The 72,089-nt window shown below is 42.9% G+C and overlaps 1 protein-coding gene, 1 long non-coding RNA gene and 1 pseudogene across 2 annotated transcripts; all 3 read right to left on the reverse strand.

The window, feature by feature from the left end:
- Positions 1-4,111: 4,111 nt before the first annotated feature.
- On the reverse strand, positions 4,112-20,682 carry LOC123743354 (uncharacterized). Its single transcript, XM_082976234.1, has 5 exons — positions 20,581-20,682; positions 20,223-20,451; positions 17,945-19,813; positions 17,468-17,641; positions 4,112-12,014 (listed from the first exon to the last, which is right to left on the reverse strand). Exons 2-3 carry the CDS (start codon positions 20,431-20,433, stop codon positions 19,533-19,535), a joined length of 492 nt encoding a protein of 163 aa, XP_082832360.1. The 5' UTR covers positions 20,434-20,451; positions 20,581-20,682; the 3' UTR covers positions 4,112-12,014; positions 17,468-17,641; positions 17,945-19,532.
- A 135-nt stretch (positions 20,683-20,817) lies between these two features.
- LOC123739079 (uncharacterized) lies at positions 20,818-35,990 on the reverse strand. Its single transcript, XR_014392536.1, has 4 exons — positions 35,877-35,990; positions 30,216-30,320; positions 28,649-28,793; positions 20,818-21,082 (listed from the first exon to the last, which is right to left on the reverse strand). It is a non-coding gene; the product is annotated as an uncharacterized LOC123739079 (long non-coding RNA).
- Positions 35,991-60,862: 24,872 nt separating this feature from the next.
- LOC106591709 (ladderlectin pseudogene) lies at positions 60,863-63,323 on the reverse strand (annotated as a pseudogene).
- Positions 63,324-72,089: the final 8,766 nt, after the last annotated feature.

Raw genomic sequence — 72,089 nt, forward strand, 5'->3', positions numbered from 1 at the left:
CTCGATCCCTCCGATGTCAACAACTACAGGCCAGTATCCCTTCTTTCCTTTCTCTCCAAAACTCTTGAACGCGCCGTGCTTGGCCAGCTCTCTTGCTATCTCTCTCAGAATGACCTTCTTGATCCTAATCAGTCAGGTTTCAAGACTGGGCATTCAACTGAGACTGCTCTTCTCTGTGTCACGGAGGCTCTCCGCACTGCTAAAGCTAACTCTCTCTCCTCTGCTCTCATCCTTCTAGACCTATCTGCTGCCTTTGATACCGTGAACCATCAGATCCTCCTCTCCACCCTCTCCGAGCTGGGCATCTCCGGCACCGCGCACGCTTGGATTGCGTCCTACCTGACAGGTCGCTCCTACCAGGTGGCGTGGCGAGAATCTGTCTCCGCACCACGTGCTCTCACCACTGGTGTCCCCCAGGGCTCTGTTCTTGGCCCACTCCTATTCTCGCTATACACCAAGTCACTTGGCTCTGTCATATCCTCACATGGTCTCTCATATCATTGCTATGCAGACGACACACAATTAATCTTCTCCTTTCCCCCTTCTGACAACCAGGTGGCGAATCGCATCTCTGCATGTCTGGCAGACATATCAGTGTGGATGACGGATCACCACCTCAAGCTGAACCTCGGCAAGACGGAGCTGCTCTTCCTCCCGGGGAAGGACTGCCCGTTCCATGATCTCGCCATCACGGTTGACAACTCCCTTGTGTCCTCCTCCCAGAGTGCTAAGAGCCTTGGCGTGACCCTGGACAACACCCTGTCGTTCTCCACCAACATCAAGGCGGTGACCCGATCCTGTAGGTTCATGCTCTACAACATTCGCAGAGTACGACCCTGCCTCACACAGGAAGCGGCGCAGGTCCTAATCCAGGCACTTGTCATCTCCCGTCTGGATTACTGCAACTCGCTGTTGGCTGGGCTCCCTGCCTGTGCCATTAAACCCCTACAACTCATCCAGAACGCCGCAGCCCGTCTGGTGTTCAACCTTCCCAAGTTCTCTCACGTCACCCCGCTCCTCCGCTCTCTCCACTGGCTTCCAGTCGAAGCTCGCATCCGCTACAAGACCATGGTGCTTGCCTACGGAGCTGTGAGGGGAACGGCACCTCCGTACCTTCAGGCTCTGATCAGGCCCTACACCCAAACAAGGGCACTCCGTTCATCCACCTCTGGCCTGCTCGCCTCCCTACCTCTGAGGAAGCACAGTTCCCGCTCAGCCCAGTCAAAACTGTTCGCTGCTCTGGCACCCCAATGGTGGAACAAGCTCCCTCACGACGCCAGGACAGCGGAGTCAATCACCACCTTCCGGAGACACCTGAAACCCCACCTCTTCAAGGAATACCTGGGATAGGATAAAGTAATCCTTCTAACCCCCCCCTTAAAAGATTTAGATGCACTATTGTAAAGTGGTTGTTCCACTGGATATTATAGGTGAATGCACCAATTTGTAAGTCGCTCTGGATAAGAGCGTCTGCTAAATGACTAAAATGTAAATGTAAAAATTAAATACAGTTGAGGGTTACTACAATACAACATTCACAACATGACAACACAACTACATAACACCATTAAATACAGTTGAGGGTTACTACAATACAACATTGACAACATGACAACACAACTACATAACACCATTAAATACAGTTGGTTACTGCAATACAACATTCACAACATGACAACACAACTATATAACACCATTAAATACAGTTGGTTACTACAATACAACATTCACAACATGACAACACAACTACATAACACCATTAAATACAGTTGGAATGTAGTTAGAACTCTCAAACTGTTTCCATCAAACAGAAAAACAACCAGAAATCTGGATCAACACATTTAGATTTCTAGATGCTGCTCTTTGCTGTTTCATTACCCAGACAGCTGTTTAAGGTCATACCAAGGCAGAGTGTAGTATCAGTATTTTAGGGGTCATAGGTCAGATCAGTGGTCATGGTTGATATTCATGGCCAAAAAAACTAACTTGAAAACCATTTTTCTCAGACTCACTGTTTGTGTAGATGCTCTTTGTCTTTGTAGGACAGTAGTTCAGGTGGCTGTTTGTGTAGATGCTGTTTATCTTTGTAGGACAGTAGATCAGGTGGCTGTTTGTGTAGATGCTGTTTGTCTTTGTAGGACAGTAGATCAGGTGGCTGTTTGTGTAGATGCTGTTTGTCTTTGTAGGACAGTAGTTCAGGTGGCTGTTTGTGTAGATGCTGTTTGTCTTTGTAGGACAGTAGTTCAGATGGCTGTTTGTGTAGATGCTGTTTATCTTTGTAGGACAGTAGTTCAGGTGACTGTTTGTGTAGATGCTGTTTGTCTTGTAGGACAGTAGTTCAGGTGGCTGTTTGTGTAGATGCTGTTTGTCTTTGTAGGACAGTAGTTCAGGTGGCTGTTTGTGTAGATGCTGTTTGTCTTTGTAGGACAGTAGTTCAGATGGCTGTTTGTCTTTGTAGGACAGTAGTTCAGGTGGCTGTTTGTGTAGATGCTGTTTATCTTTGTAGGACAGTAGTTCAGGTGGCTGTTTGTGTAGATGCTGTTTGTCTTTGTAGGACAGTAGTTCAGGTGGCTGTTTGTCTTTGTAGGACAGTAGTTCAGGTGGCTGTTTGTGTAGATGCTGTTTATCTTTGTAGGACAGTAGTTCAGGTGGCTGTTTGTGTAGATGCTGTTTGTCTTGTAGGACAGTAGTTCAGGTGGCTGTTTGTGTAGATGCTGTTTGTCTTTGTAGGACAGTAGTTCAGGTGGCTGTTTGTGTAGATGCTGTTTGTCTTTGTAGGACAGTAGTTCAGATGGCTGTTTGTGTAGATGCTGTTTGTCTTTGTAGGACAGTAGTTCAGATGGCTGTTTGTGTAGATGCTGTTTGTCTTTGTAGGACAGTAGTTCAGGTGGCTGTTTGTGTAGATGCTGTTTATCTTTGTAGGACAGTAGTTCAGGTGGCTGTTTGTGTAGATGCTGTTTGTCTTTGTAGGACAGTAGTTCAGGTGGCTGTTTGTGAAGATGCTGTTTGTCTTTGTAGGACAGTAGTTCAGGTGGCTGGTTGTGTAGATGCTGTTTGTCTTTGTAGAGCAGTGGTTCAGGTGGCTGCCCTTGTACTTAGTCTGCCTCCTGTCCCTCCTATCGTAATGGTTACACCTTCCTGAAAACAATGACACCATACTTCGCTGAAACCTGTTCTGCTAGTTCAAGTCCTTAAAGACTAGAATGTTCCAATGTGATTACCCAAAAAGATGACAAGATAGTTCCCACATTCATCATCCAGGGTAACTGTCAAACAGATATGTGACATTTCTGGTTTGTCAATAACATGAGAACACTTTCTGCAGTGAGAGTGTAATGCAAGTCAAGCTGTCCTTGGATGAATGTCAACAAAATTTATAAACAGCATTGTTAATTAACTGTTGTAATAAAAAAAATCTATGCTGTCATTTTCTTTATGTTAGCTAGCTTTTTTAAATGTTTTATTGTTACAGACACCAGATAGGTGCAGTGAAATGTGTTGTTTTACAGGGTCAGTCATACTATTACGGCACCCCTAGAGCAAATTAGGTGTAAGTGCCTTGCTTAACCTCTCTGGCGCCGGCGTTCCGCTAGCGACCCACCTCGACAACATCCGGTGAAATTGCAGAGCGCCAAATTCAAAATACAGAAATAGTCATAATAAACATTCATAACAATACAAGTTTTATACATCGGCTTAGAGATGAACTTGTTGTTAATCCAGCTGCTTCGTCAGATTTCAAAAAGACTTTACGGCGAAAGCATACAATGTGATTATCTGAGGACAGCGCCCCGTTTTCAAAAGCATACAATCATTTTACAACCAAGTAAAGGAATTACAAAAGTCAGAAAGACCGATAAAAGTAATCACTTACCTTTGAAGATCTTCATATGGTTGCAGTCACAAGAGTCCCAGCTACACAATAAATGTTTGTTTTGTTCGATAAAGTCCCTCTTTATATCCCAAAATCTCAGTTTTGTTGGCGCATTGTGTTCAGTAATCCACTGGCTCCAAGGTGGTCAAACCATGCAGACGAATACATCCTAATAGTACCGGTAAAGTTCGTCGAAACATGTCAAATTATGTTTCTAATAAATACATTTACAGAGTGAACCTCTATCACAGTTTAATACATTTACAGAGTGATCCTCTATCACAGTTTAATACATTTACAGAGTGATCCTCTATCACAGTTTAATACATTTACAGAGTGAACCTCTATCACAGTTTAATACATTTACAGAGTGATCCTCTATCACAGTTTAATACATTTACATAGTGAACCTCTATCCCTATCACAGTTTAATACATTTACAGAGTGATCCTCTATCCCAGTTTAATACATTTACAAAGTGATACTCTATCACTATCACAGTTTAATAAATTTACAGATTGATCCTCTATCACAGTTTAATACATTTACAGAGTGATCCTCTATCCCAGTTTAACCTGTTAGGGCTAGGGGGCAGTATTGACACGGCTGGATAAAAAACGTACCCGATTTAATCTGGTTACTACTCCTGCCCAGTAACTAGAATATGCATATAATTATTGGCTTTGGATAGAACACACCCTAAAGTTTCTAAAACTGTTTGAATGGTGTCTGTGAGTATAACAGAACTCATATGGCAGGCAAAAACCTGAGAAGATTTCATGCAGGAAGTGGCCTGTCTGACAAGGTGTCGTTCTTCTTGCCTCTGTTTATTGAAGACTGAGGATCTCTGCTATAACGTGACACTTCCTACGGCTCCCATAGGCTCTCAGAAGGCGGCAAAAAGCTGAATCGTGGCTTTGCAGGCTCTGGCAGAAAAATGTAGCGTGTTTGGGTAGTGGCTGGTTACAGTACTGTGAGACTCAGGCGCGTGCCCGCGTCGACCGAATGCTTTGTTTTCTTTCCTCTGTTTACCTAAACGCAGATTCCCGGTCGGAATATTATCGCTTTTTTACGAGAAAAATTGCATAAAAATGGATTTTAAAAAGCGGTTGACATGCTTCGAAGTACGGTAATGGAATATTTAGATTTTTTTTGTCACGAATTGCGCCATGCTCGTGACCCTTATTTACACTTCGGATAGTGTCCTGAACGCACGAACAAAACACCGCTATTTGGATATAACGATGGATTATTTTGGAACAAACCAACATTTGTTATTGAAGTAGCAGTCCTGGGAGTGCATTCTGACGAAGAACATCAAAGGTAATCAAACTTTTGTAATAGTAAATCTGACTTTGGTCAGGGCTAAACTTGGTGGGTGTCTAAATAGCTAGCCGTGATGGCTGGGCTATCTACTCAGAATATTGCAAAATGTGCTTTCACCGAAAAGCTATTTTAAAATCGGACACCTCGATTGCACAAAGGAGTTCTGTATCTATAATTCTTAAAATAATTGTTATGTTTTTTGTGAACGTTTATCGTGAGTAATTTAGTAAATTCACCGGAGGTTTGCGGGGGGTATGCTAGTTCTGAACGTCACATGCTAATGTAAAAAGCTGTTTTTTGATATAAATATGAACTTGATTGAACAAAACATGCATGTATTGTAAAACATAATGTCCTAGGTGTGTCATCTGATGAAGATCATCAATGGTTAGTGCTGCATTTAGCTGTCTTCTGGGTTTTTGTGACATTATAGGCTAGCTTGAAAAATGGGTTTCTGATTATTTCTGGCTGGGTACTCTGCTGACATAATCTAATGTTTTGCTTTCGTTCTAAAGCCTTTTTGAAATCGGACAGTGTGGTTAGATTAACGAGAGTCTTGTCTTTAAAATGGTGTAAAAGAGTCATATGTTTGAGAAATTGAAGTAATAGCATTTCTAAGGTATTTGAAAATCGCGCCACGGGATTCAACTGGCTGTTGCGTAGGTGGGACGAATTCGTCCCGCCTAGACCAGAGAGGTTAAACTCAGCAGATACACCATCAGTCCCAGGAGACCTCCAACAGAAAAGGGACCAACAGGTGAGAAACAGTTCTGTTAAACTCAGCAGATACACCATCAGTCCCAGAAGACCTCCAACAGAAACAGTTCTGTTAAACTCAGCAGATACACCATCAGTCCCAGGAGACCTCCAACAGAAACAGTTCTGTTAAACTCAGCAGATACACCATCAGTCCCAGAAGTCCTCCAACAGAAAAGGGACCAACTGGTGAGAAACAGTTCTGTTAAACTCAGCAGATACACCATCAGTCCCAGGAGACCTCCAACAGAAACAGTTCTGTTAAACTCAGCAGATACACCATCAGTCCCAGGAGACCTCCAACAGAAAAGGGACTAACTGGTGAGAAACAGTTCTGTTAAACTCAGCACATACACCATCAGTCCCAGGAGACCTCCAACAGAAACAGTTCTGTTAAACTCAGCAGATACACCATCAGTCCCAGGAGACCTCCAACAGAAACAGTTCTGTTAAACTCTGCAGATACACCATCAGTCCCAGGAGACCTCCAACAGAAACAGTTCTGTTAAAATAAGCAGATACACCATCAGTCCCAGGAGTCCTCCAACAGAAACAGTTCTGTTAAACTCAGCAGATACACCATCAGTCCCCAGGAGACCTCCAACAGAAAAAGTTATGTTAAACTCAGCAGATACACCATCAGTCCCAGGAGACTTCCAACAGAAAAGGGACTAACTGGTGAGAAACAGTTATGTTAAACTCAGCAGATACACCATCAGTTCCAGGAGACCTCCAACAGAAAAGGGACCAACTGGTGAGAAACAGTTCTGTTAAACTCAGCAGATACACCATCAGTCCCAGGAGACCTCAAACAGAAACAGTTCTGTTAAACTCAGCAGATACACCATCAGTCCCCAGGAGACCTCCAACAGAAACAGTTCTGTTAAACTCAGCAGATACACCATCAGTCCCAGGAGTCCTCCAATCAGAAACAGTTCTGCTTAACTCAGCAGATACACCATCAGTCCCAGGAGACCTAAAACAGAAACAGTTCTGTTAAACTCAGCAGATACACCATCAGTCCCAGGAGACCTCCAACAGAAAAGGGACTAACTGGTGAGAAACAGTTCTGTTAAACTCGGCAGATACACCATCAGTCCCAGGAGTCCTCCAACAGAAAAGGGACTAACTGGTGAGAAACAGTTCTGTTAAACTCGGCAGATACACCATCAGTCCCAGGAGTCCTCCAACAGAAAAGGGACTAACTGGTGAGAAACAGTTCTGTTAAACTCAGCAGATACACCATCAGTCCCAGGAGACCTCCAACAGAAACAGTTCTGTTAAACTCAGCAGATACACCATCAGTCCCGGGAGACCTCCAACAGAAACAGTTCTGTTAAACTCAGCAGATACACCATCAATCCCCAGGAGACCTCCAACAGAAACAGTTCTGTTAAACTCAGCAGATACACCATCAGTCCCAGGAGACCTCCAACAGAAAAGGGACTAACTGGTGAGAAACAGTTCTGTTAAACTCAGCAGATACACCATCAGTACCAGGAGACCTCCAACAGAAATGGGACCAACTGGTGAGAAACAGTTCTGTTAAACTCAGCAGATACACCATCAGTCCCAGGAGACCTCCAACAGAAACAGTTCTATTAAACTCAGAAGATACACCATCAGTCCCAGGAGACCTCCAACAGAAACAGTTCTATTAAACTCAGAAGATACAACATCAGTCCCAGGAGTCCTCCAACAGAAACAGCTCTGTTAAACTCAGCAGATACACCATCAGTCCCAGGAGACTTCCAACAGAAAAGGGACTAACTGGTGAGAAACAGTTATGTTAAACTCAGCAGATACACCATCAGTTCCAGGAGACCTCCAACAGAAAAGGGACCAACTGGTGAGAAACAGTTCTGTTAAACTCAGCCGATACACCATCAGTCCCAGGAGACCTCAAACAGAAACAGTTCTGTTAAACTCAGCAGATACACCATCAGTCCCCAGGAGACCTCCAACAGAAACAGTTCTGTTAAACTCAGCAGATACACCATCAGTCCCAGGAGTCCTCCAATCAGAAACAGTTCTGCTTAACTCAGCAGATACACCATCAGTCCCAGGAGTCCTCCAACAGAAAAGGGACTAACGCGTGAGAAACAGTTCTGTTGAACTCGGCAGATACACCATCAGTCCCAGGAGACCTCCAACAGAAACAGTTCTGTTAAACTCAGCAGATACACCATCAGTCCCCAGGAGTCCTCCAACAGAAACAGTTCTGTTAAACTCAGCAGATACACCATCAGTCCCAGGAGACCTCCAACAGAAACAGTTCTGTTAAACTCAGCAGATACACCATCAGTCCCAGGAGACCTCCAACAGAAAAGGGACTAACTGGTGAGAAACAGTTCTGTTAAACTCGGCAGATACACCATCAGTCCCAAGAGTCCTCCAACAGAAAAGGGACTAACTGGTGAGAAACAGTTCTGTTAAACTCAGCAGATACACCATCAGTCCCAGGAGACCTCCAACAGAAACAGTTCTGTTTAACTCAGCAGATACACCATCAGTCCCAGGAGAACTCCAACAGAAACAGTTCTGTTAAACTCAGCAGATACACCATCAGTCCCGGTAGACCCCCAACAGAAACAGTTCTGTTAAACTCAGCAGATACACCATCAGTCCCAGGAGACCTCCAACAGAAACAGTTCTGTTAAACTCAGCAGATACACCATCAGTCCCAGGAGACCTCCAACAGAAAAGGGACTAACTGGTGAGAAACAGTTATGTTAAACTCAGCAGATACACCATCAGTCCCAGGAGACCTCCAACAGAAAAGGGACCAATTGGTGAGAAACTGTTATGTTAAACTCAGCAGATACACCATCAGTCCCCAGGAGACCTCCAACAGAAACAGTTGTGTTAAACTCAGCAGATACACCATCAGTCCCAGGAGACCTCCAACAGAAACAGTTATGTTAAACTCAGCAGATACACCATCAGTCCCCAGGAGACCTCCAACAGAAACAGTTCTGTTAAACTCAGCAGATACACCATCAGTCCCAGGAGACCTCCAACAGAAAAGGGACTAACTGGTGAGAAACAGTTATGTTAAACTCAGCAGATACACCATCAGTCCCAGGAGACCTCCAACAGAAAAGGGACCAATTGGTGAGAAACTGTTATGTTAAACTCAGCAGATACACCATCAGTCCCAGGAGACCTCCAACAGAAACAGTTCTATTAAACTCAGCAGACACACCATCAGTCCCAGGAGTCCTACAACAGAAACAGTTCTGTTAAACTCAGCAGATACACCATCAGTCCCAGGAGACCTCCAACAGAAAAGGGACTAACTGGTGAGAAACAGTTATGTTAAACTCAGCAGATACACCATCAGTCCCAGGAGACCTCCAACAGAAAAGGGACCAACTGGTGAGAAACAGTTATGTTAAACTCAGCAGATACACTATCAGTCCCAGGAGACCTCCAACAGAAACAGTTCTATTAAACTCAGCAGATACACCATCAGTCCCAGGAGTCCTCCAATCAGAAACAGTTCTGTTAAACTCAGCAGATACACCATCAGTCCCAGGAGTCCTCCAACAGAAAAGGGACTAACTGGTGAGAAACAGTTCTGTTAAACTCGGCAGATACACCATCAGTCCCAGGAGACCTCCAACAGAAACAGTTATGTTAAACTCAGAAGATACACCATCAGTCCTAAGGAGACCTCCAACAGAAACAGTTATGTTAAACTCAGCAGATACACCATCATTCCCCAGGAGACCTCAAACAGAAAAGGGACCAACTGGTGAGAAACAGTTCTGTTAAACTCAGCAGATACACCATCAGTCCCAGGAGACCTCCAACAGAAACATTTCTGTTAAACTCAGCAGATACACCATCGGTCCCAGGAGACCTCCAACAGAAATAGTTCTGTTAAACTCAGCAGATACACCATCAGTCCCAGGAGACCTCCAACAGAAACAGTTCTGTTAAACTCAGCAGATACACCATCAGTCCCAGGAGTCCTCCAACAGAAAACGGACTACCTGGTGAGAAACAGTTCTGTTAAACTCGGCAGATACACCATCAGTCCCAGGAGACCTCCAATAGAAACAGTTCTGTTAAACTCAGAAGATACACCATCAGTCCCAGGAGTCCTCCAACAGAATCAGTTCTGTTAAACTCAGCAGATACACCATCAGTCCCAGGAGACCTCCAACAGAAAAGGGACTAACTGGTGAGAAACAGTTCTGTTAACCTGTTAGTGCGAGGGGGCAGCATTTGCACGTCTGGATAAAAAGAATGTACCCGATTTAATCTGGTTACTAATCCTACCCAGTAACTAGAATATGCATATACTTATTATATATGGATAGAAAACACTCTAAAGTTTCTAAAACTGTTTGAATGGTGTCTGTGAGTATAACAGAACTCATTTGGCAGGCAAAACCCTGAGACATTTTCTGACAGGAAGTGGATACCTGATGTGTTGTATTGACTTTAAACCTATCCCATTGAAAAACACAGGGGCTGAGGAATATTTTGGCACTTCCTATTGCTTCCACTAGATGTCACCAACCTTTACAAAGTGTTTTGAGTCTTCTGGAGGGAGATCTGACCGAACAAGAGCCATGGAACGATGATGTCCCATTAGACACCTGGCGCGCGAGTTCATGTTGGGTACCCTCGTTCCAATACGTTATAAAAGAGTATGCATTCGTCCACCTTGAATATTATTCATGTTCTGGTTAAAAAAGGCCCTAATGATTTATGCTATACAACGTTTGACATGTTTGAACGAACGGAAATATATTTTTTCCCCTCGTTCATGACAAGAAGTCCGGCTGGCTTAGATCATGTGCTAACAAGACGGAGATTTTTGGACATAAATGATGAGCTTTTTTGAACAAAACTACATTCATTATGGACCTGTGATACCTGGAAGTGACATCTGATGAAGAGAATCAAAGGTAATGGATTATTTACATAGTATTTTCGATTTTAGATCTCCCCAACATGACGTCTAGTCTGTATCGCAACGCGTATTTTTCTGGGCGCAGTGCTCAGATTATTGCAAAGTGTGATTTCCCAGTAAGGTTATTTTTAAATCTGGCAAGTTGATTGCGTTCAAGAGATGTAAATCTATAATTCTTTAAATGACAATATAATATTTTACCAATGTTTTCTAATTTTAATTATTTAATTTGTGACGCTGACTTGACTGCCGGTTATTGGAGGGAAACGATTTCCTCAACATCAATGCCATAGTAAAACGCTGTTTTTGGATATAAATATGAACTTGATAGAACTAAAAATGCATGCATTGTCTAACATAATGTCCTAGGAGTGTCATCTGATGGAGATTGTAAAAGGTTAGTGCATCATTTTAGCTGGTTTTATGGTTTTGGTGACCCTGTCTTTGACTTGCCATAAACATTACACACAACTCTTGTAAATGTACTGTCCTAACATACTCTAAATTTATGCTTTCGCCGTAAAACCTTTTTGAAATCGTAAAACGTGGTTAGATTAAGGAGATGTTTATCTTTCAAAGGGTGTAAAATAGTTGTATGTTTGAAAAATTTGAATTTTGACATTTATTTGGATTCAAATTTGCCGCTCTTGAAATGCACCTGCTGTTGATGGAGTGCACCACGGGTGGCACGCTAGCGTCCCACCTAGCCCATAGAGGTTAAACTCGGCAGATACACCATCAGTCCCAGGAGTCCTCCAACAGAAAAGGGACTAACTGGTGAGAAACAGTTCTGTTAAACTCAGCAGATACACCATCAGTCCCAGGAGACCTCCAACAGAAACAGTTCTGTTAAACTCAGCAGATACACCATCAGTCCCCACGAGACCTCCAACAGAAACAGTTCTGTTAAACTCAGCAGATACACCATCAGTCCCCACGAGACCTCCAACAGAAACAGTTCTGTTAAACTCAGCAGATACACCATCAGTCCCAGGAGACCTCCAACAGAAACAGTTCTGTTAAACTCAGCAGATACACCATCAGTCCCAGGAGTCCTCCAACAGAAAAGGGACCAACTGGTGAGACACAGTTCTGTTTAACTCAGCAGATACACCTTCAGTCCCAGGAGACCTGCAACAGAAACAGTTCTGTTAAACTCAGCAGATACACCATCAGTCCCAACAGACCTCCAACAGAAAACGGACCAACTGGTGAGAAACAGTTCTGTTAAACTCAGCAGATACACCATCAGTCCCAGGAGACCTCCAACAGAAACAGTTCTGTTAAACTCAGCAGATACACCATCAGTCCCAGGAGACCTCCAACAGAAAAGGGACTAACTGGTGAGAAACAGTTCTGTTAACCTGTTAGGGCTAGGGGGCAGTATTGACACGGCTGGATAAAAAACGTACCCGATTTAATCTGGTTACTACTCCTGCCCAGTAACTAGAATATGCATATAATTATTGGCTTTGGATAGAAAACACTCCAAAGTTTCTAAAACTGTTTGAATGGTGTCTGTGAGTATAACAGAACTCAAACGGCAGGTCAAAACCTGAGAAGATTCTGTACAGGAAGTACCCTGTCTGACCATTTCTTGGCCTTCTTTGCCATCTCTATCCATTACAAAGGATCTCTGCTGTTACGTGACACTTCCTACGGCTGCCATAGGCTCTCAGAAGGCGGCAAAAAGCTGAATCGTGGCTTTGCAGGCTCTGGCTGAAAAAAAGTAGCGCGTTTGGGTAGTGGCTGGTTACAGTACTGTGAGACTCAGGCTCGTGCCCGCGTCGACCGAAAGCATTGTTTTCTTTCCTCTGTTTACCTAAACGGAGATTCCCGGTCGGAATAGTATCGCTTTTTTACGAGAAAAATGGCATAAAAATGGATTTTAAACAGCGGTTGACATGCTTCGAAGTACGGTAATGGAATATTTAGAATTTTTTTGTCACGAATTGCGCCATGCTCGTGACCCTGATTTACCATTTCGGATAGTGTCTGGAACGCACGAACAAAACTCCGCTATTTGGATATAACGATGGATTATTTTGGACCAAACCAACATTTGTTATTGTAGCAGTCCTGGGAGTGCATTCTGACGAAGACAACAAAGGTAATCAAACTTTTGTAATAGTAAATCTGACTTTGGTCAGGGCTAAACTTGGTCGGTGTCTAACCTCTTATGGCTAGGGGGCAGTATTTTCACGGCTGATTAAAAAACGTACCCGATTTAATCTGGTTACTAATCCTACCCAGTAACTAGAATATGCATATACTTATATATGGATAGAAAACACCCTAAAGTTTCTAAAACTGTTTGAATGGTGTCTGTGAGTATAACAGAACTCAAATGGCAGGTCAAAACCTGAGAGATTCCTTTACAGGAAGTGGCCTGTCTGACCATTTCTGGAACTTCTTTGCCATCTCTATATTTTACTAAGGATCTCTGCTCTAACGTGACACTTCCTACGTCGTCCATAGGCGCTCAGAGCCCGGGAAAAACCTGAATGTCGTCATCCCAGCCCCAGGCTGAAACACATTATCGCCTTTCTCAAGTGGCCGATCAAGGGACTGTGGGCTTAGGCGCGTGACCTGGCCGCCCCCGTCTTTGTGATTTTTTCCTCTGTTTGCCAAAAAGGAGATTCCCGGTCGGAATATTATCGCTTCTCTACGAGAAAAATGGCATAAAAATTGATTTTAAACAGCGGTTGACATGCTTCGAAGTACGGTAATGGAATATTTAGAATTTTTTTGTCACGAATTGCGCCATGCGCGCGACCCTTCTTTACCATTTCGGATAGTGTCTGGAACGCACGAACAAAACGCCGCTATTCGGATATAACGATGGATTATTTTGTACCAAACCAACATTTGTTATTGAAGTAGCAGTCCTGGGAGTGCATTCTGACGAAGACAACAAAGGTAATGAAACTTTTGTAATAGTAAATCGGAGTTTGATCAGGGCTAAACTTGGTCAGTGTCTAAATGGCTAGCCGTGATGGCTGGGCTATCTACTCAGAACATTGCAAAATGTGCTTTCACCGAAAATCTATTTTAAAATCGGACATATCGAGTGCATAGAGGAGTTCTGTATCTATAATTCTTAAAATAATTATGTTTTTTGTGAACGTTTATCGTGAGTAATTTAGTAAATTCACCGGATGTTTGCGGGGGGTATGCTAGTTCTGAACGTCACATGCTAATGTAAAAAGCTGTTTTTTGATATAAATATGAACTTGATTGAACAAAACATGCATGTATTGTTATAACATAATGTCCTAGGATTGTCATCTGATGAAGATCATCAAAGGTTAGTGCTGCATTTAGCTGTCTTCTGGGTTTTTGTGACATTATATGCTAGCTTGAAAAATGGGTGTCTGATTATTTCTGGCTGGGTACTCTGCTGACATAATCTAATGTTTTGCTTTCGCTGTAAAGCCTTTTTGAAATCGGACAGTGTGGTTAGATTAACGAGAGTCTTGTCTTTAAAATGCTGTGAAATAGTCATATGTTTGAAAAATGGAAGTTTTCGGATTTTAGAGGAAATTGTATTTCGCGCCATGCCCATCATTGGATATTGGAGCAGGTGTTCCGCTAGCGGAACGTCTAGATGTAAGAGGTTTTTAACCTGTTTGGGATAGGGGGCAGTATTTTCACGTCCGGATAAAAAACGTACCCGATTTAATCTGGTTACCCCTCCTACCCAGTAACTAGAATATGCATATACTTATTACATATGGATAGAAAACACCCTAAAGTTTCTAAAACTGTTTGAATGGTGTCTGTGAGTATAACAGAACTCATTTGGCAGGCAAAAACCTGAGAAGGTTTCATTCAGGAAGTGGCCTGTCTGACAATGTGTTGTTGTTCTTGCTTCTGTTTATTGAAGAGTCAGGATCTTAGCTGTAACGTGACATTTCCTAGGGCTCCAATAGGCTCTCAGAGCCCGGGAAAAACCTGAACGATGACGAGGCAGCCTCAGGCTGAAACACATTATCGCCTTTGCCAAGTGGCCCATCAGAGGACAATGGAATTAGGCGCGTGCCCGATTCGACCCAGTGATATATTTTCCTTCGGCTGTTTATCTAATTGCAGATTCCCGGTCGGAATATTATCGCTTTTTTACGAGAAAAATGGCATAAAAATTGATTTTAAACAGCGGTTGACATGCTTCGAAGTACGGTAATGAAATATTTAGAAATCTTTTGTCACGAAATGCGCCGTGCGCGCGACCGTTATTTACCATTGGGATAGTGTCTGGGACGCACGAACAAAACGTCGCTGTTGGAACATAACTATGGATTATTTTGGACCAAACCTACATTTGTTATTGAAGTAGAAGTCCTGGGAGTGCATTCTGATGAAGAACAGGAAAGGTAAGTCCATTTTTCTTACAGTAAATCTGATATTGGTGAGTGCTAAACCTGCTGGGTGTCTAAATAGCTAGCCCTGTGATGCCGGGCTATGTACTTAGAATATTGCAAAATGTGCTTTCACCGAAAAGCTATTTTAAAATCGGACATATCAAGTGCATAGAGGAGTAATGTATCTATAATTCTTAAAATAATTGTTATGCTTTTTGTGAACGTTTATCGTGAGTAATTTAGTAAATTGTTAGTAAATTCGCCGGAAGTTTGCGGGGGGTATGCTAGTTCTGAACTTCACATGCTAATGTAAAAAGCTGTTTTTTGATATAAATATGAACTTGATTGAACAAAACATGCATGTATTGTATAACATAATGTCCTAGGTGTGTCATCTGATGAAGATCATCAAAGGTTAGTGCTGCATTTAGCTGTCTTCTGGGTTTTTGTGACATTATATGCTAGCTTGAAAAATGGGTGTCTGATTATTTCTGGCTTGGTACTCTGCTGACATAATCTAATGTTTTGCTTTCGTTGTAAAGCCTTTTTGAAATCGGAAAGTGTGGTTCAATTAACGAGAGTCTTGTCTTTAACCTCTATGGGCTAGGTGGGACGCTAGCGTGCCACCCGTGGTGCACTCCATCAACAGCAGGTGCATTTCAAGAGCGGCAAATTTGAATCCAAATAAATGTCAAATTCAAATTTTTCAAACATACAACTATTTTACACCCTTTGAAAGATAAACATCTCCTTAATCTAACCACGTTTTACGATTTCAAAAAGGTTTTACGGCGAAAGCATAAATTTAGAGTATGTTAGGACAGTACATTTACAAGAGTTGTGTGTAATGTTTATGGCAAGTCAAAGACAGGGTCACCAAAACCATAAAACCAGCTAAAATGATGCACTAACCTTTTACAATCTCCATCAGATGACACTCCTAGGACATTATGTTAGACAATGCATGCATTTTTAGTTCTATCAAGTTCATATTTATATCCAAAAACAGCGTTTTACTATGGCATTGATGTTGAGGAAATCGTTTCCCTCCAATAACCGGCAGTCAAGTCAGCGTCACAAATTAAATAATTAAAATTAGAAAACATTGGTAAAATATTATATTGTCATTTAAAGAATTATAGATTTACATCTCTTGAACGCAATCAACTTGCCAGATTTAAAAATAACCTTACTGGGAAATCACACTTTGCAATAATCTGAGCACTGCGCCCAGAAAAATACGCGTTGCGATACAGACTAGACGTCATGTTGGGGAGATCTAAAATCGAAAATACTATGTAAATAATCCATTACCTTTGATTCTCTTCATCAGATGTCACTTCCAGGTATCACAGGTCCATAACGAATGTAGTTTTGTTCAAAAAAGCTCATCATTTATGTCCAAAAATCTCCGTCTTGTTAGCACATGATCTAAGCCAGCCGGACTTCTCGTCATGAACGAGGGGAAAAAATATATTTCCGTTCGTTCAAACATGTCAAACGTTGTATAGCATAAATCATTAGGGCCTTTTTTAACCAGAACATGAATAATATTCAAGGTGGACGAATGCATACTCTTTTATAACGTATTGGAACGAGGGTACCCAACATGAACTCGCGCGCCAGGTGTCTAATGGGACATCATCGTTCCATGGCTCTTGTTCGGTCAGATCTCCCTCCAGAAGACTCAAAACACTTTGTAAAGGCTGGTGACATCTAGTGGAAGCAATAGGAAGTGCCAAAATATTCCTCAGCCCCTGTGTTTTTCAATGGGATAGGTTTAAAGTCAATACAACACATCAGGTATCCACTTCCTGTCAGAAAATGTCTCAGGGTTTTGCCTGCCAAATGAGTTCTGTTATACTCACAGACACCATTCAAACAGTTTTAGAAACTTTAGAGTGTTTTCTATCCATATATAATAAGTATATGCATATTCTAGTTACTGGGTAGGATTAGTAACCAGATTAAATCGGGTACATTTTTTTTATCCAGACGTGCAAATGCTGCCCCCTAGCCCTAACAGGTTAAATAGCTGTAAAATAGTCATATGTTTGAGAAATTGAAGTAATAGGATTTTTAAGGTATTTGAAAATCGCGCCACAGGCTTCAACTGGCTGTTACGTAGGTGGGACGAATTCGTCCCGCCTAGCCCATAGAGGTTAACTAGCCTGATAAGTCAAACATGTCTGATATGAACATTGACATAAACCCTCTCCATACTTGAGTTTCTCCAGTCTGCAGTGTTGATCCTCCAGTCCAGCAGAGAGCAGTCTGACTCCTGAGTCTCCTGGGTGATTGTAGCTCAGGTCCAGCTCTCTCAGGTGTGAGGGGTTTGACCTCAGAGCTGAGGCCAGAGAAGCACAGCTTTCCTCTGTGACTTGACAGCCTGACAGCCTGACAAAGAGATCCTCATGAATTCACAAACACACTGTTAATTTAACAAGTAGTGTAGAAGGACAATGGCAGATGCATTTGGTTTATTCTCTCCAACAACATATAGATTCATCTTCCTTCTAATATAATTGTATGGTTATATCGTCATACTAATGTGAACACCAATACACCGATTCAAAATGGTTTTCAATATAATATTATATACATGCAAAACAATGCATTTATTCAATACATTTTTCAATATAACATTATATACATATTTTTCTCTAAACTTCATATTTCTTCCTGATGATTAGTTCTTACATGTATTTTATTTAATCACAGAACAGCTCTGGAGGCTTTGACCACTGGCAGCAGCCTCAGAAGACCTTCCTCTGATCTGGAGTATTTCTTCAGGTCAAACACATCGAGCTCCTTTTCTGAAGTCAGCAACACAAAGACCAGAGCTGACCACTGCAGGTGACAGGTTGGGTTTTGAGAGACTTCCTGATCTCAGGTAGCTTTGGATCTCCTCCACTAGAAAATGGTCATTCAGTTCATTCAGACAGTGGAACAGATTGATGCTCCTTTCTGGGAAGGAAGAGACAGGTCCACACTGGAATAAAGAGATCATTCTGTCACTGGGAAAACTGGCTTTTCAACAGCTTGTGAATGGCATTCTGATTTTCTATGAAGAAGACCTGAAAGAGGCTGGCATTGATGTCAATGAAGCCTCAGTGTTCTCAGGATTGTGCACACAGCTCTTTAAAGAGGAATGTGGGCTGTACCAGGACAAGGTGTACTGCTTTGTTCATCTGAGCATTCAGGAGTTTCTGGCTGCTCTATATGTGTTTCTCTCATTTATCAACAACAATGAGAATGTAATGAACAATCTGAAAACAAAAGATGAGCCTGAAGTAACTTTCTACAAGAGTGATGGGAATCTAATGGACAAACTGCAAACAACGTCCAGGAACCTTTCTGTGAGGATCAGACAAAGGCGTAAAGTTACCGTCTACAAGAGTGCTGTGGATAAAGCCTTACAAAGTGAGACAGGAAACCTGGACCTGTTCCTCCGCTTCCTTCTGGGCCTCTCACTGGAGTCCAATCAGAAGCACTTAACGAGGTCTACTGACAAAGACAAGAAGAAGCTCACAGAGCCATGAAGAAACAGTCAAGTACATCAAGGAGAAGATCAGGGAGAATCCTTCTCCAAAGATACTTTCATTCTTCTGTTTGGTATGAAACACCACAAGGTGTGTGTACATCTCAGTCAGAGTCTTGGGCATCTCTTCTCTCTTATATTCCAACATGTGTTCAAGGACTGTTGCAGAAATCCAACAGAAGACTGGAATGTGGCACATGATGTGGAGGCTCCTTGATGTCTTTATGTGTGAGATGATTCTGCTGGCCAGGTCCTCATCACTGAATCTCTTCCTGAAGTACTCCTCCTTCTGTGGGTCATTGAACTCTCGTACCTCTGTCACCTGGTCAACACACCCTGAAGGGATCTTATTGGCTGCTGCAGGTCGGGTAGTTATCCAGAGGAGAGCAGAGTGAAGCAGATTTCCCTTGATGAGATTTGTCAGCAGAACATCCACTGAGGTTGACTCTGTGACGTCACAACAGATCTTGTTCTTCTGGAAGTCTAGGGGCAGTCGGCACTCATCCAGACCATCAAAGATGAACAGAACTTTGTACTTGTTGTAGTTGGAGATTTTTGATTCTTTGGTTTCCATTGAGAAGTGATTGAGAAGTTCAATGAAAGTGTGTTTGTCCTCTTTCATCAAATTGAGCTCCCGAAAAGGGAATGAAAATACAAATTGGACATCCTGATTTGCTTTTCCTTCAGCCCAGTCCAGAATGAACTTCTGCACAGAGACTGTTTTTCCAATGCCAGCGACTCCCTTTGTCAGCACAGTTCTGATAAGTTTGTCTTGTCCAGGGGTTTGAAGATGTCGTTACATTTGATTGCAGTCTCTGGTCTTGCTTGTTTCCTGGTTGTGGTCTCAATCTGTCTCAGCTCATTTTCATTATTGACCTCTCCTGTTCCACCCTCTGTGATGTAGAGCTCTGTGTAGATCTTATTGAGAAGTGTTGGGTTTCCTTGTTTAGCGATCTCCTCAAATACACATTGAAACTTCTTCTTAAGATTAGATTTGAGTTCACGTTGGCAAATCACAGCAAGCTCATCTGAATGAAGAAATAACACAGAGGATATTAATATTATGTTTGTTTTAATGCCTACAGTATTGGAGGACTGTTGTAAAGTTTAAATTATAATAATTTATTATCTTAACTGTCTATGTAAATGTGTAAATGTTCTCATAATGTATTACAGACTGGTGTGACTGATTATATTATTATTGGTGTTATTGATGGTATTATTAATGTTGTCTCTCTCTCTCTCTCTCTCTCTCTCTCTCTCTCTCTCTCTAATTGAATCACCACAACACATCCCTGCTGCTACTTGATGAGGTCACTAGGTGTTGTGTTGAGGCTGCTACAATATCATTGAGTTACACAGCTACTTTAGCTGTACTTTAGCTACAGCTTTTAAATGTTATAAAACAGCATTCAACATGAGGCAGACAGCTCTTACTTTTCTCTAGTGTGTCAGCAAGCTTCTTCTGGTTCATTTTCCTCAGGACGTGCAGTGTGATCTTCAGAGCCCCCTCTCTGGCACTGCTCTCCTGCTTCTCATCTTCAGCATCCACCACTTCCTTATCCTGCTTCTGACTCTCAAAGCCTTCTGGGAGTTCTGGACTAAGAATCCTCTTGAACATCTTCAGCTCGTTCTTCACAAATGTCATAATATTCTCTTCAAGCAACTGAAAAAAATTAAGTAAATAAGTTAAGCAAGAGAAGAAATGCTTTCTCATAAACACATTAATAAATGATTGACAGATTAACTTTACTTAAGCTTAACAAAAACAAATGTACATAACAGGACCACATACTCTGAATATGGAGGCCAGGTCTGTTTGATGACTCTGGGCAGACTGACCACTGAGAATCTCTGACTCTGATCTCTCCTGTTGGTTTCTGTGGACAAAACATGAGATTACATCTCCTCATCCAGGGAGTACACACACACACACACACACACACACACACACACACACACACACACACACACACACACACACACACACACACACACACACACACACACAGGAAGGGAATGTTGTGTTTGTTTAATATTGTTTTAGGACTATGAAATGGACAAAAGGATTAGCCTATGGATTATGAAAACAACGAAAATAAATGGTAAAATGTGAGAGGAGAAATGACTAGAGACAGTGTTGTTTAACTCACTGACCATGACCCATGAGTTCTTCTTACCTTTGTTCAGTAGAAAAGTCTCCCTCTCTAAAACATATAGGACGGTCCATAGACTGGTCACTCTTCATAGACACACAGCTGGGAACAGGGGAGGCTGGTCTCTCCTGCTCTATTGGTCTTCAACACAACAGAGACAAACATTACATCTCTCATCTACTCTGATCTCAGATGGGGATACATAAGAAGAGCTCGGGATCAGACAGACAGACAGACAGACAGACAGACAGACAGACAGACAGACAGACAGACAGACAGACAGACAGACAGACAGACAGACAGACAGACAGACAGACAGACAGACAGACAGACAGACAGACAGACAGACAGACAGACAGACAGACGAGACAGACACAGACACAGTGAGACAGACACAGACACAGTGAGACAGACACAGACAGACACAGACACAGACACAGAGACAGTGAGACAGAGACACAGACAGACACACAGAGAGACAGAGAGACACACAGAGACAGTGAGACAGACACAGAGACAGTGAGACAGACACAGAGACAGTGAGACACACAGAGACAGACAGACAGACAGACAGACAGACAGACAGACAGACAGACAGACAGACAGACAGACAGACAGACAGACAGACAGACAGACAGACAGACAGACAGACAGACAGACAGACAGACAGACAGACAGACAGACAGTGAGACAGACACAGACAGACAGACAGTGAGACAGACACAGACAGACAGACAGTGAGACAGACAGACAGACAGTGAGACAGACACAGACAGACAGACAGTGAGACAGACACAGACAGACAGACAGTGAGACAGACACAGACAGACAGACAGTGAGACAGACACAGACAGACAGACAGTGAGACAGACACAGACAGACAGACAGTGAGACAGACACAGACAGACAGTGAGACAGACAGACAGACGTAAGTGATAAAATTAACTAGAAGATTGTATATTTTGCAATTCTGAGTAATTACTACTTTAGTAAGGAATTAAACATCATTCAGTACTACTGCAGTTGCTACATAATTCCAATAGATGGCAGCATAGGACCACAAATGACATTTCAGAAGATTAGTTTTCTCCCTGGATACACCACCACTCCCCCTCACAGGAAAACTCCTGTGTGAGCTTCTTTCTGTCCCTTTCCATACTGCTAACACAAGAGGAAGGACTGAAAAAGCATTTAACAGATTACTGTAAAGTAATATAATGATGATTCATGTTAATTATTACCTGTTTTTATGTGAAGAAGAAGGGCATGTTGAGGTAAATTTACTAACCGGGAGGGTTGAATGATGTAATTTATTGGTGGGCTGGAAGACGCACTCTTGTCTTTTCTGTTCCGAGGTTGTTTACTCCCAATATCAGATATTAAGATGATTTTTTATAATGCATGTATACTGAGGTTGAGGTTCTGACTAGTGATAATTTACCCGGGGTTCAATACCCGCTATAGTCACTATTTTGTTGCTCTCCCTGAAGCAACACAGCCCCAATACCAGATATATAGCTAACTAGAGTTACAATTTTAGAAAATCATGGGACATATAGTCTGTGGTTGCATGCTATTTTATGTCAATCATATTGCTGCTTGTAGCATATAACTGATGCTTCGTGGTCTTATGCTGCTGTTACGCACGCCTCTATGAAGAGGGAACGCAACACCCTGCTACAACTCAACTCCCCGTGGAGGTAAAGAGGTATGGGACTGTAGGTGGAGGTATAGAGGTATGGGACTGTAGGTGGAGGTAAAGAGGTATGGGACTGTAGGTGGAGGTAAAGAGGTATGGGACTGTAGGTGGAGGTAAAGAGGTTTGGGACTGTAGGAGTGAAAGAGGTATGGGACTGTAGGTGGAGTGAAAGAGGTATGGGACTGTAGGTGGAGTGAAAGAGGTATGGGACTGTAGGTGGAGTGAAAGAGGTATGGGACTGTAGGTGGAGGTAAAGAGGTTTGGGACTGTAGGTGGAGGTAAAGAGGTATGGGACTGTAGGTGGAGGTAAAGAGGTATGGGACTGTAGGTGGAGGTAAAGAGGTATGGGACTGTAGGTGGAGGTAAAGAGGTATGGGACTGTAGGTGGAGTGAAAGAGGTATGGGACTGTAGGTGGAGTGAAAGAGGTATGGGACTGTAGGTGGAGGTAAAGAGGTATGGGACTGTAGGTGGAGGTAAAGAGGTATGGGACTGTAGGTGGAGTGAAAGAGGTATGGGACTGTAGGTGGAGGTAAAGAGGTATGGGACTGTAGGTGGAGTGAAAGAGGTATGGGACTGTAGCTGGAGTGAAAGAGGTATGGGACTGTAGCTGGAGTGAAAGAGGTATGGGACTGTAGGTGGAGTGAAAGAGGTATGGGATTGTAGGTGCGAGTAAGGATGACAAAAGGCAGAGAATTTACCATTTACTGGGAATTTATTCCTTCACACGGTAAATTTGGGGAAAAGGGGCTGGACAGAACCAAAGCAAAGAAAGTAAATGTAGCCCTCTCTCCTATTTTACCTGCCTCCCCACTACTGACCTAACTTAGCACCACCTGGTGACCTACCCACTACTGACCTAACTTGGCACCACCTGGTGACCTACCCACTACTTACCTAACTTAGCACCACCTGGTGACCTACCCACTACTTACCTAACTTAGCACCACCTGGTGCGCTAACCAAAATACAGGGGATGGTCCGCCCAGGTCTTACCTAGTGTGCATAGACAGTAAATAGTATGGGTTATGTATGCCCGCAGGTCTCTTGCCTAAGCACTCCCTAGGTGCCTTCCCCTTCCCCCCTGAGAACAAAAACAGAATACTACAAACAATGTCAATAATTAAAATAAACTGTGTCCTATTGACACACACAGGACGTACCAATCAGCTCTCTCTCTCTCAGCAACAACCAACACAGGACATACCAACCAGCTCTCTCTCTCAGCAACAACCAACACAGGACATACCAATCAGCTCTCTCTCTCTCTCTCTCTCTCTCTCTCTCTCTCTCAGCAACAACCAACACAGGACGTACCAATCAGCTCTCTCTCTCTCAGCAACAACCAATACAGGACATACTAATCAGCTCTCTCTCTCAGCAACAACCAACACAGGACATACCAATCAGCTCTCTCTCTCAGCAACAACCAACACAGGACATACCAATCAGCTCTCTCTCTCAGCAACAACCAACACAGGACATACCAATCAGATCTCTCTCTCAGCAACAACCAACACAGGACATACCAATCAGCTCTCTCTCTCAGCAACAACCAACACAGGACGTACCAATCAGCTCTCTCTCTCAGCAACAACCAACACAAGACATACTAATCAGCTCTCTCTCTCTGCAACAACCAACACAGGACATACCAATCAGCTCTCTCTCTCAGCAACAACCAACACAGGACATACCAATCAGCTCTCTCTCTCTCAGCAACAACCAACACAGGACATACCAATCAGCTCTCTCTCTCAGCAACAACCAACACAGGACATACCAATCAGCTCTCTCAGCAACAACCAACACAGGACATACCAATCAGCTCTCTCTCTCAGCAACAACCAACACAGGACGTACCAATCAGCTCTCTCTCAGCAACAACCAACACAGGACATACCAATCAGCTCTCTCTCTCAGCAACAACCAACACAGGACATACCATTCAGTGTTCCATTCCATTCATTAGCTATGGGCTCGCACTAGTGTTCCATTCCATTCATTAGCTATGGGCTCGCACTAGTGTTCCATTCCATTCATTAGCTATGGGCTCTCACAAGTGTTCCATTCCATTCATTAGCTATGGGCTCGCACTAGTGTTCCATTCCATTCATTAGCTATGGGCTGGCACTAGTGTTCCATTCCATTCATTAGCTATGGGCTCGTACTAGTGTTCCATTCCATTCATTAGCTATGGGCTCGCATTAGTGTTCCAGCTTAGCCAACGTTCTAAAGCTGTTTTTCAGCCTTGGGGGAATTTTGACTCGTTCTATTATCCAGCCAAACTTTAGTAAGGAATTTTCAAATTATTCAGTTGTACTGCAGTTGCTAAATAATTCCAATAGATGGCAGCATAAGACCACAAATGATATTTCATAATATTAGTTTAGTTCTCCGTGGATACACCACCTCTCCCCGCGCTTCTTTCTGTCCCTCTCTACACTGCTGATGCAAGAGGAAGGACTGAAAAAGCGATGATTCATGTTTATTATTACCTGTTTTTATGCTCATGTTTTACACTTCATTAATATAACGATTATCATTAAGCCTGAACCTTAATTCAGTCACCTCTGGTCTAGAAAAACGTATTTTCCCAGTACATTTATTCTCTAATTCATCAACCAGCATCGACCTGCTCTGCCTTCTCGCGCAAGCCAGGGGCATGTTGAGGTAAATTTAATTTAAAGGTAAAATGTTGAGGTAAATTTACTAACCGGGAGGGTTGAATTATGTCATTTATTGGTGGGCTGGAAGACGCACTCGTCTTTTCTGTTCCGAGGTTGTTTACTCCCAATATCAGATATTAAGATGATTTTTTTATAATGCATGTATACTAAGGTTGAGGTTCTGACTAGTGATAATTTACCCGGGGTTCAATACCTGCTATAGTCACTATTATGTTGCTCTCCCAAAAGCAACACAGGCCTAATACGAGATATATAGCTAACTAAAGTAATGAGTGACCATTTTAGAAAATCATGGGACATATAGTCTGTGGTTGCATGCTATTTTATGTCAATCATATTGCTGCATGTAACGTTAGCATATAACTGATGTTTCGTGGTCTTATGCTGCCATCTATTGAAAATATTTAGCAATTAAAAGTTATTACTTTACTTACAGACATTGGTGAGGCAGCTGAGAATAAAAAAAAATGGAATGTGTCCAGCCTACTTGAGACGCCCCAAAAATAATAGCCAAAAGATTGGTCATTGGACACAGAGGGGTTAAACATTAAAGTTACCGTCCATCTAATGAAGAGAGGAGAACCGGACAGAGGTAGCCAGCATCCGTCAACGAGAGAGGGAGAAGCCCTCCACGGGATTTAACAGGTGGAAGAAACAACCGGGGAGCTCCATCGGTCCACAAGAAATGCAGCAGCCGGTGATGATGTAGTGGTAGCTAGGATAACTAGGATGCTGCTGGTAGAGTAGCTAGCTAGCTTACCTAGCTGTACTGACTAGCTAGGATAACTAGGATGCTGCTGGTAGAGTAGCTAGCTAGCTTACCTAGCTGTACCGACTAGCTAGGATAACTAGGATGCTGCTGGTAGAGTAGCTATCTAGCTTACCTAGCTGTACCGACTAGCTAGGATAACTAGGATGCTGCTGGTAGAGTAGCTAGCTAGCTAGCTTACCTAGCTGTACCGACTAGCTAGGATAACTAGGATGCTGCTGGTAGAGTAGCTAGCTAGCTTACCTAGCTGTACCGACTAGCTTGGATAACTAGGATGCTGTTGGTAGAGTAGCTAGCTAGCTTACCTAGCTGTACCGACTAGCTAGGATAACAAGGATGCTGCTGGTAGAGTAGCTAGCTAGCTAGCTTACCTAGCTGTACCGACTAGCTAGGATAACTAGGATGCTGCTGGTAGAGTAGCTAGCTAGCTTACCTAGCTGTACCGACTAGCTTGGATAACTAGGATGCTGTTGGTAGAGTAGCTAGCTAGCTTACCTAGCTGTACCGACTAGCTTGGATAACTAGGGTACTGCTGGTAGAGTAGCTAGCTTACCTAGCTGTACTGACTAACTAGGATAACTAGGATGCTGCTGGTAGAGTAGCTAGCTAGGATAACTAGGATGCTGCTGGTAGAGTAGCTAGCTAGCTTACCGAGCTGTACCGACTAGCAAGGACAACTTGGATGCTGCTGGTAGAGTAGCTAGCTAGCTTACCTAGCTGTACCAACTAGCTAGGATAACTAGGATGCTGCTGGTAGAGTAGCTAGCTAGCTTACCTAGCTGTACCGACTAGCTAGGATAACTAGGATGCTGCTGGTAGAGTAGCTAGCTAGCTTACCTAGCTGTACCGACTAGCTTGGATAACTAGCAGGTCGTTCATCTGTCTCAATGATGATGACGAATCAGGTGAACCACAAAATGAAACAAGGATAGAGAGTGAAAAGGATCTGGCTACACTCATACTGTCCCTGACCAAAAAGCAAATTGAACAATAAACTTCGGCGTTTCAACACTGTAACAAACTCAGTCATTATTCCCCAAGGTCACCTCAGCACACTTTGCACATAACCGGACAATATGCTTGGCGCCACACCGGACGTGGATGCGGACGTTCTGTACGGGGACGCGGACAGTTCCAGAACGCGGACATGAGCAGTGCAACACAATCAACTAAACCCAGTCTTTACAGTGGGTTACATTAGTAATATTCATTTTTTATTATTATGTTAAACAAACATTCAACTTTTTTTATAACAATATTTTGAGATCTGGGCCCATATCCACAAAGCGTCTCAGAGTAGAAAATTGGTCGTATAAGTGCTGAGAAAAAATATATTTGACACTTATGGGTATAAATTAAAGCTATGCATGAAGTCTCTAGTCCCACCTAGTGGGCAGATATTTAGGACACCTCGTGAGCTGTCCTAAGTAGTTAAGCTTTAACAGCAGGTGTCTTGATAATACTATAGAATAATGCAGCGAGTCAGTGGTTCCTGCTCCACATGTAAATGCTTTGTAGTAGTTAAAAATAATGTTTTATATTTCTATATGATCAATCCATAAATAATATATGTCTTGTGCTTTTGGCAATGATTTATGTATAATAATTATGTATAACAAGTGATTATTTTGTCTTCATTTTGGCAGATTAACTCATGTTTATTTCTGAAGATTAACTCAGGTTTTCACCCAGCGGCTAAGGAGTTGGAGTGCGGCAGGAGTTGGACCTGTGGCCGAAAGGCGGCAGGTTCAAATCCTGGGCCGGGCGCTGGAAAAAACAGGCAGAATTGATCTGACCACTGGAGGGTTCACATCATCAAAACATTAACCTTTTGTTGATCAGAACTCGAGAAGTTCTTCTTCACTGAACCCAAAAATATATATAACTTTTTAGTGGTTCCATATAAGTGATAGAAGCTTTTTTGGTTCTATAAGGAACCTTCTTTTCTAAGAGTGTAAAATTAACACGTTTTTCTTTTGATTATTTAATTATCTACATCATGTTATTTCAAGTTCTCCCTTTGGAGAGCAACATCACGTTGTTAAAAAACAATCCTAAATTGGGCATGGCTATAAATTAGGCAAATTGAAGGCATCTCGGGCGTAATCTGTGTTCGATGAAAATGAACATTGTATGCAACGTTGTAGGCAACATTATTGGCAAGGGACTTGATGCCCACTATGCCAAAGCTATTTAGAGTTGTTAAACGGGTGTGAAGAGTGTGTTGATATAATGGTAAAATTGTCAAAATTCTTATTGTAACAACGATCAGAATTGGTAAAGAAAATATGCATTCCATTATATTAGGCAATAATTAAGAGTAGACAAAGTGGTCGTGTCATGTGGAAATTCTATCAAATGTCTTACATTGCAACGAGTACAGTCAGGGTGCCGTGGAACCCCTGCAGTACCTCCACAGACCCCGGATTGAGAACCCCTGATTTAGCAGATGCTCTTATCCAGAGAGATTTACAGTAACTGCATTCATCTTAAGATAGCTATTTATTTTGGAAATAAACTTAATAAATTATTCCTAAAATTGTTATCTCACCTCTTAGCTTTGGTGTCATGTCCCCCAGAGAGATGCATTTTATAGACAGGGACCCCCTCCTCTTTCTCCCCAGAGAGACTCATTTTAGAGGCAGGTCCCCCCTCCTCTCTCTCCCCAGAGAGACTCATTTTTAGAGCACTGTCCCCTAAACAGAGATCCAGCATGTTGGTTGTGGTTAACACAGTGACAACTAATTATTGTTCTCATTTATTCATTATCTCTTTGAGAAATAAAACATTTACTAACAGACATAGAAACAGTCAGGTGATTTAATGCATCACATGAACATGTAGTTCTGACATTTCATCTCCATGGTAACTGTCAATAATAATAATAAGTCACTGTTAAGGTAGTTCTAGACAGTACAGCAACACAAGGCCATGTCTCACACTTATTTTTATTCATTAAAAGTAGGCTATTTATTGTCTTTCAATCTGTTCTTTTCTAAACTATCTGAGAATATAGACAGAAGGGCTAAAACGGACATGATTGATCTGATTGATCTGAGGGGGAAATCATTGATCCATTCAGAAAGTTTATTTGCATCAAGTAAGATATTTTATATTATGTAAAGTAGTGGGTTGTTAGTGATATGTAGGTGTTATATTATGTAAAGTAGACTAGGTTATAATGTATAGTAGTGGTTGTTAGTGATATGTAGATGTTATATAATATAAAGTAGACTAGGTTATAATGTATAGTGATCTAAATGTTTAGAGGTCTAAACCTCGACTCTGGCTCCCGAGTGGCACAGTGGTCTAAGACACTGCATCTCAGTGCAAGAGATGTCACTGTAGTCCCTGGATTGAATCCAGGCAGCATCACATCTGGCTGTGGTTGGGAGTCCCATAGGGCAGCTCACAATTGGAACAGTGTCGTCCATGTTTGGCCGGGCTAGGCGGTCTTTGTGAATAAGAATTTGTTCTTAACTGACTTGCCTAGTCAAATATATCATAGATGACCAGTCTAAATCTGTTCAGATCAACATAATGTTATAGTCCTACCAGTAGCAGGACAGAGAATGTACTGTATATAACCTACATATCATAGATGACCTGTCTAAACCTGTTCAGATCAGTTCACATAATGTTATAGTCCTACCAGTAGCAGGACAGAGAATGTACTGTATATAACCTACATATCATAGATGACCAGTCTAAACCTGTTCAGATCAACATAATGTTATAGTCCTACCAGTAGCAGGACAGAGAATGTAATGTATATAACCTACATATCATAGATGACCAGTCTAAACCTGTTCAGATCAACATAATGTTCTAGTCCTACCAGTAGCAGGACAGAGAATGTACTGTATATAACCTACATATCATAGATGACCAGTCTAAACCTGTTCAGATCAGTTCACAGAGATCATAGCTCAAACCTACTCTGATAATTGAATGTCTGACATAGACTAACCTTATAACAGTTTGTAGAAAGCCAAGACCAATGAGAGTTTGCCCATCTTTCCTACATATCAACACATTTATCCAACTTCTAATGTTACCGAGAAATATGTTCCACAGTTTCAACAGCCGTTTTGTAACTGCGTAGACTACACACTTACTTTCACGTTCATATGAGGAAATCACAAAACTTCTGACAGTCACTGGTGCAGCCGTCTGTTTTCTTGCAGATGAAGTAGCTTTCACTGGCAACTCATTCTACCAGCCTAAACAACAGTAAATACAAGATGTCAAATAACAATGGTCAAAGGAGAATACATGGAGACAGGTATTTTGCTACAGATGTAGGATCTTAATTTGAGACAGTTTACTACAGCAGGAAAAGTATGTGGATTATAATTAACATTTTAAAGTGGAATGTGGAAATGACAAACTTCAGAAGACTTTTAAAACATCAAATACACTACAAGTTTTAGTTTTCCTGCAACAGGGTGATCAAATTCAGATCCTACATCTGTACAGAGATGATGTCTTTTGTTAAATAAGGCAGTTTGAGTTGTTAGCAATGAAGTTGTAACTGTCAGCTGCTGTAAACCTACGTGATTGGATGTTATAGACCCCCATCTGAACAGTTTCTTCCCCGTGCTTATAGCTTTTAGCTCTATGCTCAGTCTACCTAGTTCAATATATTGTTGTATGTAAACTTTGTGCAAACTCCACTGCCTGTATTCTGTCTCTTAATGTTTTCTATCACTAGCAGCACCATGTCACCATGTTAAATAATGTGTACAGATGTAGGATCTTCCCAACTCTGAGGAGATGTCATTTATTACATTTCACCCTGTTGATAAAGGCAACTAGAAGTCTAAACACAGAAGACAACTCTAAATCAACACTTACTGATATTATCCTAAAATCCTTTCACTCATTTTATTGTGTCTCTTTGTTCAACGAATGTCGGGTAGCCTATGCTATTAATATTGTAGGCAAACAGCGGGCAGGGAAGTGAATAGGCTTAACCCACATGGTGGGAATTGTTACATGGCTCACACTGTCCCAAATGCAATTTTTAAAAAAAAGCAAGTCTCAGACACCATTTCTGACACCAATGTAGTGATCAGCGGGGCAGGGAATCAAACTCAGGATGCACATGTAAAAGGCAAACAACCTACGCATCATATGAAATGTAGAGGATCACTACACTATAGAGGAACTATGATACAATTACATTATCATATGAAATGTAGAGGATCACTACACTATAGTAGAACTATGATACAATTACATTATCATATGAAATGTAGAGGATCACTACACTATAGAGGACCTATGATACAATTACATTATCATATGAAATGTAGAGGATCACTACACTATAGAGGAACTATGATACAATTACATTATCATATGAAATGTAGAGGATCACTACACTATAGTAGAACTATGATACAATTACATTATCATATGAAATGTAGAGGATCACTACACTATAGAGGAACTATGATACAATTACATTATCATATGAAATGTAGAGGATCACTACACTATAGTAGAACTATGATACAATTACATTATCATATGAAATGTAGAGGATCACTACACTATAGAGGACCTATGATACAATTACATTATCATATGAAATGTAGAGGATCACTACACTATAGAGGAACTATGATACAATTACATTATCATATGAAATGTAGAGGATCACTACACTATAGTGGAACTATGATACAATTACATTATCATATGAAATGTAGAGGTTCACTACACTATAGTAGAACTATGATATAATTACATTATCATATGAAATGTAGAGGATCACTACACTATAGTGGAACTATGATACAATTACATTATCATATGAAATGTTAAATGTAGAACTATAATATATGAATATTGATGTATTGAATTTGACTTGACCACATCCAGTCAGCTCCATGTTGTATGATTAAACTGACACCAACCTGTCTCAGTAGTAGTAGACTGTTAGGGGTGTTTTACTGTCATTCACTATACTAACATTACACCAACATGTCTCAGTAGTAGTAGACTGTTAGGAGTGTTTTACTGTCATTCACTATACTAACATTACACCAACCTGTCTCAGTAGTAGTAGACTGTTAGGAGTGTTTTACTGTCATTCACTATACTAACATTACACCAACCTGTCTCAGTAGTAGTAGACTGTTAGGAGTGTTTTACTGTCATTCACTATACTAACATTACACCAACCTGTCTCAGTAGTAGTAGACTGTTAGGAGTGTTTTACTGTCATTCACTATACTAATATTACACCAACCTGTCTCAGTAGTAGTAGACTGTTAGGAGTGTTTTACTGTCATTCACTATACTAACATTACACCAACCTGTCTCAGTAGTAGTAGACTGTTAGGAGTGTTTTACTGTCATTCACTATACTAACATTACACCAACCTGTCTCAGTAGTAGTAGACTGTTAGGAGTGTTTTACTGTCATTCACTATACTAACATTACACCAACCTGTCTCAGTAGTAGTAGACTGTTAGGAGTGTTTTACTGTCATTCACTATACTAACATTACACCAACCTGTCTCAGTAGTAGTAGACTGTTAGGAGTGTTTTACTGTCATTCACTATACTAACATGTCACATCCTGGCCAGTATAAGGTTAATTGTTTTTGTAGTTTGGTCAGGACGTGGCAGAGGGTATTTGTTTTATGTGGTTCGGGGTGTTGTGTTTGTGTAAAGGGTGTTTGATTTAGTATTTCTGGGTTTTTGGTTGATGGTCTATGTGGTTGTATTCTATGGTTAGTCTGGTGTGTGTGTTTCTATGTTTGGTTAATTGGGGTTGGGACTCTCAGTTGAAGGCAGGTGTTGTCTATCTGCCTTTGATTGAGAGTCCCATATATTAGGGTGTGTTTGTGTGTGTGATTTGTGGGTGATTATTCTGTGTATAGCCTTGTGCCTTACCAGACTGTTTATTTGTCGAGTGTTCGTTTTTTGTGTTTTGTTATTTTGTATGTTCATTTTTGAGATTAATTAAAAATCAAGATGAGCATTCACGTACCTGCTGCGTTTTGGTCCACATTTTCTGATGACGATTTCGCATTATCGTCAGAAGACGAAGACAACTGTGACAGAATCACCCACCACCAAAGGACCAAGCAGCAGAGGAAGGAGCAGACGGAGTTCGAGTTGGACTGGCGGGAGAAGTGGACTTGGGAGGAAGTTCTGGACGGGGCCGGACCCTGGCATCAGGCTGGGGATTATCGACGCCCGCAGTGGGAAATTGAGGCAGCCAAGGCAGAGAGGCGGTGGTACGAGGCCAAGTACGCGCTGAAGGAGAAGCACGAGAGGCACCCCCAAGAACATTTTGGGGGGGGGCACACGGGTAGTTTGGCTAGGCGTAAGAAGAGCCGGAAGCCAGCTACTCGTGGTTATATGGAGGAGCGTATGGGGTGGAGAGCGCTATGTTTCGCTGAGGAGCGCACTATCTCACCCATACGCACGCACAGTCCGGTGCGCGTTATTCCAGCCCCTCGCAGGTGCCGTGCTAGAGCGGGCATCCAGCCTGGTAGGAGGATGCCTGCGCAGCGCATCTGGTCGCCGGTACGCCTCCGAGGACCAGGCTACCCAACTCCCGCTCTACGCACGGCTACCATCAGGCCCCTGCACAGCCCAGTCTGCCCTGTACGAGCACCCCGCTCGTACAGGGCTACTAGTTCCATCCAGCCAAGGCGGGTTGTGCAGGAGGTAAGATCTAGACCGGCTGTGCGCCTCCATAGCCCTGGGTTTCCAGCTCCTGTCTCTCGTGCGGACCCGGAAGTGCGTCAACCCAGTCCAACTCGTCCTGTTCCCGCTCCCCGCACTAGCCTGGAGGTGCGTGTACATAATCTGGTAAGCCCAGTACCAGCACCACGCACCAGGCTACAAGTGCGTCAACCCAGCCTCGCCAGTCAACAGTCATCATCAGAGCTGCCCGCCAGTCAACAGTCATCGTCAGATCTGCCCGCCAGTCAACAGTCATCGTCAGATCTGCCCGCCAGTCAACAGTCATCGTCAGAGCTGCCCGCCAGTCAACAGTCATCGTCAGAGCTGCCCGCCAGTCAACAGTCATCGTCAGAGCTGCCCGCCAGTCAACAGTCATCGTCAGAGCTGCCCGCCAGTCAACAGTCATCGTCAGAGCTGCCCGCCAGTCAACAGTCATCGTCAGAGCTGCCCGCCAGTCAACAGCTCGTCAGAGCTGCCCGCCAGTCAACAGTCGTCAGAGCTGCCCGCCAGTCAACAGTCGCCAGAGAGGTCAGACTGCGCTGAACTGCCGGAGTGGTCAGACTGCGCTGAACTGCCGGAGTGGTCAGACTGCGCTGAACTGCCGGAGTGGTCAGACTGCGCTGAACTGCCGGAGTGGCCAGACTGCGCTGAACTGCCGGAGTGGCCAGACTGCGCTGAACTGCCGGAGTGGCCAGACTGCGCTGAACTGCCGGAGTGGCCAGACTGCGCTGAACTGCCGGAGTGGCCAGACTGCGCTGACCTGCCGGAGTGGCCAGACTGCCCTGACCTGCCGGAGTGGCCAGACTGCCCTGACCTGCCGGAGTGGCCAGACTGCCCTGACCTGCCGGAGTGGCCAGACTGCCCTGACCTGCCGGAGTGGCCAGACTGCCCTGACCTGCCGGAGTGGCCAGACTGCCCTGACCTGCCGGAGTGGCCAGACTGCCCAGACTGTCCCGAATTGCCAGACTGCCCAGACTGTCCCGAATTGCCAGACTGCCCAGACTGTCCCGAATTGCCAGACTGCCCAGACTGTCCCGAGTTGCCAGACTGCCCAGACTGTCCCGAGTTGCCAGACTGCCCAGACTGTCCCGAGTTGCCAGACTGCCCAGACTGTCCCGAGTTGCCAGACTGCCCAGACTGTCCCGAGTTGCCAGACTGCCCAGACTGTCCCGAATTGCCAGACTGCCCCGACTGCCCCCCGGCGATGCCAGACTGGCCCGACTGCCCCTCGGCGATGCCAGAGTGGCCCGACAGCCTGGAACGGCCGGAACCAGAGCCACCTCCAGAAATAGGTGGGTTGGGGAGGGGGGGGTGTAGCACAGTGCCGTCGTTGACGGCAGCCACCCTCCCTTCCCTCCCTTTAGAAAAGGGGACTTTTTTTTGTTGGTGTTGCTTGGGGTTATTTTTTAAGGTGCTTCTGGGGTAGCACCTTTAAAGGGGGGGTACTGTCACGTCCTGGCCCGTATAAGGTTAATTGTTTTTGTAGTTTGGTCAGGACGTGGCAGAGGGTATTTGTTTTATGTGGTTCGGGGTGTTGTGTTTGTGTAAAGGGTGTTTGATTTAGTATTTCTGGGTTTTTGGTTGATGGTCTATGTGGTTGTATTCTATGGTTAGTCTGGTGTGTGTGTTTCTATGTTTGGTTAATTGGGGTTGGGACTCTCAGTTGAAGGCAGGTGTTGTCTATCTGCCTTTGATTGAGAGTCCCATATATTAGGGGGTGTGTGTGTGATTTGTGGGTAATTATTCTGTGTATAGCCTTGTGCCTTACCAGACTGTTTATTTGTCGAGTGTTCGTTTTTTGTGTTTTGTTATTTTGTATGTTCATTTTTGAGATTAATTAAAAATCAAGATGAGCATTCACGTACCTGCTGCGTTTTGGTCCACATTTTCTGATGACGATTTCGCATTATCGTCAGAAGACGAAGACAACTGTGACATAACATTACACCAACCTGTCTCAGTAGTAGTAGACTGTTAGGGGTGTTTTACTGTCATTCACTATACTAACATTACACCATACATTTAATTTCTCTACACACTTTACAATAATCCCTGGGAAGAGTCTTACCTTGTAGCCTGAATTCACAACCAGAACATGTCAAGTCATTGAGATATTTTCTGTTCTGCTGAGAGAGCAGCTTCCTGATGACTAGCGCTCTGTATATTCTGATGGATGACGCCTGAGCTGGAATGTGAAGCTAACTGAAGCTGGCTAACTTTAGAAAACCAGTATATCAAGCCTGTATCATAGTATACGCCCCAGGGTACGTTCAGGTTACAGCAAGAGGCAGGTATCAACATGCCGAGTCGTAGGCAACAACCTGGGTTGTATTCATTAGTTTACTCCACAGCCAACAGTTTTAAAATGTTAAATAAAACATAAACAGTTTACTCTAAACGCTGTACAACGTTACCTAAACGGTTTCTGTTGCCAAATGTTTTGCTACGGTGGGCACTAATGAATACACACAACCTGTTTTGAGGAAGTGTAAGTTGTTGTTAGTCTCTCGAACAATATTTATTTGTCTCTCTTTCACACAACATACCTTCCTGAGTGAAAAGAGTTAACAGTAGATTATAAAGAGAACATGTTTGTTTGTTGCTTGTTGTGTTTTGAGAAGACAAGTCTATAGACCTATGATACAGTACATACTTAGAATAAAGGGTTCCAAACGGGTCCTCCGGCTGTCCCCATAGGAGATTATTTTGGGTTCCAGGTAGAACCCTTCTGGCTTCCATGTAGAACCCTCTGTGGAAATGGTTCTTAATGGAACCCAAAAGGGTTCTACCTAGTACCAAAAAGGGTTCTACAAAGGGTTCTCCTATGGGGACAGCCAAAGTGTCACGTCCTGGCCAGTATAAGGTTAATTAGTATTGTAGTTTGGTCAGGACGTGGCAGAGGGTATTCGTTTTATGTGGTTCGGGGTGGTGTGTTTGTTGAAGGGGCATTTGATTTAAACATTCCGGGGTTTTTGGGCACTGTTTGGTTTTCATGTATTCTATGTTTAGTCTAGTGTGTTTGTTTCTATGTTTTGGTTAATTGGGGTTGGGACTCTCAGTTGAAGGCAGGTGTTATCTATTTGCCTTTGATTGAGAGTCCCATATATTAGGGTGTGTTTGTGGTTGTCATTTGTGGGGAATTGTTGTGTGCACTGCGTTGGTTTGAGCCTGCCACACTGTCACCGGTGTAAGTACTGTTCATGGTTTTGTTTTTGGTTTTCCAGTGGATACTTTACTTGTTTTGTTGATTAAAGAAACATGAGTGTCCACACTTCCGCTGCGCCTTGGTCCGTCTCTCGCATGTATGACATTTTCAACGATGAGTACGACTTATTTTATGACACAAAGAACCCTTTTAGATTGTAGATAGTGTAGGATCACCCTGGGGCACACAGATGCGCACAGAACGAATTCACCCCACATATCTAATTTATATCAAAAACATTTTAAGGAGAGTAGGACTATAACACTGTCCACCAAAAATATCATCAACTATATGAATACACACAACAATACCATCAACTATATGAATACACATAACAATATTATCAACTATATGAATACACACAACAATATCATCAACTATATGAATACACATAACAATATCATCAACTATATGAATACACATAACAATATCATCAACTATATTAATACACATAACAATATCATCAACTATATTAATACACATAACAATATTATCAACTATATGAATACACACAACAATATCATCAACTATATGAATACACATAACAATATCATCAACTATATGAATACACATAACAATATCATCAACTATATTAATACACATAACAATATCATCAACTATATTAATACACATAACAATATCATCAACTATATGAATACACATAACAATATCATCAACTATATGAATACACATAACAATATCATCAACTATATGAATACACATATCATCAACTATATTAATACACATAACAATATCATCAACTATATGAATACACATAACAATATCATCAACTATATGAATACACATAATATCATCAAATATATTAATACACATAACTATATCATCAACTATATGAATACACATAATAATATCATCAACTATATGAATACACATAACAATATCATCAACTATATTAATACACACAACAATATCATCAACTATATGAATACACATTACAATATCATCAACTATATGAATACACATAACAATATCATCAACTATATGAATACACATAACAATATCATCAACTATATTAATACACATAACAATATCATCAACTATATTAATACACATAACAATATCATCAACTATATTAATACACATGACAATATCAACTATATTAATACACATAACAATATCATCACCTATATTAATACACATAACAATATCATCAACTATATTAATACACATAATATCATCAACTATATTAATACACATAACAATCATCGTCTTACCTTTTATCTCTCAATAGAAACAGTCTGGATGACCATTCGGTCGTTGAAAGATAAATTCCATCATTTGGTGTTTTATTGATGGTTGTGTTCAACTCGGTTGAGACCTGGTGACTGAGACGACCGTGGCATATTGTGAAACATCAGCAAGTTCAGCAGTCTTCATCACTGAAGCTCCTGCCAAACATGCCTCAACAATCACCAATCGCTAAGCTCTTCCCGAGCAGGGTCACAGTCTCTCCTGGTTGCAGCTCCTCTCTCCCCAGGGGTAGCAGCTCCTCTCTCCCCAGGGGTAGCAGCTCCTCTCTCTCCCCAGGGGTAGCAACTCCTCTCTCTCCCCAGGGGTAGCAACTCCTCTCTCCCCTAGGATTTGAAGACATTGGTGGCTTAGCCCATAGCCAGTAGGGGGGTCCAGGACAGAATTTCAACAGCTAAATCCTTGAATACATCTAAAGTGTATTGCCAAAAACCACTCCACAACTTCAAACATAGACTCTGACCTCTCCAATGAGCCACACTGATTAAATAATCCTACAACACCTAAACTCTCTCTCTCACACACACACACAATGCAGTAATTAGAATCCCTATAGTAGCTTACTTATACAGTCTGCTGTTTGCTCTCCCCTCCTCTGCCTCTCTCCATCACTTTCTCTGTGTCGTCTGTTGCTGTTTCCGTGTCTTGTCTGGTGTCTCTCTCCATCACTTTCTCTGTGTCTTGTCTGGTGTCTCTCTCCCTCACTTTCTCTGTGTCATCTGTTGCTCTCTCTATGTTTTGTCTGGTGTCTCTCTCCATCATATCCTATTCTTCTGTTGCTGTCTCTGTGTCTTGTTTGGTGGCTCTCTCCGTCACTGGAAAAATTGGTGAGGGTTAGGCCTAATACAATACAACATTCAAAACATGACAACACAACTAGATAACACCATTAAATACAGTTGAGGGTTTCTACAATACAACATTCACAACATGACAACACAACTACATAACACCATTAAATACAGTTGAGGGTTACTACAATACAACATTCACAACATGACAACACAACAACATAACACCATTAAATACAGTTGGTTACTACAATACAACATTCACAACATGACAACACAACTACATAACACCATTAAATACAGTTGGTTACTACAATACAACATTCACAACATGATAACACAACTACATAACACTATTAAATACAGTTGAGGATTACTACAATACAACATTCACAACATGACAACACAACTACATAACACCATTAAATACAGTTGAGGATTAGTACAATACAACATTCACAACATGACAACACAACTACATAACACCATTAAATACAGTTGAGGGTTACTACAATACAACATTCACAACATGACAACACAACTACATAACACCATTAAATACAGTTGGTTACTACAATACAACATTCACAACATGACAACACAACTACATAACACCATTAAATACAGTTGGCTACTACAATACAACATTCACAACATGATAACACAACTATATAACACCATTAAATACAGTTGGTTACTACAATACAACATTCACAACATGACAACACAACTACATAACACCATTAAATACAGTTGGAATGTAGTTAGAACTCTCAAACTGTTTCCATCAAACAGAAAAACAACAAGAAAGCTGGATCAACACATTTAGATTTCTACATAGTGCACTTTGCTTTTTCATTACCCATACAGCTGTTTAAGGTCATACCAAGGCAGAGTGCTGTATCAGTATTTTAGGGGTCATAGGTCAGATCAGTAGTCAGGGTTGATATGCATGGACTAGAAAACAAACTTTCAGGCCATTTTTCTCAGAATCACTGTTTGTGTAGACTGCTGTTTGTCTTTGAAGGGCAGTAGTTCAGGTGGCCGTAGGTACACCTTCCTGAAAACAATGACTCCATACTTTGCTGAAACCTGTTCTGCCAGTTTATGTCCTTAAAGATGTTCCATTGTGGTTACCCAAAAAGATGACAAGATAATTCACACATTCATCATCCAGCTCAGGTATTTGAACCAGTGTCCTTTCGGTTAGTGGCACAACACTCTAATCGCAAGCAATCTGACCAGTTTAATCACTGAAATGTGATACAAAATGATGCAACAGTCTGCTTTAGGACCATGTGGACACCTCCTAGTGGTGGGGTTGTTAGGAGTGTTTATCAGACCATGTGGACACCTCCTAGTGGTGGGGTTGTTAGGAGTGTTTATCAGACCATGTGGACACCTCCTAGTGGTGGGGTTGTTAGGAGTGTTTATCAGACCAAGTGGACACCTCCTAGTGGTCTGGTTGTTAGGAGTGTTTATCAGACCATGTGGACACCTCCTAGTGGTCTGGTTGTTAGGAGTGTTTATCAGACCAGTGGACACCTCCTAGTGGTGGGGTTGTTAGGAGTGTTTATCAGACCATGTGAACACCTCCTAGTGGTCTGGTTGTTAGGAGTGTTTATCAGAACATGTGGACACCTCCTAGTGGTCTGGTTGTTAGGAGTGTTTATCAGACCATGTGGACACTGCTGCATCAGTTGATACAGGTGATAGTGTAGATAGACAAACCCCATGCTTCAGCCTATGTATTTATAGCCACTATGCTGCATCAGTTGATATAGGTGATTGTGTAGATAGACAAACCCCATGCTTCAGCCTATGTATTTATAGTCACTATGCTGCATCAGTTGATACAGGTGATAATGTAGATAGACAAACCCCATGCTTCAGCCTATGTATTTATAGTCACTATGCTGCATCAGTTGATACAGGTGATAATGTAGATAGACAAACCCCATGCTTCAGCCTATGTATTTATAGTCACTATGCTGCATCAGTTGATACAGGTGATAATGTAGATAGACAAACCCCATGCTTCAGCCTATGTATTTATAGCCACTATGCTGCATCAGTTGGGTTGCAGGTGATAATGCTTATTGCTAATAGCTGATAATATACCATCCATACAGGTTTTTTGGTCCAATATGTTAAAGTCATTTAACATCTGATAGACATTCAACAGGCTTTTGAACAAGACAGGTGATCTTTGTAATAACACTTTCTTCTTCAGCTCTCCTGGTCTTGGCAACAATACTCCCATGTTTTCTTGCATATTTTCCAACCTTAAAAAGCTCTGTTATTACTGTATGAATTGTTATTCATAGCATTGTTCCAGAAGTGTGTAATTACATTGTTTATCTCCATCTGGACCAACTCATGTTTTAATAGAGCTATTAAGCTTCCAATAGGATGCTCTGCCAGGGCCATTATCATAGATAAACAGTGTAATGTCAATATAAACAACTCTATGGTCAGTAAGGGCCATTATCAGAGATAAACTGTGTAATGTCAATATAAACAGCTCTGTGGTCAGTAAGGGCCATTATCAGAGATAAACAGTGTAATGTCAATATAAACAGCTCTATGGTCAGTAAGGGCCATTATCAGAGATAAACAGTGTTATGTCAATATAAACAGCTCTATGGTCAGTAAGGGCCATTATCAGAGATAAACAGTGTAATGTCAATATAAACAGCTCTATGATCAGTAAGGGCCATTATCAGAGATAAACAGTGTAATGTCAATATAAACAGCTCTATGATCAGTAAGGGCCATTATCAGAGATAAACAGTGTAATGTCAATATAAACAGCTGTTACGGATACAAGTGTGTATCCTGTGTATTTCTTTTCTCTCCTTCTCCCCTCACAGGTGACAATCATCACTCCCCAATCAGTCATCAATCAGTCCCCAATCAGAAGACACCTGTTCCTTTTCCCTCAACCTATCACAGCCCCTTTCCCTTGGTTTAAAAACCCAGTCAGTTGTTTTCTCCCCAGCTCAAGATCAATCTTTGTGCTCATTCTCTCTCAATCTTGCTCTATGTTCCCAGCTCGCTTTCTGTATTGATCTCTCTTTTGGTTTGCAACTACATGTCACTTTGTCCATCCCACCTGTGAGTATTGTTTTTGTTAAAGTGTTGACTGTTTGTTTGTTGGTGAGAAAAGGGGGTACCAAGACAAGTCGCCCATGGGCATACATTACCCGTAGGAATACTTTGTCTAAGTACCCTAGTTAGAACTGGGCGGACCACCCACTGTATTTTTGGATAGTTAGCTAGCTGTTATTGAGGTAGGCTAGTCTAGCTTAGGGGTGTTTTTGGATTATTGTTTCTTTGCTTGGGTCCAGCTCAGCCCCTTTTCTCACACCCCATTACCATGTGTTTATAAATAAACCATTAGAGTTTGACGGTAGATTGTAGTTGTCTGTGGTTATTGGTTCTCACTGTTTCTTATCACTATTATAAGTTGCATGATGTTACGGTCTCGTTGCCATCCCCCCTAGACTGCAGGGCCAAAGGGATTCGTAACAACAGCTCTATGATCAGTAAGGGCCATTATCAGAGAAACAGTGTAATGTCAATATAAATAGCTCTATGATCAGTAAGGGCAGTGACCAGGATGTTAACCTGTTGGGGCTACAGGTTAGCAATGAACCCCGAGTCGGGATTGCTAACAAGGCTGGAAATTCAAAACATCAAAAATCTAATAATTTCAATTTCTCAAACCATCAACTATTTTACACTTTAAAAGATAAACATCTCCTTAATCTAACCACATTGTTCGATTTTCAAAGAGGCTTTACGGCAAAAGCATAAAGTTAGATTATGTTAGGACAGTACATAGCCACAAAAGTACAAACATCCATTTTCAATTCAAGGTCAGGTGTCACCAAAAGCAGAAACCAGCTTGAATTATGCACTAACTTTTGTCAATCTCCATCAGATGACACTCCTAGGACATTATGTTATACAATACATGCATTTTTTGTTCCATCAAGTTCATATTTATATCCAAAAACAGCATTTTACAGTAGCGTGAAATTCAGATTTTTTTCTTCTCTGAAATGCTTCCGGTGAACATAACAAAATTACTATTCGAAAACATTGGTAAATTATAATATTGTCATTCAAAGAATAATATATTATCATCTCGTAATTGCTACCGAATGGCCAGATCTCAAAATAACTTTACTGGGAAATCACATTTTGCAATAAACGGGGTGCTATGCTAAGAACAACAGGCTATGCTATACAGTTAGCATCATCTAAAATCGATAATAACATTGTAAATACCCCCTTACCTTTGATTATCTCCATCAGAAGGCAGGATCCCAGGTCCGGAAGGCATTCCAGGTCCGGAACAAATGTGGTTTCTTTTGACAAAGTTCATAATTTATGTCCAAATAACACCAAGTACTTAGCGTTCATTATGCTCCCACAAAACGTGGTTGGGGGGCTTGTAAAATCACGCCGAAAAGCTAAAAAAACCTAGTAAATAATCTATTTATGTTCGTTCAAACATGTCAAATGTTGTTTAGCATTAATCTTTTGGTCCATTTTTAACGTTAAACATCAGTAATATTTTCACACAACCTATCCTATGTCTAGATAAAAAATGATGACAAACTCACGTTTCTCAGATTTATGCGCAGGCGCAAAAAAATGAAGTGATGACATGTCAACTTCCTTGGATTCTAATTTGCTCTCTGTTTATCATAGACACTTCAAACAACTTTATAAAGATCGTTGACATCTAGTGGAAGCCGTAGGTGTTGCGAAATGAATCCTTTCTCACTATGGTATCTATAAAACAATGACACTAAATAGTACAGTCACAAAATTCACATTTTTTTATCTATTTTTCACAGGTTTTTGCCTGCAATATGAGTTTTGTTATACTTAGACACCATTCAAACTGTTTTAGAAAATTCAGAGTTTTCTATCCGAATGTGTTAATAATATGCATATCCTAGCTTCTGAGTTGGTGTAGGAGGCAGTTAAAAATGGGCACATATTTTTTTCAAAATGTCTCAATACTGCCCCCGAGCCCCAACAGGTTAACAGAAATAGCCTGTTTATCAAAACATTTAGACACCAACCAAAGATCTGTGGTGATTGTCTGGACCGGGTCTTATTACTCCAAGTGAAAGACTAGTCATTAGGAAACTTTACTATCCAAATATCTATAATATCAAACCTTTCCACAAACTGCCTCAAAGAAATAAAATCCCCACCTACTATAAGTAAAGCATTAGGGAACTTGGTTAGCCAATGGAGAATACGCTTTTCCAAAGAGTCAAGTCACTGATCATTTTCAAGTTTGTTATTGAACCAGTAAATGTTGGTAAGAATGATGTTGTTACAGTTGATGACAAGTCACAGAAAGTGACCAAAGGGTCCCAGTCTGAGTGCAAAATACTTCCATTGAAATTATTCATTAGAGTGGTGACTCCAGCATAGAGTTCAGAACCATGAGAGACAGAAACCATTTCCCCACTGACATCTGCAGAAGTTGATGTAAATCTGTTTTAAGCTGTTTGGCAATATAAAAATAAGGCTTTGCGCTATACATTATTTCTTAACCTGTTATGGCTAGGGGGCAGTATTTTCACGGCTGGATAAAAAACGTACCCGATTTAATCTGGTTACTACTCCTGCCCAGTAACTAGAATATGCATTTAATTATTGGCTTTGGATAGAAAACACTCAAGTTTCTGAAACTGTTTGAATGGTGTCTTTGAGTATAACAGAACTCAAATGGCAGGTCAAAACCTGAGAGATTCCTTTACAGGAAGTGGCCTGTCTGACCATTTCTTGAACTTCTTTGCCATCTCTATCTTTTACAAAGGATCTCTGCTCTAACGTGACACTTCCTACGTCTTCCATGGGCGCTCAGAGCCCGGGAAAAACCTGAATGTCGTCATCCCAGCCCCAGGCTGAAACACATTATCGCCTTTCTCAAGTGGCCGATCAAGGGACTGTGGGCTTAGGCGCGTGCCCTGGCCGCCCCCGTCTTTGTGATTTTTCCTCTGTTTGCCGAAAAGGAGATTCCCGGTCGGAATATTATCGCTTTTTTACGAGAGAAATTGCATAAAAATTGATTTTAAACAGCGGTTGACATGCTTCGAAGTACGGTAATGGAATATTTAGAATTTTTTTTGTCACGAATTGCGCCATGCGCGCGACCCTGATTTACCATTTCGGATAGTGTCTGGGACGCACGAACAAAACGCCGCTATTTGGATATCGATGGATTATTTTGGACCAAACCAACATTTGTTATTGAAGTAGCAGTCCTGGGAGTGCATTCTGACGAAGACAACAAAAGGTAATCAAACTTTTATAATAGTAAATCTGATATTGGTGAGTGCTAAGCTATTTTAAAATCGGACATATCGAGCGCATAGAGGAGTTCTGTATCTATAATTCTAAAAATAATTGTTATGCTTTTTGTGAACGTTTATCGTGAGTAATTTAGTAAATTGTTAGCAAATTCCCCGGAAGTTTGCGGGGGGTATGCTAGTTATGAACGTCACATGCTAATGTAAAAAGCTGTTTTTTGATATAAATATGAACTTGATTGAACAAAACATGCATGTATTGTATAACATAATGTCCTAGGTGTGTCATCTGATGAAGATCATCAAAGGTTAGTGCTGCATTTAGCTGTCTTCTGGGTTTTTGTGACATTATATGCTAGCTTGAAAAATGGGTGTCTGATTATTTCTGGTTGGTACTCTGCTGACATTATTTAATGTTTTGCTTTTGCTGTAAAGCCTTTTTGAAATCGGACAGTGTGGTTAGATAAAGGAGAGCCTTGTCTTTAAAATGCTGTGAAATAGTCATATGTTTGAAAAATTGAAGTTTTTGTATTTTTGAGGAATTTGTAATTCGCGCCACGCCTATCATTGGATATTGGAGCAGGTGTTCCGCTAGCGGAACGTCTAGATGTAAGAGGTTAACCAGTGAACTGGAAGATGGTGACCATATCATAGAGTGGTCGTCCTGTGGAACCCCCCTCTTAAGAACTATCTGGGTGGTTTAACCAGTGAACTGGAAGATGGTGACCATATCATAGAGTGGTCATCCTGTGGAACCCCCCTCTTAACAACTATCTGGGGGGTTTAATCAGTGAACTGGAAGATGGTGACCATATCATAGAGTGGTCATCCTGTGGAACCCCCCTCTTAACAACTATCTGGGGGGTTTAACCAGTGAACTGGAAGATGGTGACCATATCATAGAGTGGTCATCCTGTGGACCAAAAAGCTATGCTTTTAGGACTAAAAACAATCACGTGGTGTTGAAAGCCAAAGGCGTGACAAAAAAATATGAAAACACACCGCGTGTAATCTTGGAATCAATCACTCACTTAGTCGAGGGTTTTATTAGCGTCCAAAATAGTGTTTTAGAAATGTTTAACTCCTACAAAAAGATTGTTGGGGATTAAAAGGGCTCCATCTACGTAATGCCCCACTTACTAAAAGATTCCAGGTAGTCTATGACGGGAGATTACTTTTACCTGATGGGACCACCTTACCCTTTGGTTACTGACTTTATCTTACAAGCCACATGTGTCTTAACCCTTAAGATATAATGGATGCTGTAGAAGGTTTTGATCCTAGGTTGCACTACCATTTTCAGCCTAAATCGCAGGAACGTCCAAAAGCCGTAAAACTTGTTTTGTAAAAAGTATTTTAGAGAATTCTGAACGTGTATTATCTCAGAAACCTGACAATATTGTGTGCTGTTATTCATGCTATCAACCTTTGTATGATGAGTTGTTGAAGAAAATAAAAATCAAGTTTGTTGAAGGAATACCTGAATCCCTGTCTGATGATGAACTTTTACCTCCGCATAAAAACAATCTGCTGGTTTTGGATGATATGATTTTTGCCGATAGTGAACAACCTGAAATAACTCGAGCTTTTACTCAATATACTCATCATGGAAACCTGTCCGTGCTTTACTTGGTACAAAATGTGTTTCACCAAGGTAAAAACAGCCGTACCATTAGTTTGAACGCCAATTACATGGTTTTGTTCAAAAACCCTAGAGACAAACTACAAATAAACACTCTAGCTCAGCAGATGTACCCTGGATGGAAATCCTGCTTTATGGAGAGCTATGAGGACGCTACCAAAGCACCATTTTCTTGTTTAATCGTGTATTTTAAATGGAACACTCCAGAACACCTGAGGCTCAGAACAGGATTGTTTCCGTGGGAGTGGCCGACAGTTAAAAAAAAAAAAAAAAATGTCTCTGCGTTTAAAAAGAAACCTACCACTCTTGAAATCCCTAGTTGGGGCTACCCATAAAGAATGTAAGGTCATCTTGGGTCATTGTTCTTCAGATCTCATATTATCCCTATGTGAGATTGCTTTGAATCTTCTCAAAGGACGCATTCCACTCCCCGACTCAATTAAAAACATTAAAGAGACAAAAGGCAGTGATCAAACTCTTTGCCAATAAAAGGGCCAGTCTTCAAAAGAAAAGTCTTACCATAAAACAGACGTGGGGGTTTTCTACCTTTACTCAGTCCTTCATCACCAGCCTTATTGCTGACAGACGTGGGGGTTATTTTCTACCTTTACTCAGTATAGCCGTGTCCTTCATCACCAGCCTTATTGCTGCCAGACGTGGGGGTTATCTTCTACCTTTACTCAGTATAGCCGTGTCCTTCATCACCAGCCTTATTGCTGCCAGACGTGGGGGTTCTCTTCTACCTTTACTCAGTATAGCCGTGTCCTTCATCACCAGACTTATTGCTGCCAGGCGTGGGGGTTGAACACAGAGTGTGATGGCCAATAAAATGTACTTAGTGCCTCATCAAAAGTTGGATAGAATTAAAAAACAATTACAGGGTCCTGAAAATATCAGACAAACAGCGGAAAATGATTTGGATATGGCCATGAAGGATATTTTTAACAGAAAAGGATTGAATCCATATGAGGTACAAAAATACACAAACCTCTTGCAAAGGTATTTGGCCTTTGTTAAAACAAGGCGAGAGAGAGAAAAACCATTTATCACTTTCCCTACCGGAACCCATAAAGGATGAAGATCAGAGAGAGAGACCTGCTCCTGTAATGTCTGGACCAGAGACCTTACAGGTTGAAGATCAGAGAGAGAGAGACCTGCTCCTGTAATGTCTGGACCAGAGACCTTACAGGTTGAAGATCAGAGAGAGAGAGACCTGCCCCTGTAATGTCTGGACCAGAGACCTTACAGGATGAAGATCAGAGAGAGATCTGCCCCCTGTAATGTCTGGACCAGAGACCTTACAGGTTGAAGATCAGAGAGAGACCTGTCCCTGTATTGTCTGGACCAGAGACCTTACAGGTTGAAGATCAGAGAGAGACCTGCCCCTGTAATGTCTGGACCAGAGACCTTACAGGTTGAAGATCAGAGAGAGAGACCTGTCCCTGTAATGTCTGGACCAGAGACCTTACAGGTTGAAGATCAGAGAGAGATCTGCCCCCTGTAATGTCTGGACCAGAGACCTTACAGGTTGAAGATCAGAGAGAGAGACCTGTCCCTGTAAGGCCTGGACCAGAGACCTTACAGGTTGAAGATCAGAGAGAGAGAGACCTGTCCCTGTAAGGCCTGGACCAGAGACCTTACAGGTTGAAGATCAGAGAGAGCCCTGCCCCTGTAATGTCTGGACCAGAGACCTTACAGGTTGAAGATCAGAGAGAGACCTGCTCCTGTAATGTCTGGACCAGAGACTTTACAGGTTGAAGATCAGAGAGAGAGAGACCTGCCCCTGTAATGTCTGGACCAGAGACCTTACAGGTTGAAGATCAGAGAGAGATCTGCCCCCTGTAATGTCTGGACCAGAGACCTTACAGGTTGAAGATCAGAGAGAGAGCCCTGCCCCTGTAATGTCTGGACCAGAGACCTTACAGGGTGAAGACCAGAGAGAGCGAGAGACCTGCTCCTGTAATGTCTGGACCAGAGGCCATTACAGGTTGAAAATCAAATACATGTTGAAGATAATGCTGTGCATGACATTTTGACATGTTCCAGCACGTAACAGGAACAATGATAGATATTATACATTATGAATTAATTAAAAGACTCAAAGGGGGCTGCTACTTGGAATGACAAAGGAGAGCTTATCTTTCAGGGGGATGTTGTCAGGGGTTCTCATATGATGGACTTGTTTAGAAGTATCACTCCATCCCACCAAATTGTTGATGATAGAAGACCTCCTGGGTGGAGTCAGTTTCTTAAAGCCCTGGCAGTCCTCAATATTCCACTCTCAGGTCTACCAAACTATAAGCTTCACCACCAGATTCAAACTTTAAAACAAAACCCTTCAAAGAGCTACAGCACTCCTAAAGATGTTATTGGAGCCCCTGCCCCTTTTGAAAGAGCTGATAATAACTCATTTATGGACGAGTCCTCACCCCTGAACACCTCCGGACCTTTTCCTAATCCTGATCTCTCAGGGTGGTTAGACTTTTGAATTACTTTTGAATGACTTTTGATTCAATTCAATAAATTTTATTTTTTTAAATGATACAATTTAACATTTGTGACATTCTTTAAACATTTGACGTGAGCATACGCCTTGATTACAGGGTCTTAGCCCTCGTCCCCATCTGTTGTTCTTTAACCCTCGTCTCCATCTGTCGTCCTTTAACCCCTGTCTCCATCTGTCATCCTTTAACCCCCGTCTCCATCTGTTGTTCTTTAACCCTCGTCTCCATCTGTCGTCCTTTAACCCTCGTCTCCATCTGTTGTCCTTTAACCCTCGTTTCCATCTGTCCTCCTTTAACCCTCGTCTCCATCTGTCCTCCTTTAACCCTCGTCTCCATCTGTCCTCCTTTAACCCTCGTCTCCATCTGTCGTCCTTTAACCCTCGTCTCCATCTGTAGTCCTTTAACCCCTGTCTCCATCTGTCGTCCTTTAACCCCCATCCTTTAACCCCTGTCTCCATCTGTCATCCTTTAACCCTCGTCTCCATCTGTCGTCCTTTAACCCCCGTCCTTTAACCCCTGTCTCCATCTGTCATCCTTTAACCCTCATCTCCATCTGTCTTCCTTTAACCCTCGTTGCCATCTGTCTTCCTTTAACCCCCGTCCTTTAACCCTCATCTCCATCTGTCGTCCTTTAACCCTCGTCTCCATCTGTCTTCCTTTAACCCCCGTCCTTTAATCCCTGTCTCCATCTGTCCTTTAACCCTCGTCTCCATCTGTCATCCTTTAACCCTCGTCTCCATCTGTTGTCCTTTAACCCTCGCCTCCATCTGTCATCCTTTAACCCTCGTCTCCATCTGTCATCCTTTAACCCCTGTCTCCATCTGTCATCCTTTAACCCCTGTCTCCATCTGTTGTCCTTTAACCCTCGCCTCCATCTGTCATCCTTTAACCCTCGTCTCCATCTGTCATCCTTTAACCCCTGTCTCCATATGTTGTCCTTTAACCTTAGTCTCCATCTGTCGTCCTTTAACCCTCGCCTCCATCTATCATCCTTTAATCCATGTCTCCATCTGTCGTCTTTTAACCCTCGTCTCCATCTGTTGTCCTTTAACCCCCGTCCTTTAACCCTCGTCTCCATCTGTCTTCCTTTAACCCCCGTCCTTTAACCCTTGCCTCCATCTGTCGTCCTTTAACCCTCGCCTCCATCTGTCGTCCTTTAACCTCTCTGGGCTAGGCGGCACGGAATCGTCCCACCTACGCAACAGCCAGTGTAATCCCGTGGCGCGATTTTCAAATACCTTAGAAATGCTATTACTTCAATTTCTCAAACATATGACTATTTTACACCATTTTAAAGACAAGACTCTCGTTAATAACCTCTTACATCTAGACGTTCCGCTAGCGGAACACCTGCTCCAACATCCAATGATGGGCGTGGCGCGAAATACAAACTCCTCAAAAATACAAAAACTTCAATTTTTCAAACATATGACTATTTCACAGCATTTTAAAGATAAGACTCTCCTTTATCTAACCACACTGTCCGATTTCAAAAAGGCTTTACAACGACAGCAACACATTAGATTATGTCAGCAGAGTACCAAGCCAGAAATAATCAGACACCCATTTTTCAAGCTAGCATATAATGTCACAAAAACCCAGAAGACAGCTAAATGCAGCACAAACCTGTCACAAAAAGAGCCGTGTTGAATAGACCAAACTGCAGCGGGAATATGGATGCTCATGTTTTAATTCAAAAAAGGAGTAACGCATCCACTGGAAAACAATATACACGACAGGAACAGTTTTGCAGGCACACAACACGCAGTGCAAAAACAACTACCCACGAAAACCAAACAAACACACACCTACTTATGGGACTCCCAATCAGAGGCAACTAGAAACACCTGCCTCCAATTGAGAGTCCAGCACCCAAAACTACACATAGAAAAACAAACCTAGAACCTATACCAAACTAATACACCCCACTACACCACACACAAAACCCCATAATACAAAACAAATATACCTCTGCCCCGTCCTGACCAAATATAATACAAATAATACCTAAATATTGGTCAGGACGTGACATTACCCCCCCCCCCCCTTAAGGTGCAGACCCCGGAATGCACCTTAAAAGAAAACACAAAAAATCCCCATTACCCCAACAAAACCAAAAAGCAATACCCCCTAAACAATAAGGGAGGGAAGGGAGGGTGGCTGCCGTCAACGACGGCACTGTGCTACACCCTCCCTCCCCAACCCACCTATCCTGGAGGTGGCTCCGGTGCAGGACGTGGACCCTGCTCCACCCTCGGCGTCGCCCACTTCGGTGGATCCGATAGCTGCGCCAGGCAGACGGACCCCTCGGGCCGGGCCGGAGGACAGGAGGGCCCCTCGGGCTGGGCCGGGGGACAGGAGGGCCCCTCGGGCTGGGCCGGGGGACAGGAGGGCCCCTCGGGCTGGCCCGGGGGACAGGAGGGCCCCTCGGGCTGGCCCGGGGGACAGGAGGGCCCCTCGGGCTGGCCCGGGGGACAGGAGGGCCCCTCGGGCTGGCCCGGGGGACAGGAGGGCCCCTCGGGCTGGGCCGGAGAGCAGGAGGGCCCCTCGGGCTGGGCCGGAGAGCAGGAGGGCCCCTCGGGCTGGGCCGGAGAGCAGGAGGGCCCCTCGGGCTGGGCCGGAGAGCAGGAGGGCCCCTCGGGCTGGGCCGGAGAGCAGGAGGGCCCCTCGGGCTGATTCTGACAGGCCGGGCACCCTGGCAGATCAGGGCAGGCGGACCACTCGGGCCGGGCCGGAGGACAGGAGGGCCCCTCGGGCTGGGCCGGGGGACAGGAGGGCCCCTCGGGCTGGCCCGGGGGACAGGAGGGCCCCTCGGGCTGGGCCGGGGGACAGGAGGGCCCCTCGGGCTGGGCCGGAGAGCAGGAGGGCCCCTCGGGCTGGGCCGGAGAGCAGGAGGGCCCCTCGGGCTGGGCCGGAAGGCAGGAGGACCACTCGGGCTGGACCGGAGGGCAGGAGGACCACTCGGGCTGGACCGGAGGGCAGGAGGACCACTCGGGCTGGACCGGAGGGCAGGAGGACCACTCGGGCTGATCCTGACAGGCCGGGCACCCTGGCAGATCAGGGCAGGCGGGCACCTCTGGCAGAACCGGGCAGTCTGGCCACCCTGGCAGTTCAGGGCAGTCTGGCCACCCTGGCAGTTCAGGGCAGTCTGGCCACCCTGGCAGTTCAGGGCAGTCTGGCCACCCTGGCAGTTCAGGGCAGTCTGGCCACCCTGGCAGTTCAGGGCAGTCTGGCCACCCTGGCAGTTCAGGGCAGTCTGGCCACCCTGGCAGTTCAGGGCAGTCTGACCACCCTGGCAGTTCAGGGCAGTCTGGTCACCCTGGCAGTTCAGGGCAGTCTGGCCACTCTGGCAGTTCAGGGCAGTCTGGCCACTCTGGCAGTTCAGGGCAGTCTGGCCACTCCGGCAGTTCAGGGCAGTCTGGCCACTCCGGCAGTTCAGGGCAGTCTGGCCACTCCGGCAGTTCAGGGCAGTCTGGCCACTCCGGCAGTTCAGGGCAGTCTGGCCACTCCGGCAGTTCAGGGCAGTCTGGTCACTCCGGCAGTTCAGGGCAGTTTGACCTCTCTGGCGACTGTTGACTGGCGGGCAGCTCTGACGACTGTTGACTGGCGGGCAGCTCTGACGACTGTTGACTGGCGGGCAGCTCTGACGACTGTTGACTGGCGGGCAGCTCTGACGACTGTTGACTGGCGGGCAGCTCTGACGACTGTTGACTGGCGGGCAGCTCTGACGACTGTTGACTGGCGGGCAGCTCTGACGACTGTTGACTGGCGGGCAGCACTGACGACTGTTGACTGGCGGGCAGCTCTGGTGACTGTTGACTGGCGAGGCTGGGTTGACACACTAGACTCCTGATGCGTGGGGCTGGTATAGGACGTGCCAGCCTGGAGACACGCACCTCCATGCTAGTGCGTCTGGCGGGAAACACCGGACCGAAAGGGCGCACATGGCGGTCTTGAGCGCAGGGTTGGCATCACCCCTTCCGGCTCGATGCCTACTTCGCCCTGGCACATGCGGGGCGCTGGTACCTTGCCTACCGGCCTGAAAATCCCAGGCCTCACCACAGCCCCAACCCCAAAGCACGGGACCTTTCCAGTCTGCCCTACAAGGGTACGGGGAGCTGGCCTGGGGCTGTAATCTCGCCCCGCCAAATAGCCCTTGTGCCCCCCCCTAAAAAATTATTGGGGCTGCCTCCAACATTCCTCCCTCACTTGCCTCTGTCCTCTTCTCTGCTGCTTGGTCCTTTGGTGGTGGGTAGTTCTGTCACAAAAAGAGCCGTGTTGAATAGACCAAACTGCAGCGGGAATATGGATGCTCATGTTTTAATTCAAGAAAGGAGTAACGCATCCACTGGAAAACAATATACACGACAGGAACAGTTTTGCAGGCACACAACACGCAGTGCAAAAACAACTACCCACGAAAACCAAACAAACACACACCTACTTATGGGACTCCCAATCAGAGGCAACTAGAAACACCTGCCTCCAATTGAGAGTCCAGCACCCAAAACTACACATAGAAAAACAAACCTAGAACCTATACCAAACTAATACACCCCACTACACCACACACAAAACCCCATAATACAAAACAAATATACCTCTGCCACGTCCTGACCAAATATAATAGAAATAATACCTAAATATTGGTCAGGACGTGACAAAACCTTTTATGATCTTCATCAGATGACAACCCTAGGACATTATGTTATACAATACATGCATGTTTTGTTCAATCAAGTTCATATTTATATCAAAAAACAGCTTTTTACATTAGCATGTGACGTTCAGAACTAGCATACCCCCCGCAAACTTCCGGCGAATTCACTAAGAATTTACTAAATTACTCACGATAAACGTTCACAAAAAGCATAACAATTATTAAGAATTATAGATACAGAACTCCTCTATGCACTCGATATGTCCGATTTTAAAATAGCTTTTTGGTGAAAGCACATTTTGCAATATTCTAAGTACATAGCCCAGGCATCACGGACACCCGGCAAGTTTAGCACTCACCAATATCAGGTTTACTATTAAAAAAGTTTGATTACCTTTTGTTGTCTTCGTCAGAATGCACTCCCAGGACTGCTACTTCAATAACAAATGTTGGTTTGGTCCAAAATAATCCATCGTTATATCCGAATAGCGGCGTTTTGTTCGTGCGTCCCAGACACTATCTGAAATGGTAAATCAGGGTAGCGCGCATGGCGCAATTCGTGACAAAAAAAATCTAAATATTCCATTACCGTACTTCGAAGCATGTCAACCGCTGTTTAAAATCAATTTTTATGCCATTTTTCTCGTAAAAAAGCGATAATATTCCGACCGGGAATCTCCTTTTAGCTAAACAGAGGAAAGAAAACAAAGCATTCGGTCGACGCGGGCACGCGCCTGAGTCTCACAGTACTGTAACCAGCCACTACCCAAACGCGCTACTTTTTTTCAGCCAGAGCCTGCAAAGCCACGATTCAGCTTTTTACCGCCTTCTGAGACCCTATGGCAGCCGTAGGAAGTGTCACGGGACAGCTAAGATCCTCACTCTTCAATAAACAGAGACAAGAAGAACGACACCTTGTCAGACAGGCCACTTCCTGCCTGAAACCTTGTCAGGTTTTTGCCTGCCAAATGAGTTCTGTTATACTCACAGACACCATTCAAACAGTTTTAGAAACTTTAGGGTGTTTTCTATCCATATGTAATAAGTATATGCATATTCTAGTTGCTGGGTAGGAGTGGTAACCAGATTAAATCGGGCACGTTTTTTATCCAGCCGTGAAAATACTGCCCCCTAGCCATAACAGGTTAATCTAACCACACTGTCCGATTTCAAAAAGGCTTTACAACGAAAGCAAAACATTAGATTATGTCAGCAGAGTACCCAGCCAGAAATAATCAGACACCCATTTTTCAAGCTAGCATATAATGTCACAAAAACACAGAAGACAGCTAAATGCAGCACTAACTTTTGATGATCTTCATCAGATGACACACCTAGGACATTATGTTATACAATACATGCATGTTTTGTTCAGTCAAGTTCATATTTATATTAAAAAAACAGCTTTTTACATTAGCATGTGACGTTCAGAACTAGCATACCCCAAGCAAACCTCCGGTGAATTTACAAAATTACTCACGATAAACGTTCACAAAAAAACATAACAATTATTTTAAGAATTATAGATACAGAACTCCTTTGTGCAATCGAGGTGTCCGATTTTAAAATAGCTTTTCGGTGAAAACACATTTTGCAATATTCTGAGTAGATAGCCCAGCCATCACGGCTAGCCATTTAGACACCGACCAAGTTTAGCCCTGACCAAACTCCGATTTACTATTACAAAAGTTTGATTACCTTTGATGTTCTTCGTCAGAATGCACTCCCAGGACTGCTACTTCAATAACAAATGTTGGTTTGGTCCAAAATAATCCATCGTTATATCCAAATAGCGGCGTTTTGTTCGTGCGTTCAAGACAGTATCCGAAGTGTAAATAAGGGTCACGAGCATGGCGCAATTCGTGACAAAAAATTTCTAAATATTCCATTACCGTACTTCGAAGCATGTCAACCGCTGTTTAAAATCCATTTTTATGCAATTTTTCTCGTAAAAAAGCGATAATATTCCGACCGGGAATCTGCGTTTAGGTAAACAGAGGAAAGAAAACAAAGCATTCGGTCGACGCGGGCACGTGCCTGAGTCTCACAGTACTCTAACCAGCCACTATCGAAACGCGCTACTTTTTTTCAGTCAGAGCCTGCAAAGCCACGATTCAGCTTTTTGCCGCCTTCTGAGAGCCCATGGGAGCCGTAGGAAGTGTCACGTAACAGCAGAGATCCTCTGTAATGGATAGAGATAATCAAGAAGGGGAAGAAATTGTCAGACAGGCCACTTCCTGCATGGAATCTTCTCAGGTTTTGGCCTGCCATATGAGTTCTGTTATACTCACAGACACCATTCAAACAGTTTTAGAAACTTTAGGGTGTTTTCTATCCAAAGCCAATAATTATATGCATATTCTAGTTACTGGGCAGGAGTAGTAACCAGATTAAATAGGGTACGTTTTTTATCCAGCCGTGTCAATACTGCCCCCTAGCCCTAACAGGTTAACCCTCGTCTCCATCTGTCATCCTTTAAACCTCATCTCCATCTGTTGTCCTTTAACCCTCGCCTCCATCTATCATCCTTTAACCCTAGTCTCCATCTGTCATCCTTTAACCCTCGTTTCCATCTGTCATCCTTTAACCCTAGTCTCATCTGTCTTCCTTTAACCCTCGTCTCCATCTGTCGTCCTTTAACCCTCGTCTCCATCTATCATCCTTTAATCCCTGTCTCCATCTGTCTTCCTTTAACCTGTTATGGCTAGGGGGCAGTATTTTCACGGCCGGATAAAAAATGTACCCGATTTAATCTGATTATTACTCCTGCCCAGAAACTAGAATATGCATATAATTATTGGCTTTGGATAGAAAACACCCTAAAGTTTCTAAAACTGTTTGAATGGTGTCTGTGAGTATAACAGAACTCATATGGCAGGCAAAAACCTGAGAAGATTCTGTTCAGGAAGTGCCCTCTTTGACCATACCTTGAGCTTCTTGGCTCTGTTTATTGAAAACTTAGGAACTTTGCTGTAACGTGACACTTCCTACGGCTCCCATAGGCTCTCAGAACCCGGGAAAAAGCTGAATGATGTAATTCCAGCCGCTGGCTGAAAAACATTAGCGCCTTTGGTAAGTGCTCTATAAGGGGACCATCAGACTGAGGTGCGTGCACAGGGCGACCTCATGTTTTTACTTTCTCTCTCTTTGAACTAAAACACAGATTCCCGGTCAGAATATTATTGCTTTTTTACGAGAAAAATTGCATAAAATTGATTTTAAACAGCGGTTGACATGCTTCGAAGTACAGTAATGTAATATTTAGAATTTTTTTGTCACGAAACGCGTCGTGCGCGTAACCCTTCGTCACCCTTGGATAGTGTCTTGAAGTAGAAGTCCTGGGAGTGCATTCTGACGAAGAACAGCAAAGGTAATAACATTTTTCTTATAGTAAATCTGACTTTGGTGAGGGCTAAACTTGGTGGGTGTCTAAATGGCTAGCCCTGTGATGCCGGGCTATCTACTTAGAATATTGCAAAATGTGCTTTCACCGAAAAGCTATTTTAAAATCGGACATAGCGAGTGCATAGAGGAGTTCTGTATCTATAATTCTTAAAATAATTGTTATGTTTTTTGTGAACGTTTATCGTGAGTAATTTAGTAAATTCACCGGAAGTGTTCGGTGAAAAGCTGGTTTTTGATATAAATATGAATTTGATTGAACAAAACATGCATGTATTGTATAACATAATGTCCTAGGCGTGTCATCTGATGAAGATCATCAAAGGTTAGTGCTGCATTTAGCTGTGTGTCACGTCCTGGCCAGTATAAGGTTAATTGGTATTGTAGTTTGGTCAGGACGTGGCAGAGGGTATTCGTTTTATGTGGTTCGGGGTGGTGTGTTTGTTGAAGGGGCATTTGATTTAAGTATTCCGGGGTTTTTGGGCACTGTTTGGTTTTCATGTATTCTATGTTGAGTCTAGTGTGTCTGTTTCTATGTTTGGTTAATTGGGGTTGGGACTCTCAGTTGAAGGCAGGTGTTGTCTATTTGCCTTTGATTGAGAGTCCCATATATTAGGGTGTGTTTGTGTTTGTCATTTGTGGGAGATTGTTCCGTGTTTAGTATGTGTCAACATTACAGGACTGTCAGTTTATCGGTCGTTCTCTTTTGTTATTTTTGTGTTCATTTTGGAGTTAATAAATGTTCAAAATGAACAACCGCATGCCTGCTGCGTTTTGGTCCTCCTTCACCGACGATACCTGTGACACTGTGGTTTTGTTTTTTGTGACATTATATGCTAGCTTGAAAAATGGGTGTCTGATTATTTCTGGCTGGGTACTCTGCTGACATAATCTAATGTTTTGCTTTCGCTGTAAAGCCTTTTTGAAATCTGACAGTGTGGTTAGATAAAGGAGAGTCTTGTCTGTTTATTTCATTACATCATCAACATACCTAGTGGTCTAGGGAAAGTAATAATACTTTTATTCAGTTCTAACTGCAAATTCTAATAGACAGTGGTCTGATGTTCGAGGCTCACATACAAAGTGAGAGAGGACCCACTCAAGGCTGACTTCACTATCAATCTGAACCTGTCACGTCCTGACCAGTAATAGGGGTTATTTGTTATTGTAGTTTGGTCAGGACGTGGCAGGGGGTATTTGTTTTATGTGGTTCGGGGTGGTTGTGTGTTTAGAGGAGTGTTTGATTTATTATTCCGGGTTTTGGGCACTGTTCTATGTTAATGTATTTCTATGTTCAGTCTAGTCATTTGTATTTCTATGTTTAGTTAATTGGGGGTTGGACCCTCAATTGGAGGCAGGTGTTTTCTCATTGCCTCTGATTGAGGGTTCTATAAATAGGTATGTGTTTGTTTTAGCAATTTGTGGGAGATTGTTCTTGTTTAGCTGTGTGTGCGTGCGCCTGACAAGACTGTCAAGTTCGTTTGTGTTTTTGGTATACGTTTTTGTTTTGGTTTTCCTTCTTTGTCCATTAGTAAAAGAAGATGAGTATACATTTTCCCGCTGTGTTTTGGTCTTCAACCTACGACAACCGTGACAGAATCTCCCATCAACCACGGACCAAGCAGCGGAGGAAGGAGCAACGGGAAAATGATATGGACTATAATGGAAATTGGACTTGGGAGAAGATTTTGGATTGGGATGGACCTTGGCATCAGGCTGGGGACTACCGTCTCCCTCTGGAGGAAATAGAGGCAGCCAAGGCGGAGAGGGGTCGGTATGAGGCAATATACGCGCCGATAAAGCATGAGAGGCACCCCCAATAATTTTTTTGGGGGGGGCACACGGGTAGTTTGGCTAGGCCAGGCAGTAGACCTATACCAGCTCCCTGTGCTTATTATGGGAAGCAGGTGGAGAAGAGAGCGCCGGAGTATGCGGAAGTGCGCACGATTTTGCCCATGCGCACGCACAGTCCGGTGCGAGTGATCCCAGCTCCTCGCAAGTGCCGTGCTAGAGTGGGCATCCAACCTGGAAGGAGGATGCCTGCAGAGCGCATCTGGCCACCAGTGCGCCTCCTAGGCCCAGGCTACCCTACACCTGCTCTACGCACGGCAACCATCAGGCCTCTGCACAGCCCAGTTCGCCCTGTACCAGCAGTCCGCTTGTGCAGGGCTGCTATTTCTATTCAGCCAGGACGGGTTGTGCAAGAGGTGCGCTCCAGACCTCCAGTACTTACCCATGGCCCAGTATATCCTGTTCCTGCTCCTCACACTAGCCTTAAAGTGCATGTCTCCAGTCTGATACCTCCAGTACCAGCACCACGCACTAGGCTTCCAGTGCATCAGCCCAGTCCACTATGTCATGTTCCCGCTCCTCACACTAGCATTAAAGTGCGTGTCCCCAGTCTGGTACCTCCACTACCAGCCCCACGCATCAGGCTTCCAGTGCGTCAGCCCACGCCCGAGATTCTGACGACAGTACCTCGTCCAGAGTGTCCGGCAACAGTGCCTCGTCCAGAGTGTCCGGCAACAGTGCCTCGTCCAGAGTGTCCGGCAACAGTGCCTCGTCCAGAGTGTCCGGCAACAGTGCCTCGTCCAGAGTGTCCGGCAACAGTGCCTCGTCCAGAGTGTCCGGCACCAAGAGAGACGGCCCACTGTTCGGGACCAAAAGAGACGGCCCACTGTTCGGAACCAAGAGAGAGGGTCTACAGTCCGGAACCGAGTAAAACGGCCTACAGTCCGGAACCAAGTGAGAGGGCCTATAGTTCAGAACCGAGTGAGTCTGCCTACAGCTCGGAACCGAGTGAGTCTGCCTACAGCTCGGAACCGAGTGAGTCTGCCTACAGCTCGGAACCGAGTGAGTCTGCCTACAGCTCGGAACCGAGTGAGTCTGCCTACAGTCCGGAACCGAGTGAGTCTGCCTACAGTCCGGAACCGAGTGAGTCTGCCTACAGCTCGGAACCGAGTGAGTCTGCCTACAGCTCGGAACCGAGTGAGTCTGCCTACAGTCCGGAACCGAGTGAGTCTGCCTACAGCTCGGAACCGAGTGAGTCTGCCTACAGCTCGGAACCGAGTGAGTCTGCCTACAGCTCGGAACCGAGTGAGTCTGCCTACAGCTCGGAACCGAGTGAGTCTGCCTACAGCTCGGAACCGAGTGAGTCTGCCTACAGTCCAGAGCTCATAGAGTCGTCCTACAGTCCAGAGCTCATAGAGTACAGTCCAAGGTCTTTAGTGACTGGCCTCAGGCAGAGGTATGCAGTGGGGGTGGTTGGGTCAGGTAGGGGATTAAGGCCTGAGCCACCTCCACTATAGGAGGTTTGGGAAGGGGGGGTGTAGCACAGGAGCCGTCAGTGACGGCTGCCACCCTCCCTTCTCTCCCTTTAGTTTAGGGGATTTATTTTTGTTTTTGGGGTGATTTTGTTTATTTATGTGAGGTGCATCCGGGGTCTGCACCTTTTGGGGGGGGGGGGGGGGGAGGTACTGTCACGTCCTGACCAGTAATAGGGGTCATTTGTATTTCTATGTTTAGTTAATTGGGGGTTGGACCCTCAAGTGGAGGCAGGTGTTTTCTCGTTGGGGTTCTATAAATCAGAGGGTTCTATAAATAGGTATGTGTTTGTTTTAGTAATTTGTGGGAGATTGTTCTTGTATTGCTGTGTGTTGCCTTCAAGACTTATCATCGTTCATCGTTTGTTTGTTTAAGTGTTCACATTAAAAGTTGAATTATGAGCACTCAACCCGCTGCGCCTTGGTCCATTCCTCACGACGAACGTTACAGAAGCATGATGTAAGCTTCATATCCAAACGCCTTATGAGTTCTGATGCTTCTAATGGAGAAAAGCAGATGTTTGTATTTAATTTGTGTCTCTGACACTGCACTTTCTTCAACGTGTACTTCTCTGCTGTCCCCTGTCCTTTCCTGCTCTTGTTGACCAGTGAGCCTACAGTATACGCTAACCTCGCCTTAAGCGTAGTAGGTGCAAATAAAGTGAAGTATAATTTTAATATAACCTGGTGTCACAAACAAATTTCCTCCGACAATTGCCCAATAGAAGTAGCTTCCTCCTCATATCTCCCTCCTCCTAAAGCCCTACTGGCTGTCACGTTGATGTGTGAGGGACTCTCTGTCCCTGTGACTCCGCCTTTTCATTATTTTCTGCTTTTTAATCTCAGAGCATCTTCAGTCCTTCATTCAGGGGAGAAATAGAATAGCTCTCTCTCTCTCTCTCTCACTCTCTCACTCTCTCTCTGGACACATTCCCTGTCACATTTCTCAGCCTCATGGATTTAGCCTCAGATATGAAAGACAGGGAATGGCAACACTTTACAAGAAGGGTACATTAGTTAACCTGAATAAATAAATAATTCATTTAATATCTACTAAGTATTTATTCATTGTGTGCGTGTTTACTAAGCCATAAATGCATTAATACATTATTTTAAAAAGCTGATAATTCATGTTAGTTAATAGTTATATAACTTTAATTTCCTGCATCTAAACCATTCAGAAACAAATGGTCTGTTAGGAAGAGAGTTACTCATTCATAATTAACATTATGATAATGTATCAATTATTTTTAGTGATGCAGGTTCATGTCATTGAGAGATTGTCTTTATTCTAGTTTAAAAATAACTTACCATTGACTAACTGATGCCATGACAACTTGTTAAGCAATAGCAAATGAAGAAAACACTCTGAATAGTTTGTCATTTATCTTTAATTTCAAAAGCAGGATCAGCAACATCATACAGTTTCATCACAAGTTTGCCTAATGTTAGTTAACCTGAAAGGTTAGCCTACCTAAACAGTAGCCAGCTAACAGCAGATCATGACTTAGTATAAAAGTCTGCACTGAACTTCAAAGGCAGTTTTTTCGGTAGCCACATGTTTGCTGTTTGCTGTCTCTTGTAAATTCCTCTGTCATTGTTTTTAACTGTTAGATATGGCTCGTTAGCTAATCATTAGATAGGTGGATAGCTTTTTTGTGAATACATGTTTTATTTGTCATGTTGGTGAGCTGCAGTGAGTGACGGATCTTGGTTTGAGTATTGAAGTGTAGAAAGTTGACCCCTGGAGGTGAAGTGGCTGTGGCATTTCCTAGCAAACATTCTTCTGGCACAGAGCGATGCAAACTTCCACTCACAGGGCACATCAAACCAGAGCTTCTCACTTGCAGCGTTCATCTGCAGACAGTCCTCTCCTTCTCCAGCGTTATTGGGCTCACCAGTGTTCCAGTTAGTGTAATCAAATCTGGTCCCATCTGACCACATCCATAAGCCCTCCTTGACGGCATCAAAACCTCCAACCCAGGTGTCAGGTAGGTGGCCATTGGTGTCCTTTGTCAGTGCTTGCATGAAACGGTACTCTAAAAGGTTATGCACGGATGCTAGGTTTCCACCAAGTGCCAAACAGTTTTGCTCCGAATCTGCCCATGACTGCTGAATGCTGACAAACTTTAAACAGCGTGATCCATATGGGTGCCAGTCTGAGGGACATGAACTTTCCTTTGTCCCCTCCTGCACTGCTGCTACCTGAGCCTCAACAGGAGGAGTCTGTTCCACCTCAGTCTTCAGTAAGGGTTCTAAACCAAGGAGCTGGGTCAGGTTGGCATCGCCCAGTGCAATGGCAGCACTCAGAAGCAAAAGGATGGCCAACTTCTCCATGGTAATCTTTTCCTGTCAGAGAAGGAATCACAGGTGGTAGTCTGTAGGTTCTGTTCAGCTTGAGAAAGAGGAACACTTTTATACGTGTAGCTCACCAAGCCACAAGGATGAAGTACCAAAAATATGTTTACACTGATTCCAATGTACCAAAAAAAACACGTTGACACTGATTCCACATCCTATTGGGGCAGGTATCATAATCCTTGTGGCAAATATACACTGAGTGTACAAAAGATTAAGGTCACCTGCTCTTTCCATGACCTAGACTGACCAGATGAATCCACTTTAATCAGTGTAGATAAAGGGGAGGAGACAGGTTAAAAATTTATTTTGGAGCCTTGAGACAACTGAGAGATGGATTGTGTGTGTGCCATTCAGAGGTTGAAGACAATAGATTAATGTGCCTTTGAACGGGGTATGATAGTAGGTGCCAGATGCACCTGTTTGTGTCAAGAACTGCAACGCTGCTGGGTTTTCACGCTCAACAGTTTCTGGTGTGTACAAAACATTAAGAACACCTTCCTAATATTGAGCTGAAGCTCCTCCCACCGAATACGAAGAATCAACATGAAAATAAGGTTGTCTAGGCAACAACAAAAACCTTTTAGCAGCAAAAACTACAATAAATAAATACAGATGTATAAATACAAATGAATGAAACTGAAAAAAGCATTTAAACCCGGCCGGGCCCCCAAGAAATAATTCAAATGTGAAAGATATACAGTTGAAGTTAGAGGTTTACATACACCTTCAGCCAAATACATTTAAACTCAGTTTTTCACAAGTCCTCACATTTAATCCTAGTAAAGTAAAAATTCCCTGTCTTAGGTCAGTTAGGATCACCACTTTGTTTTAAGAATGTGAAATGTCAGAATAATAGTAGAGAGAATAATTTATTTCAGCTTCTGTTTCTTTCATCACAAAAAACTAAAATGTAAGTGTAATGTCTATTTAACTAGGCAAGTCAGTTAAGAACAAATAATTATTTACAATGACGGCCTACCCCGGCCAAACCAAGACAACGCTGGGCCAAATGTGCGCTGCCCTATGGAAATCCCAATCAAGGCCAGATGTGATACAGCCTGGATTCGAACCAGGGACTATAGTCATACCTCTTGCACTGAGATGCAGTGCCTTAGACCGCTGCACCACTCAGGAGCCCTGTGTGTGTGTGTGTGTGTGTGTGTGTGTGTGTGTGTGTGTGTGTGTGTGTGTGTGTGTGTGTGTGTGTGTGTGTGTGTGTGTGTGTGTGTGTGTGTGTGTGTGTGTGTGTGTGTGTGTGTGTGTGTGTGTGTGTGTGTGTGTGTGTGTGTGTGTGTGTGTGTGTGTGTGTGTGTGTGTGTGTGTGTGTGTGTGTGTGTGTGTGTGTGTGTGCACCACTTAAGGGAAGAATGAGCAGTGAGGTTAGGATTAAAATCTGATTTTATTACTTTCTGTCTGTTCCAGCTAGTGACCACTTTGCTGAACTGCCTCCAGGGCAACATTCATGACAATAAATGCCAACCTGCCTCCTAGTCATCCCCTCCTTATCTTTACAAGGCTGCAGAACATGCAAGCTAGCGATGTGGGGGTTCTCTCATAACCCTCAGTCCCCAGGTGGGTAGATGGCAGGTTGTATAAAGAGAAGCTAGTGATGTGGGGGTTCTCTCATAACCCTCAGTCCCCAGGTGGGTAGATGGCAGGTTGTATAAAGAGAAGCTAGTGATGTGGGGGTTCTCTCATAACCCTCAGTCCCCAGGTGGGTAGATGGCAGGTTGTTTAAAGAGAAGCTAGTGATGTGGGGGTTCTCTCATAACCCTCAGTCCCCAGGTGGGTAGATGGCAGGTTGTATAAATAGAAAACAAAAGGCTACATAAAAAAATCCATACATCTACAGTTTAATATTGACTGCCATCGAAGTAAAATATTACCAAGTATTTTAAGAGTTTATTCGGAAGATAACGGCTCTATAAACGTTCTTCCGTGGTGCCCCGACTTTCTAGTTAATTACATTTACATGATTAGCTTAATCAGGTAATATTAATTACAGAGAGAATTTTATAGGTTAGCATGTCTTATCACTTAATCCGGCATAGCCAAAGACACGACAAGGATCACTCTGTACATGTATTAAACTGGGATTGAGGATCACTCTGTAAATGTATTAAACTGTGATAGAGGATCACTCTGTAAATGTATTAAACTGTGATAGAGGATCACTTTGTAAATGTATTAAACTGTGATAGAGGATCACTCTGTACATGTATTAAGCTGTGATAGAGGATCACTCTGTAAATGTATTAAACTGTGATAGAGGTTCACTCTGTAAATGTATTAAACTGTGATAGAGGATCACTTTGTAAATGTATTAATCTGTTATAAAGGTTCACTCTGTAAATGTATTAAACTGTGATAGTGATAGAGGATCACTCTGTAAATGCATTAAACTGTGATAGAGGTTCACTCTGTATATGTATTAAACTGTGATAGTGGGTCACTATGTAAATGTATTAAACTGTGATAAAGGATCACTCTGTAAATGTATTAAACTGGGATAGAGGTTCACTCTGTAAATGTATTAATCTGTGATAGAGGATCACTCTGTAAATGTATTAAACTGTGATAGTGATAGAGGATCCCATTGTAAATGTATTAAACTGTGATAGAGGTTCACTCTGTAAATGTATTAAACTGTGATAGTGATAGAGGATCACTCTGTAAATGTATTAAACTGTGATAGAGGTTCACTCTGTAAATGTATTAAACTGTGATAGAGGATCACTTTGTAAATGTATTAATCTGTTATAAAGGTTCACTCTGTAAATGTATTAAACTGTGATAGTGATAGAGGATCACTCTGTAAATGCATTAAACTGTGATAGAGGTTCACTCTGTATATGTATTAAACTGTGATAGTGGGTCACTATGTAAATGTATTAAACTGTGATAAAGGATCACTCTGTAAATGTATTAAACTGGGATAGAGGTTCACTCTGTAAATGTATTAATCTGTGATAGAGGATCACTCTGTAAATGTATTAAACTGTGATAGTGATAGAGGATCCCATTGTAAATGTATTAAACTGTGATAGAGGTTCACTCTGTAAATGTATTAAACTGTGATAGTGATAGAGGATCACTCTGTAAATGTATTAAACTGTGATAGAGGTTCACTCTGTAAATGTATTAAACTGGGATAGAGGTTCACTCTGAAAAATGTATTAAACTGTGATAGAGGTTCACTCTGTAAATGTATTAAACTGTGATAGGGATAGAGGACTACTTTGTAAATGTATTAAACTGTGATAGGGATAAAGGATCTGTCACGGCTGTCTGAAGAAGAGGACCAAGATGCAGCGTTTGTTTTCCACATATTTATTATAACTGTGAAACTGAAGGCAATACATAAATAAACTAAATATTCAAAAAACAACAAACCGTGACGCAGAGAGGTAAACACACTACTCAAAAGATAATCACCCACCAAACACAAGTGAAACAAACATCAACTAAATATGGCCTCCAATTAGAGACAACAACAACCAGCTTCCTCTAATAGGAGGTCAACCCAAATAGAAAACTAGAATAAACATAGAAATAGAAACATAGAACAAAACCAAAAATACCCCCTGTCACGCCCTGACCTACTCTACCATAGAAAATGACAACTTACTATGGTCAGGACGTGACAGGATCACTTTGTAAATGTATTAAACTGTGCATTTGACCAATTCCAGTCCCCTTCTTCCTGGGGATACTTTTTGAGAAGCTCTGTTCTGAGATACTCAGTTCTGGTGACCAAATAAAAGTACATTCTACTCCAGAATGTATCAAAATAAAATGATGCTGACACCATCTAAAATATAATTTCCACCTCTAGAAATGAGCCTAATAAGATATTGGTAAAAATGTTAAATGATTTTAACACATTGGACCAAAAAACCTGTATGGATGGTATATTATCAGCTATTAGCAATACGCAGTATCACCTGCAACCCAACGGATGCAGCATAGTGGCTATAAATACATAGGCTGAAGCATGGGGTTTGTCTATCTACATTATCTCCTGTATCAACTGATGCAGCATAGTGGCTATAAATACATAGGCTGAAGCATGGGGTTTGTCTATCTACATTATCACCTGTATCAACATGCAGCAGTGTCGACATGGTCTGATAAACACTCCTAACAACCAGACCACTAGGAGGTGTCCACATGGTCTGATAAACACTCCTAACAACCCCACCACTAGGAGGTATCCACATGGTCTGATAAACACTCCTAACAACCCCACCACTAGGAGGTGTCCACATGGTCTGATAAACACTTCTAACAACCCCACCATTAGGATGTGTCCACATGGTCTGATAAACACTCCTAACAACCCCACCACTAGGAGGTGTCCACATGGTCTGATAAACAGTCCTAACAACCCCACCACTAGGAGGTGTCCACATGGTCTGAAAAACACTCCTAACAACCCCACCACTAGGAAGTGTCCACATGGTCCTAAAGCATACCGTTACATCATTTTGTATCACATTTCAGTGATTAAACTGTTCAGATTGCTTGCGATTAGAGTGTTGTGCCAGTAACCAAAAGGACACTGGTTCAAATACCTGAGCTGGATGATGAATGTGTGAATTATCTTGTCATCTTTTTGGGTAACCACAATGGAACATCTTTAAGGACATAAACTGGCAGAACAGGTTTCAGCAAAGTATGGAGTCATTGTTTTCAGGAAGGTGTACCTATGGCGATAGGAGAGAGGAGGCAGACCAAGGGCAAGGGTAGCCACCTGAACTACTGCCCTACAAAGATAAACAGCAGTCAACACAAACAGTGAATCTGAAAAAAATGGCCTTAAAGTTTGTTTTCTATCCATGCATATCAGCTATGTCCAATGATCTGACCTATGACCCCTAAAATACTGATACTACACTCTGCCTTGGTATTACCTTAAACAGCTGTCTGGGTAATGAAACAGCAAAGTGCAGCATGTAGAAATCTAAATGTGTTGATCCAGCTTTCTTGTTGTTTTTCTGTTTGATGGAAACAGTTTGAGAGTTCTAACTACATTCCAACTGTATTTAATGGTGTTATGTAGTTGTGTTGTCATGTTGTGAATGTTGTATTGTAGTAACCCTCAACTGTATATAATGGTGTTATGTAGTTGTGTTGTCATGTTGTGAATGTTGTATTGTAGTAACCAACTGTATTTAATGGTGTTATGTAGTTGTGTTGTCATGTTGTGAATGTTGTATTGTAGTAACCAACTGTATTTAATGGTGTTATGTAGTTGTGTTGTCATGTTGTGAATGTTGTATTGTAGTAGCCAACTGTATTTAATGGTGTTATGTAGTTGTGTTGTCATGTTGTGAATGTTGTATTGTAGTAGCCAACTGTATTTAATGGTGTTATGTAGTTGTGTTGTCATGTTGTGAATGTTGTATTGTAGTAACTCTCAACTGTATTTAATGGTGTTATGTAGTTGTGTTGTCATGTTGTGAATGTTGTATTGTAGTAACCAACTATATTTAATGGTGTTATGTAGTTGTGTTGTCATGTTGTGAATGTTGTATTGTAGTAACCAACTGTATTTAATGGTGCTATGTAGTTGTGTTGTCATGTTGTGAATGTTGTATTGCAGTAGGCCTAACCCTCACCAATTTTTCCAGTGACGGAGAGAGACACCAAACAAGACACAGAGACAGCAACAGAAGAATAGATTATGATTGCGAGAGACACCAGACAAGACACAGAGACAGCAACAGAAAAATAGGATATGATGGGGAGAGACACCAGACAAGACACAGAGACATTAACAGATGACACAGAGAAAGTGAGGGAGAGAGACACCAGACAAGACACGGAGACAGCAACAGACGACACAGAGAAAGTGATGGAGAGAGGCAGAGGAGGGGAGAGCACACAGCAGACTGTATCAGTAAGCTACTATAGGGATTCTAATTACTGCATTGTGTGTGTGTGTGAGAGAGAGAGTTTAGGTGTTGTAGGATTCTTTAATCAGTGTGGCTCATTGGACAGGTCGGAGTCTATGTTTGAAGTTGTGGAGTGTTTTTTGGCAATACACTTTAGATGTATTCAAGGATTTAGCTGTTGAAATTCTGTCCTGGACACCCCTACTGGCTATGGGCTAAGCCACCAATGTCTTCAAATACTAGGGGAGAGAGGAGGTGCTACCCCTGGGGAGAGAGGAGCTGCTACCCCTAGGGAGAGAGGAGCTGCTACCCCTGGGGAGAGAGGAGATGCTACCCCTGGTGAGAGAGGAGCTGCTGCCCCTAGGGAGAGAGTGGAGGTGCTACCCCTGGGGAGAGAGGAGCTGCTACCCCTGGGGAGAGAGGAGCTGCTACCCCTGGGGAGAGAGAGGAGTTGCTATCAGGAGAGACTGCGACCCTGCTCTATAAGAGCTTAACGATTGGTGATTGTTGGGGCTCGTTTTGTCAGGAGCTTCAGTGATGAAGACTGCTGAACTTGCTGATGTTTCACAATATGCCATGGCCGTCTCAGTCACCAGGTCTCAACACAATTGTACACCACCATCAATAAAACACCAAATTATCGAATTTCTTGTGGAAGAATGGTGTCACATCCCTCCAATAGAGTTCCAGACAGTTGTAGAATGTATGCCAAGGCACATTGTAAGAGCTATGAAGAGAAGGAGTCTTAGCGAGAACAGGCAGAACCTGATATGTAAATGAGCAGAGCAAAGGAAAGTAACTTCGACGACCGAATGATCATTCAGACTCTGTTTCTATGGAGAGAGAGATTAAAGGTAAGACGGCGATTGTTATGTGTATTCATATAGTTGATGGTATTGTTATGTGTATTCATATAGTTGATGATATTATGTGTATTCATATATTTGATGATATTTTTGGTGGACAGAGTTATAATAGTCCTACTCTCCTTAAAATGTTTTTGATATAAATTAGATGCGTGGGGTGAATTCGTTCTGTGCCCATCTGTGTGCTCCAGGGTGATCGCTCCTACACTATCTAGAATCTAAAAGGTTTCTTTGGCTGTCCCCATAGGATAGCCCTTTGTAGAACCCTTTTTGGTACTAGGTAGAACCCTTTTGGGTTCCATGCAGAACCCTTTCCACAGAGGGTCCTACATGGAAGCCAGAAGGGTTCTACCTGGAACCCAAAAGCGTTCTCCTATGGGGACAGCCAGAGGACCCGTTTGGAACCCTTTTTAAAAAAAAAATTATACTGGATCATAGGTCTATAGACTTGTCTTCTTAAAACAGGCTTAAAACACAACAAGCAACAAACAATGTTTTTTTCTTTCTAATCTACTGTTATTGCTTTTCCCTCAGGAAGGTATGTTGTGTGAAAGAGAGACAACTAAATATTGTGGAGAGACTAACAACAACTTACACTTGCTCAAAACAGATTGTGTGTATTCATTAGTGCCGACCACAACAAAACGTTTGGTAACAGAAAACGTTTAGGTTCACGTTGTACAGCATTTGGAGTAAACTTTTTATGCAACGTTGCAAAACTGTTGGCTGTGGTGTAAACTAATGAATACAACCCAGTTTGTAGCCTACGACTCGGCTGTTGATACCTGCCTGATGCTGAAACCTGAACGTAGCCTGAGCGGTATACTATGATGCAAGCTAGATATACTGGTTTTCTAAAGCTAGCCAGCTTCAGTTAGCTTCACATTCCAGCTCAGGCCTCATCCATCAGAATATACAGAGTGCTGGTCATCAGGAAGCTGCTCTCTCAGCAGAACAGAAAATATCTCAATGACTTGACATGTTCTGGTTGTGAATTCAGGCTACAAGGTGAGAATCCTGCCAGGGATTATTGTTAAATACTTATTTCCCTCATTAAAATGCAAATCATTTTATAACATTTCAACATGCATTTTTCTGGATTTTTTTGTTGTTATTCTGTCTCTCACTGTTCAAATAAACTTACCATTAAAATTATAGACTGATAATTTCTTTGTCAGTGGGCAAACGTACAAAATCAGCATGGGATTAAATCATTTTTCCCCCTCGCTGTATGTAGGCCATAGCTGAGGTATAGATCTTGATCTGCATATCACTAACAAACCACTACTATACATTATAACCTAGCCTACTTTACATAATATAAAATCAGATCAATCATGTCCGTTTTAGCACTTCTGTCTACATTCTCAGGAACATTTAGAAAATAACATATTGAAAGACAATAAATTGCCTACTTTTAATTACTAAAAATAATTGTGAGACATGGCCTTGTGTTGTTGTACAGTCTAGAACTAACAAACAGTAACTTATTATTATTACTGACAATTGCTGTCACGTTTTCTGGAAAAAATGTCGGACCAAGGCGCAGCGGATGTTGAGTTCCACATATTTTAATAAAATTAAGTGAAACTTAGCAAAGACAAAAACAAATAAACAATAAACTAACAACGAACTGTGACTACAGAGATGCTACGTGCACTAACTTAAAACACAATATCACATAAACACAGGTGGGAAAAACAGCTACTTAAATATGTGGACCTCTCAGGAGGTTCCAGACCGTGGACCGTCTCAGGAGGTTTCGAACCGTGGACCGTCTCAGGAGGTTCCGGACCGTGGACCGTCTCAGGAGGTTCCGGACCGTGGGCCGTTGTTGGAGGTTCTGGACCGTGGACCGTCTCAGGAGGTTCCGGACCGTGGACCGTCTCAGGAGGTTCCGGACCGTGGACCGTCTCAGGAGGTTCCGGACCGTGGACCGTCTCAGGAGGTTCCGGACCGTGGGCCGTCTCAGGAGGTTCCGGACCGTGGGCCGTCTCAGGAGGTTCCGGACCGTGAA

Source organism: Salmo salar, chromosome 06 (assembly GCF_965601325.2).
Source record: "Salmo salar chromosome 06, fSalSal1, whole genome shotgun sequence".
NCBI classification, from domain to species: Eukaryota; Metazoa; Chordata; class Actinopteri; order Salmoniformes; family Salmonidae; genus Salmo; species Salmo salar.

What these genes read in the sequence shown, in the direction of transcription:
- LOC123743354 (XM_082976234.1), bottom strand. Translation starts at nt 20,433, where the DNA reads ATGACATTTGTGAAGAACGAGCTGAAGATGTTCAAGAGGATTCTTAGT. An exon ending in TGCTGACACACTAGAGAAAA is followed by an intron (nt 19,814 to 20,222) that starts GTAAGAGCTGTC and finishes TTCTTCATTCAG; the next exon opens with ATGAGCTTGCTGTGATTTGC.